Source organism: Lepus europaeus, chromosome 3 (assembly GCF_033115175.1).
Source record: "Lepus europaeus isolate LE1 chromosome 3, mLepTim1.pri, whole genome shotgun sequence".
NCBI classification, from domain to species: Eukaryota; Metazoa; Chordata; class Mammalia; order Lagomorpha; family Leporidae; genus Lepus; species Lepus europaeus.
The window spans coordinates 13,955,154-14,026,481 of record NC_084829.1 but is presented as its reverse complement, the minus strand read 5'-3'; the positions used below and the strand labels follow the sequence as shown (position 1 = coordinate 14,026,481).

Sequence of the window (71,328 nt, the reverse complement as noted above, 5' to 3'; positions counted from 1 at the left end):
CATCTGGGGAGTGAACCATCAGATGGAAGACCTCCCTCTCTCTCTCTCTCTCTCTCTCTCTCTCTCTGCCTCTCCTATCTCTGTGTAACTCTGACTTTCAAATAAACAAAGAAATCTTTTTTTAAAAAAGGCTCTTTTAAATATGAAAAATGTTCAACATTACTCATTAAAAAATGCAAGTTATAATGGCACTAAAATACTATTTTTTCCTCATCTGGTTGGCAAAAATCCAAAAGTCAGATAACATAGTCAGTTGGTGAGGCTGGGAGTAAAAGGGACTCATTTGTCATTGGATTGGAAGTAAATTGGAGGACAAGAAAGGTCAATATAGCATTATCTATTAAAATCACAAATGCAGCCGCCCTGTGACCCAGCAGTTCCATTTCATAGCCTCTATCCTACGGTTACAGCCACACATATGCAAAGTGATGTGTATTATTTGTTGCAACTGTTGGAACAGTGAAAGATTGGAAACTACTTAAATGTTCATTAAAAAAGGACCCAAACAATGAAATATTATTCAGGTGTACAAAAGAATGAACAGTCTCTAATATTTACTGGCAAATGAAGAAAAAAAATCCGGTATTGAACAACATGTTACAAGGAGAGGAAGGAACATATTTTATATCTTTTCCAAGTGCATAAAAATCTCAGAACGGGTACTCGAGAACACAAATCAGTAGGCCAGGCCGTATGTAAAGGGAGGGAAATTGACTCCATCGCTTGACGGGGGAAATGTCAAAGAATTTGTAGACATATTTGACATCATCCTAAGTTTTTACTTTCATACTTCTAGAATTCCAAATCAGGTGAATGCACAACCTATTCAAATATTTAATAGATCAGTTGTTCAAAAAGGGGAGTGAATACCTATGGGCTTCCAGGCTGAGGCATTTGGTTTTATTTCTAAAGAAAATGTTTGACATTCTTCAGGATGTTTCGCAAGTTGGACTTGATTTCAACCCTCTGAGAGATTCTAGGAGAGATTCTCTCTGCTGCTTGGTAGGAATTGTAGCCGAGAGAGAGAGAGAGGAGGGGCGCGTGTTGGGCCTGTGGTAATTAGCAGAGCTGTAGTTATTGAGGTCATTATATTCCTTTGTAATTTGTAATATTACCTCATTGAGCAGAAATGACTTTTGTAACCAGAAAAACTATTATTTGAATAGTTACATGTTCCTTAAAATTCACCTATAAGTTAAAATTTATATCATATTTCAGAAGTACTTTCCCTTCCAGTCAAGGTGAATTCTTAGGGGAGAAAAAAATGTTATTTTTGCTAACAGAGTGCTAAGCTGAAGGATGCTACTTGGAAAATGCCCCGTATCAAAAAAAAAAAAAAAAAAAAGAAGAAGAAGAAGAAGAAGAAGAAGAAGAAGAACTATTTTTTACTAATCTCCATTATTTAAAAAAGACACTGGGGTGAGCAGAGAGAAATGCAGGAGGCACACGGGGGAGAGAGCAAGGCTTCCAGGGCTGTATGCTACTGTCTCTGGGACAGGGAGGCGCCATGCAGCCGCCACCCGAGGAGGAACACTGGGCCGCGAGAGGTCTTCACAAGGCAAAAAGCTCGTGGGAAATGCGTATGATGAAAACGCTAAGCACAGAGTTGGATTTCTTTTTGGGCAACAAAATAAACTTATTTTTAACTCCATTTTCCAGGAACTTTCGCCCCCATATGTATTAATTTTTCAAGCCCCTCCTTCCCAAAGGACTCTCTCGCTGAAGAGCAGTCCACGAGAACTAGCTAGTCTAACTAGCAAAGGCGTCCCTGACCATCTAGGGACAGGAAATGGGACCATCTGGGCGCCAGTGTGAGGAGTGCAGTCGGCTGGTGGGGAGGGGCAGGAGGTGGGGCTGAGGGTGGAGGCCCTGTGCCCTGGGGGACTCAGTGGGCACAGACTCCCCTGAGCCTGCAGCTGCATAGAGGTGAGAGGCAGGCTCCCGGCTGGAAACAGGGAGACGGATTAGGGCTTCATTTTACAACAAGCCTCATTCAGGGGACGAGTGGGGGTGGCAGAATTAGGACCGTGGAGGGAGAGGAGGAGGAAGGCCACAGAGGAGTGGGAACCCTCCAAGGACAGAGTGAGCCATGCAGTGGTGGGCTGGAGTCAGCTGGCAGGTGGGCGTCAGGGACATTGCTTAGGACTCCTGGAATGGACGCTGTTGACAACAACAAGGAAGAACGTGTTTACAGGAGAGCACAGGTGGTATTTTTTGCTTTGTGTCTTTTTGGGGGGCTACAAACCCTAAGTTTAGGTTTGAACATGTTGCATTTGCAGTGTTTTTTTGGGGGCAATCAAGTAGACAAATTCTATGGGTGGTTGAAGTGTTTGGATGCTTTTTCCCCCTTAATTGTATTTATTATGTAATTTTTTTGAAAGGCACAGAGACCAGGAGAGATGGACAGAGTGATCTCTCACTCACTAGTCTCAGCTGAGGCTAAGTCAGACCAAAGCCAGGAGCCGGAACTCCGGCAAGCTCTTCCGCTTATGTGGGAGGGAGGGAGGGATCCCAGGACTTGAGTCATCGCCTGGTGCCTCCAAGGGTCTCTATGAGCAGGACACTGGAATGGGAAATGCAGCCGGGACTCGAATCAGGCATTCCGTTATGGGATGTGAACGTCCCAAGTGGCGTCTCAACTCCTGGACCCAACGCCTGCCCCAGTGACTGAATACTTGAGCCTAAAGTCTGAGAAGCAATGTGGATTACAGGCATAGAAATAATCAGGACACAGGCAATTACAAAGGCGATTCAAAAAGTTTGGGAAAAATAGAACCAGAAAATAGAAGAAAATTTTTGCCACAAAAAATGGAAATCCTTGCATAATTTTTCTGAAACACGTATCTTCTGTGAACTCTTCGAAGACCACGCGTGAGCGATATAAAAGGGACGGTTCAGCCCTGCGGTGTGGGCACAGCGGGGCGGTGAGTCTGTCACGAGGCTCTCAGAAACCGACTCTGGGGCTTAGGGCAGGGATGACCAGGTAGAGGTTGACTCGATTGTCTAAGCCAAGCATCTTCAGTTGCAAGAATAGGGACTCACTCAATTTATCTCGAGAGAAGTGGAGTGTTTGGGGGAAGATTCTGGAACCAGACTTGGAGTCTCGGTCCCTTCCCAACCCCATTGCTTTCTGTAAATGCCCTTCATTGTCTCAGCACCAGCCAGCTTGATTTCCTTTCCTTTGGGGTTGATTACGGCAAGACTTGAAAGGTTGGTGAACTGTAAGCACAAGGTTCATTTTGTGCGCTTCTCTGTGGAGAGGGACCAGGCTTTTGTAAGATTCTCAGAGTGATCTGCAACGGAAGACTCTTAGAACCTCCTCCCCATCTTCTCCTCAGAGAGAGGGAAGCTCTTTGGGTTGTCTCAACCCTAACTCAACACCGTGTTATGGTTTCACTTCTAGGTCAATTGCAAATGTACAGGGGCCAGGGCCAGTGCTGTGGCGGAGCGGGTAAAGTTGCTGCCTGCAGTGCTGGCTTCCCATACGGGTGCCGGTTTGAGTCCCGGCTGCTCCTCTTCCGATCCAGCTGTCTGCAATGGCCTGGGAAGGCAGTAGAGGATGGCTCAAGTGCTTGGGCCCTGCACCCACGTGGGAGACCCGGAGCAAGCTCCTGGCTCCTGGCTTTGGATTTGGCACAGCTCTGGCAGCTGCAGAGTGAACCAATGAATGGAAGACCTCTCTCTCTCCCTCTGCCTCTCTGTAACTCTGCCTTTCAAATAAATAAATCTTTAAAACCAATTGCAACTGTACAAAGTTCTTTTCATTTGCCTAATCTAAAATTTAAATTAGAGAATAGCATGTACCAGCTTTCTCACGTTAGCGAAACTAACCAGATTACCACGCTTACACTGGGGTGAGCCAGCAGGGGGCATCACAACAGGTATAAAGATGAGCTGCCTGAGCTGATCAGGTAGCAGGAATGTGGTGTAGACAGGTGGGGGGTAAGCTGTGAACAGGGCGTGGCCCCCAGAGCCAGGATTCTGGCTGAGATGCTGGCTGGCTGGTTCGCTGGTTGAAATTACCCAGAGAGCACCCCGATGTGTGCGTGGGAAGCAGGAGGAGGTCTCTAATAAGATTCCAGAGGTGTTGTCTTCCTCAAGCTTATCTTTCCAATATTTTCTGTCCATAAAAGCATATCAAACATGAATATCAAATTTGCAGTTATCAGAGAGCTGAAGATAACACGGAACATATTGGAAGGTAGGCCTCCGTCTCAGAAAGATCTCTGCAAGTTTGCAGAGCAGGCCAGAAGGAACAAGATTAAATCTGACAGGACTGAATATAAATAAATATTTTACTTAGGATTATTAAAATTAAGTTACACGGCCGGTGCCGCGGCTCACTAGGCTAATCCTCCACCTGCGGCGCCGGCACCCCGGGTTCTAGTCCCAGTTGGGGCGCCAGATTCTGTCCCGGCTACACCTCTTCCAGTCCAGCTCTCTGCATGGCCTGGGAGGGCAGTGGAGGACGGCCAAGTGCTTGGGCCCTGCACCCGCATGGGAGACCAGGAGGAAGCACCTGGCTCCTGGCTTCGGATCAGCGCAGCACGCCGGCTGTAGCGATCATTTGCGGGGTGAACCAACGGAAGGAAGACTTTTCTCTCTGTCTCTCTCTCACTGTCCACTCTGCCTGACAAAAAAAAAAAAAATCCAGTTACACAACCACAACACCAGGAAGAAGTGGCCAAATTATAGGCTCATGTATAGTTATTTATTTATTTGAGAGACAAAGTTACAGAGAGAGGGAGAGATGGAGAGAGAGGTCTTCCATCTGCTTGTTCACTCCCCCAATGGCTACAAGGATCAGAGCTGGGCCTATCTGAAGCCAGAAGCCAGGAGCTCCTTCCGGGTCTCCCAAGTGGGTGCAGGGGCCCAAGCACTTGGGCCATCTTCCACTGCTTTCCCAGACCATCAGCAGAGAGCTGGATTGGAAGTGGAGCAGCCAGGATTCAAATTCATGCCCATATGGGTTGCTGTCACCCACAGGCGGAGGCTTTACCTACTACACCACAGTGCCAGCCCCTTCACATACGGTTTTAAAATCAGTTGGATCCAATCTAATCAGTTGGAACAAGAAAAGAAGAGGAAGAAGAAGAAGAAAGTGGAGGAGAAACAGTATTATTTTTTAAAGATTTATTTATTTATTTGAAAGTCAGAGTTACACAGAGAGAGAAGGAGAGGCTGAGAGAGAGAGATGTCTTCCATCCACTGGTTCACTCCCCAAATGGCCACAACCGCTGGAGCTTTGCCAATCTGAAGCCAGGAGCCAGGAGCTTCTTCTGGGTCTCCCACACAGGTGCAGAGGCCCAAGGACTTGGGCCATCTTCCACTGCTTTCCCAGGCCATAGCAGAGAACTGGGTCAAAAGTGGAGCAGCCGGGACTCAAACTGGCGGCCATTTGGGATGCCGGCACTGCAGGTGCAGTCTTACCCGCTACAGCTGAGCGCCGTTCCCCACATCCTATATTAATAAAGGCTTTAAATGCTCAGATCCACGCGTGCTGGCCCATTGCTCACTGATCAGATGGCATGGGCATTTAACGCCCATTTGCTGGGTCCACACCGTCAACACGGCTGACTGCTTCTCAGAATAGTACGATTGGCGCTCTCCCTTAGGTGTCTTCTCTGAATTTGCTCACCATGCGCTACTCATTCTGCCCCAGGGCAGAATGCCCTCGTCTTGTGCCTGGTGCGAGGCTACGGTGCAACCTCCCGTTACCTAGGACCCAGACCATCGACCGTGGGATCCTGGCCACGATGTCCCCTCCACACTTGGGATCAGGCCCTAAGGGTGCCGGTGAGCAATCATGATAATGGGCCATGGAGTGTTGGCGCTGTAAACAACAGGAGAAACTGAGGCACCGAGCCATGCCCAGCACAGGCGGGGTTCACGATCCATGTATTTGAACCCAAATGCGTATCCAGCCTGGGTCCTTTTTTTCCAATTGCTCAAGAGGCTAGCGCATTGCAGAAATCTATCCTTGAATAGCTTTTTTGTGTCCCCTTGGAATCCTCCCTTTCCATCCCTCAAGTTTTCCACCCTCTCCACTCTCCCTCAAGGCCCCAGCGACCCCCACCCTGTCCCATGCCCCCATCCCTGTCTCCCCTCCCCTCCCATCCGCACACGGAGTTAGGTAACCGGCAGCTTTGTTTTCATTTTGGCACCAGCCCTCATCCGAGTCCTGACCTCCGCTGACAGCACGCAGAGAAGCAGATGGTTTGGGTTACAGTTTGGAGAGTGCAGGGTCTGTGGCCTTGATGGTGTGTCTCACTGAGCGTGCCAGCCACGAAACACCACCAGCATTATCAGTGCGCCCCCAGACCCCGCTGTGGCTCTCCCAAGGTCGGTGTTAACTCCCTTGCCCCTGGAGGTGAAATTTAGCCACGTTGGAAATTGGGTTAAGTGCATATGTGGGAGCCACGCAACTGATCAGACAAAAATCCCCCTGGGGGTCCCGGCTTGTTCAGAAGGGATTGGGTCAAAGAGGAAACCACAGCCAGGTCCATATTTAATTTGCTGCCGATGGCTGCGTAGGGACAGCAAGAGGCAGAAGGAAACCCTGGGCGTCCACGGGGGCATGGGAGGCAGGTGGGTGGAGCTGCAGAGCCCCGGGAGCAGCTCGAGTGGGAAACACCAAGTGTGAGACCCAAAGACTCAAACGCTTACGGGGACACACGGTCCCTTCCCCTGACGCAAGCAGCTGGCACTGGAGCGCCTGCCCCGAGCAGATATCTGGCCAGCCCTGGGTTCCACGGGGCTCATGGGCAGGCAGTGGGCCCTTGTGGGCGGAGTGTACACCCTCTGCAGAGCCCTGGTCCCTTAGCTCAAGCAGAGCAGCGGGGCCAAGTGCACATTTCCAGGCGAATGACCCACGCGGGTGCCAAACCAAACTTCATTTTCTGTTGGAAAGATTTTTCCATCTTAGGGCCAATGGCAAGCGCGAGCCTCAGCGTATGGGCACCCCCGCGCGCGGAACGTGCAGCCGAGTCCCGAGGCAGGCGGTGGCGTCCGCCAGGGGTCCATCTGCTCGCTTCCTTTTCCAAAAACCAGCGCAGCTCCAAGATGCTGCGGGCGCCTGCCGGCGGTGGCGGCACACGGCTCCCCAAGTAGCAATCCCGGGCCATCTCCCAATTGCCAAAGAACGGTTACGTGCGTAGGGCAGTAATGCAATGCAGACTTCTGCGGTTTGTGTGTACTTCAATAAAAATTACAGCCCACTCTTGGAAAGCACAATGAAAACTTGGTCTTTTATAAGCGCTCTGAACTATTTAATTGGTCCAATAACATCTGTCCCTGATCCTCACACCATTAGCCACCGAGTCACAGAAGGGACACAGGTAATGCCTCGGCCAGAGGGTGACATTGCTCACGCCTCTCTAGACAGGTCCTTCAGCTCTCCCCAGCGCGAGTCCTTGGTTTTCCCTCATATAACCATTCCTATCTGATACACTCGCATTGTCATTAGTTAATCAAAATGTCTGCTAACATGGAGAATCGTTAATAATACTTAAAAAAAAAAAAAAAAGGAATCAGTAGCAGGCAATTAGGTAGCTCAGCAATTAGGATGCTGGCATCCAATCAGAGCGGTTAAGATCCTTGTGTCCCACATCACAGCGCTCCCCGGAAAGTGATGGCTAAAGTGACTGGATTTGTCCTGGCCCAGCCACTGCAGCCCTCTGGGGAGTGAACCAGCAAAGGAGAGCTCTCTTTTTCTCCCAAACTAAAGTCCTGGGCTTAGCAAGTCACCTCGGAGATTATCAGCTTTTTCTACTCCTTTAACGAAAGTGAAAAATAACAGGAACTTTGTATCATTTTACAACTGAGCAAAATGAAGTCAGCCCCAGGATGTGCGCACACCTGAGAAAGGTGTAGCTGGTGCAGGCTAAAAGGCACGGCGATGATGAGTCGGCTCCTCCACTTTCTAGAGCCCTAGAGAGAGTCAGGAGTCCCAGGTCGCCAAGGTCACTGAGGGTGGCAGGGAGGAGACTGACGCAAGATTGACAGACACCACGGAGGGCGGGACAACCTCTGGCTCCAGCCCTTCCAGCCAGGCAACACCCTGAGACCCCCACCACCGGGCAGGCTGGCAGCCAAGCAGTGACCATCAGGCAGGAGGGGCGGAGAGGGTGCCCCAAACAGACCAGCAGGAGACCAGTGAGCGGTGAGCACCGGAAGTGGGGGGCAGAGCCCTACCGGGTGCCTTACACCTGGGTCGCCTTCTAGGACAGGTGGGGCTGTGCTGGCTCCTGAAAACAGACAATGACAATGATGCAATCACTGTGGCGACACAGGAGGGGGTCCGGGAATGTTGGGCTGGGTGCGAGAGATAATTGCGTCTTGCAAGAGGGCAGATGGCTTTCCCAGGAAGCGCCCTTGTGCGCAGGGGAGCTGGGGAGCAAAGGCCAGTCTTCCAGTTGTGACAGAGCTCATCAGGCCATAAAGGGCGGCTGCTAGCATTGCACCTGTGCAGCCTGCCAGTTTAGCACGCTGGGGACACCGAGCTGAGCAGGTGCGGTGAGCTGCGGCAGGGTCAGCAAGCACTGGCTGCCCAGATGGAACTCGGGCACCGACCACAAGCCCACGTCCGGGGCAGCTCTCGGACCATCCATCGTGTATACAGGATCGACACCATTCCCAAGGGAACTCGATTCTCCTTTACTCCTTCTGCATGGCACTTGCCATGGCTTGGGTGTGATCTGTGCCCCAGAGGTTCCTGTGCTGGGAGGCAGTGGTCGCTGGAAGTGCCACCCTCGAAGCAATCGATGCCTGTCTTTAGGAGGGGGTGACTCAGACCTCGTGAGACTGCATGAGTGTGTTTAGATGATTGCCTGGCTGCCTCTCTTGCGCCCTTTCTCACCAGCTGACACCTCCGACACCTGAGCTCCCCAGTGTGGTACTTTCTGCCGCGGGGCTCCCACCAGAAGCCGGCGCCAGCACCCTGCTCTGGGATCTCCAGAGCCGTGGCTAAATAAACCCCTTGTCCTTAGAAATTCTCAGGAGTCTCCTGACAGCAACGGAGAAGGGACCAGGCAGCTCCGATGACCTCAGCTGGAACAAAGCAGACGACAGAACAGGGGTGCTGCTCCGGACTTTAACAGCTACAAGCCAGAGGAATAATTTAACAACTCCTTTGTAGTTGGGAGACTGGAAATAAATGCCGGCTGGTGTGTTTAGTCCATCTCAACAACGTCTCTGCCTCTGATGGGAACAGTGCCTAAAGGGGTCTGGGGCTGGGAGGGGGGAATTCATCTGTGGGCAACGCCGAAGGAGGCGCCAGGAACTCACCCACCGAGATAAGCAATATCTTCATGCGACACCATCAGAATCAAAAGAATGCAAAATCACCCATGACGCACGGAGCACACATGTTTTACATGAAGAAGCAAGCACCTTGCAAAATCATCCTGGAGTGTGAGGCAAGAGGGAGAAATCAGTGCTGTGAATTCTGACATCTGGCTCATCATGGATTTGTGTTTCGCTTTCACTTTGATTTTTAGAAGACATAGCATTGGGGCTGGTGTTGCAGCACAGCAGGTTAAGCCATCTGAACCTGCCAATACAAGATCTCTGTCACACACACAGAGTGACAGAGAGAGGAGAGAGAGAGACAGAGAGAGAGAGGGAGATCTTCCATCCTCTGGTTCACTCCCCAGATGGCCACAACCTCCAGGCCTGGGCCAGGTTGAAGCCAGGAGCCAGGAGCTTCACCCAGGTCTCCCATGTGGGTGCAGGGGTCCAGGCACTTTGGCCATCTTCCACTGCCTTCTCAGGCACATTAGCAGGGAGCTGGATGGGAAGTGGAGCAGCCGGGGCAAGAACTCGTGCCCAAATGGAATGCTGGCATCACAGGCGGTGGCTTTACCTACCATACCACAATGCTGGCTCCCAAATAAATATTTTTTAAAAGATATGTCATTAAAATAATTTTATCTTGAGTAGGGACTTTTTGAACTTCTTATACCAGAGACAAGTGCCACACTTGTGTCATTCTTGTCCCAGCAGCCTGGGGAGAAATTCAGACAGATTGCCACTTGTTCCCTCATAGCTAGATACCCCACTGTGACACACACACATATACACATGACACGGGAAATTAAAAGCCACTCTTTGGAAACGTAAGCACACATCCTGTCCATCTGTGATGGTTTCAGAGGGCGATGGCAGAGCAGCTTTTCTTGTTTATCTTGGTAAAGACAAAGCCAGGGTAAATCTCAAAGGGAAAAAAATAGGAAGCAAATGCCACCTGGAGGTTCTGGACACACACACACACACACACACGATCCCTCAAGGGCAGGTGCAGTGAGGCTCCTAGGGCAGGTCCTCACTTGGAAGGGGAGCTCATCCTTAAATACACTCCTGACCTGGACATTGGTGATGGAGCCGAGCGCCCCGGCTGGGCTCGCACACAGAGAGCAGCCACATCAGTTTCGATCCCTGAAGGACGGAAGCACTGAGGCAGAAGTGCTTGCTAAGTGCAACACTCGCTCTGTGGGCTCGGAACAAGACCGCTGTCTGTCTGCACCACTTCACCATTCCTCCTGCACACGGAGGGGGAGGCTGCAGAGGGACTCTCGCCAGGGAAGGGTGCTACAGCGCTCGTACAAGCCAGGGGACGAACACTGTGGCCAGCGGAGGGCACGAGGCAGACACAGGCACGTGCCACGAGCAGTCACAGACTTGTGTTTGCACCTTACGCTCCAGAGAAATCGCAGGCTCAACCAACTGCACATGCTCCTGCTGTCATTCTGTCCAGGTCACTTGTCAGACCTCCCCAAGGGCTTGCTGTGCCCCTCTCCCTTACCAAAGAGACATCACTCACGGCCCTCTCTCAGCACAGCCTCCCAGGCCATCTGGGGCCACAGCAGCTCCGAGCCATTCCAGACGTCAGCAGACTGGGCCATTTCCATTGGCGGGGAGAGCTGCATGGGGTGAGGTGGCAGGGAGAGCTGCATGGGGTGGGGTGGGGGCACGAGGCAGAGGCATGGAGGGGTGGTAGACCGTGGGAGCCGGGCTGCTGCGTAGGAGATATGGCTGCCCTGCCTGCCTGCTCCCAGCAGCAGGAATGGGCTTTAGCGGACACGGCCAGAGCACACAAGGCAAGCGAATCTGCAGAGTCAAGCCTGGATCCTGGCTCCACACACAGGAACCGTGGGGCCTGGGGACCTTCTTCAGCCTCTCTGAGGTCTGCTTACTCCCATCAATAGGGTGTTGGGGAAAAGTGGGAAAACGCTAAGGGCTCCAGGGTACCTGGGCGAAGCGGGCGCTCCCCGCCCCCTTGTGGACTGCATCTCCCCTTCCAAGTGAGGACCTGCCCTGGGAGCCTCACTGCACCTGCCCTTGAGGGATCGTGTGTGTGTGTGTCTCTGTGTGTGCTTGTGTGTGTGTCCAGAACCTCCAGGTGACATTTGCTTCCTATTTTTTCCCTTTGAGATTTACCCTGGCCTTGTCTTTACCAAGAGTCCAGCTTTGGGGAAGACGAGACGAGAGCCCCGCGTCCCAGCCAGTGCCACGTCCCATGGACCAACGCTCATCTCTGCCTCTTCTTCTCCTGTGCCTCCACCTCAGCCCGGGGGACCTGGGAGACGAGAACTGGATCAGCCAGGGGCTGCTCTGGGCTCCAGCACAGGGAGGGTGGGGAAGGAGCAGCAGAGACTGCAGGGGAGTGGGGGGGACCCCAGCTGAGGTCATCGCAACCCTAGTGGACCTGAGCCAGAAACACGAGGCCTCTTCCCAGAGTTTCTGGGGGATGCGTTGTAGGAAAAAACGATCACACATGACTTCAAAAATTCTTTTTTGCAGCAAAATAAACGTATATCCATTTTCTACTAACTTTTTTTTGTATCCTCCTATGGTGATGGCCCTCCCTCTCCCTCCCTCCCTTCCTTCCAACAAGAAATCCAGAACCCACTTGCTGACACTGGGACAGATGATGAAAAATGACAAACCCCAGGCCGGCGCCGTGGCTCAACAGGCTACTCCTCTGCCTTGCGGCGCCGGCACACTGGGTTCTAGTCCCGGTTGGGGCGCCGGATTCTGTCCCGGTTGCCCCTCTTCCAGGCCAGCTCTCTGCTGTGGCCTGGGAGTGCAGTGGAGGATGGCCCAAGTCCTTGGGCCCTGCACCCCATGGGAGACCAGAAGAAGCACCTGGCTCCTGGCTTCAGATCAGCACAGTGCCAGCCGCAGCGGCCATTGGAGGGTGAACCAACGGCAAAGGAAGACCCTTCTCTCTGTCTCTCTCTCTCTCACTGTCCACTCTGCCTGTCAAAAAAAAAGAAAGAAAGAAAGAAAGAAAAATGACAAACCGACAAACCCCACCCACCTAGCTGAACCTCAGATGTGCGGCCACCACCTGCAGTGGGCGTCCTGGAAAAACCATCGAGAGGCTCAGTCTGATGGCCCAGGCCTTCCTGGGGTTACGAGTTTCCAAGACGGGGCAGGTGTCCAACCCGACAGTCCAAGACGCTGTTTCGAAGCCCGGGTCCCAGGCTCAAGACCCGACTGAATCCTGACCCCACTTCCTGCTAATGCAGACCCCATCAGGCAGCAGCGGTGGCTCAGGTACGTGGGTTCCTGCCACCCACGTGGGAGACGCGTGCTCAGCTCCCAGCTGAGAGCCGAGCTCAGCCCTGGCTGCTGCAGGTGTCTCTCAGGCTCTCTGGCTCTCAATGAAATAATTTTCTTAACCTAAGGACAAACAGAGCCTCACAGGTGAGACATAAAGTCCACGCCTGCTGGGAGCCCATGCGGGCCGGGCATCGTCCTGTAGCAACGGCTGAAATGGGTTGCCTGGCTACCGTTTTGGGGTGACAGAGAGTGCAGTCGGTCTCCGGCAGCCCTAGCAGGGGGACTTGAGGATGCACTTGCACAATCTGTCCACCAGGTGGCAGAGAAGAGCGCAGCACTGGTCATCCCAAGGAGAAAATGAGGAAGGTGGCCCTGGGCAGTGCAGAGCCACTTAGCACCCCCAAGATACTGGGCTGGTATTTGGCGCAGCCCTTAAGACGCTGCTCAGGACGCCTGCAGCCCATACTGGAGTGCCTGGGCTTGTGTCCTCGCTCTGTTTCCCGTCCCAGCTTCCTGCTAACGTGTGCCCTGGGAGATGGCAGGTGATGGCTCCAGGGGTCGGTCCTGCCACTCACTCGGGAGACCCAGATTGACCTGCCGCTGCTGGCTTCAGCCAGGCCCGGCCCTGGCTGTTGAGGACATTTGTGGAGTGAACCAGAGGATAGAAAATCCCTCTCTCTCTCTCTCTCTCTCTCTCTCTGTCTGTCTCTCTCTGCCTTTCAAATAAATGCAAATAAATAAATGTTTTTTAATGAAGAAAGAAATCACCTTGTTTTAGGATATCATTCTTGTTTCATGAGAAAACAGCAAAGGTTTTGTTTTTTGAATCAAGGCTGTTACTCAGGTTGTTGGTCTTAGAGACCCTGCACCTTTTTAATTTAATTTTAATGCACCTTTCGCCTGCCTCTCCCCCCAGCCACACCCTTCCCACCTCATCGGCTTCTGCTCTCTAAGGAAAGCAAATGTTGCTGATCATTTAGCACCAACTACAGACCAGGCTCAGTTCTCACAGCAAGTGCAGGAGAACCTTATCACACACACCACCCATTTAGCAGACAACCAAACCGAGGCATCAGGAGGTCATGTGACCTGCCACACACCTGGTGAACCAGCGAGTGACCCAGCCTGGTTTCCAGGTCACAGTTCACCTCCCCTGCTTCTAACGACTCTTTTTTTTTTTTTCTGACAGGCAGAGTGGACAGTAAGAGAGACAGAGAGAAAGGTCTTCCTTTGCCGTTGGTTCACCCTCCAATGGCTGCCGCGGCCGGTGCGCTGCAGCTGGTGCACTGCGCTGATCCGAAGGCAGGAGCCAGGTGTTTCTCCTGGTCACCTAACACGCCGGCCCTAACAACTCCTTTTAACCCCAGAGCAGCAGGCGGCCTGCCATGACTCCATTGCTTTTCTGTTATCTGCCAAAGGACTATTTGTATTTTCTTTTTCTTTTTTTAAATACTTATTTTACTAATTAGAAAAGTGACACAGAAAGAGGGAGAGACCGAGGGAGGGAGCAAGAGGTCTCCCATCTACTGGTCCACTGCCCTCAAGTGGCCACAATGCCCAGGGCTGGGCCAGGGAAAGCCAGCAGGAGGCTTGAACTCCACCCGGTTCTCCCATGTGCAGGGCAAGGACCCCGGTACTCGGGCCATCCTCTGCTGCTTTTCGGGAATATTAGCACAGAGCTGGAGCAGTGTGATTTTTTTGTTGTTAAGATTTATTTATTTATTTGAAAGGCAGAGAGAGAGAGAGGGAGAGGGAGAGAGAGAGAGAATCTTCCTCTTCCATCTGCTGGTTCACTCCTCATATAGCTGCAAAAGCCAGAGCTGGGCAAGGCGGAGGCCAGGAACCTGGAGCTTCATCTGGGTCTCTGATATGGGTGACTTGGGCCATCTTCCACGGCTTTCCCAGGCCATGAGCAGGAAGCTGGATCAGAAGTGGAGCAGCCGGGTCTCAAAACAGTACCCCTATGGGATGCCGGGGCTGCAAGCCACAGCTTAACCCACTGAGCCAGCCTCTGGATCTTCATTCCGACAGATTATTACTGTGATTGAATATTCATCCCCCTACCAGAGTCACATAGGAGTTTAGTCCGCCAAGTCTTACATTTGTGATTCCAAGAGGGTGGAACCATAACCATGGATGGTGTTTGGAAGTGGGGCCTTGGGAAACGATTCCATTGGGTTAGGTCCTCAGAGGGGGGCCCCCATGATTGAATCCTGCTGGCTTTAGGAGAGACACAGAGGTTTAGACAGACACCTCACTTCTCATCTCTTACCATGTGCTGCCCTGCACCGCCTCAGGACTCCGCCAGCAACCAGAACCCGATCCAATGGCTCCTGCCCCATCCTGGACTTGGAACCTCCACCGCCTGTAACCAAAAGCAACCACTTTCCTTCGTAAAGGAGCCTGCCGTGGGCATTTCATTACAGTAATGAACATCTGTCCTGTGCAATTATTTTTTCCTTTTACTACACTTGATCTAGCACCAACGGCTTCTGCATGCTGATTTTCTACTTCCCTGTAACGATCAAGAAAAGGAACGTGTTAGACGCGTTTGCACATGCAGTTCGACATATTAAAACAGCAGCGACTCACCAAAGCAGCTAAGGGTCAGAGCCATCCACACTTGCCACGCCAGAGGACGGCTGAGACACTACCCCCCTCCATTTCCACCATTGCAACACCCCCCACCTACCCTCCCTCATCTCCACCATCGCAGCCCAATCTCTGCCATGACCACAGAGGCAGGACCGCTGGATCCATTTCCAGTATCACAAACTGCCGAGGCTAGAACAGAGGGAATGCATTCTTTCTTAGTTCCAGAAGCTGGAAGTCCAAACCATGGAATCCACAGGGCCCTGCTCGCTCTGAAGACGCTGGGGAAAGATCAGCTCCAGGCCGCTCTCTGACTTCTCGTAGTCGCCTGCAATCCTAGAGGCTCCTTGGTTTGTAGATGCATCACCCCCGGCTTGGTTTGTAGATGCATCACCCCCGGCTCTGCCTTGTCGTCCCCAAGGTCTCCTCTGCCCTGTGTGTCTGTGTCTCTATTTCTTTATCACCGGGACAACAGCTTAGTCCATAGGACCTCATCGGGCCTCTGTTTCCAAAGGCCCTACTTCCACGTAAGGTTGAAGGGGCAGGGCTCAGTCTACCTTCTGCTGGGGGTGGGGCGGGGACACAATTCCACCCCCCACAACAGTCACCTTCTCCCACACACCGCTCAGGCAGCAGTAGCTCATGGCACATTCCACTGAGCAGATGGTCCTGCCCTGGCTGACCCTCCACACAATCAGGGCTCACACCTGATGGGAAACCCACTGGCCATCGCTGAAGGATTGGGTCCATAACGATGGCAACCCGGCACGGAGCTGAGCTCTTGGGGAAGATGCGCCAACGCTCTTCAAGCCCTGGTACACATGGAACCCGTGGGGGAGTCCCCAGACCATCCCCCAGGCCCAGCAGGTAGCACGTGCACCTGACCCTAGCTTTGGACTTACAAGGAAAAACTCTCACTGCTCCTTCTGAGTCCACGCGCACAGTGGCAAGGCCTGAGGCCAGCATCCCCCCGTGAAGACGCTTCTCCCTGCACCCCCTGCCAACTGGAAATAGTGATACACAGCCATCTCCCAGGGCTGTCAGGCGATTTAATTAATGTTTATAAAGCACTCTGAGGTCTTCGGATGAAAACCGCTGGGTAAGTGCAAAATTATTATGAGTTCTAGCTCCTGTCCCTTGACTTCTGACACGGGCTTTGTTGATCCTGAGTGGGAGTCGTTTATGGGATGTCCAGCTGGCTCTTTTGGGGACACAGGCAAATGCATATGCATTTGCAGATTTTTTTTTCTCCTTTGCAAAAAAGCATTCCAATTCTGTGGGATCTCATAAAGCTTGTCACTGTCTGCACTTCTCTCTGCTAAGCACCGTAATCTACAAGAGTAGACTGTACACAGGCTACTTTGGCAAAGAACAGGGAAGGAAAATGGTCAGTTTGGAGAAGTAGCCCCTCTGATAATGAACAATAGAGCAGTATCTCCTTCTCCTGCAGAATCTCAATGAACCAGTAAGTGAGGGCTGTCCCCACCGCCCGGAGGGAGACTGCACGTGTCTATGCATTGAGAGGAGGGAGGAAGAGAAGATTTGCTTCCTGTGCCCAAGTTTCGCCTCCTTCCTTCACCCCGTCTTCTCGGAGGCATGGAAACAAACACACCAAGCCTAGATGATGCTTTCCTGGCAGTCCTCGGTTACCTAGCTAGGTGCTGCCTGGGATCCCACGGGGAGAATGAAATGAAGACGAGGAAAAGAAGACCAAGACTTGTCTCTGTGTGAAATGCCAAGTCCCTGGACAGACGGGTGGCGAGTCGTTCACCGAGCGCTGGTGCAATCTACGATGTTCTACGGTGCCATGCCAGTTCCATGTCAGCCACGCGCATCCCAACACATCGCCTGGTATCTTCCGGTCGATCATCACACTTTTGTTACAAGGGTTTGTTGCTGGGCCAGCTGCTGGAGGATTTTGCTTTTAAAATTCACTAAGAAGGGATTTTGAGGCAAGAGTACAAAGGCACAGAGCCAATGAGAGAGCATAACATGTTAGTTCCACGGTCATAAACACAATAAAAAAATTAAGCAAAAGAGCTCGGGTAATGCACACCACACTTCCTCTGTGGACCAATTGCTAATGAAATACAGTATCAAAATTGCATGTGGGGAAAGCCTGGAACATTCTTCCAGGACAGGACCATGGAGGTGGACGTGGGAATGAAGACGGATCCAGGCAGCCTGAAGCACACAGAGTCTGTGTCGGCAAGAGCGACAGCCTTCCTAGCTGGAGCGAGGCTGGGAAACACGGACCTTTCCTGGGGCCCCATAAAGTCCTGCCTGATGTGCAGAGTGTAGATGGACGGGACAGGGCCTTCTAAGAGGAAAGGAAGGGCTGGCACTGGGGTGCAGCGGGTAAAGCCACCAATTGCAACCCCAGTTTGAGCCCCAGTTGCTCTGCTAATGTGCCTGGGAACACAGTGGCAGCTGACCCTGGACTTGGCCCCCTGCCATCCACGTGGGAGACCCAGATGGAGTTCCAGGCTCCTGGCTTCCGCCTGACCCAGCCCTGGCCATTGTGGCCATTTGGGAAGTGAGCCAGCAGATAGAAGACCCCCCATCCACCCCCTTGCCTTGTGTGTGTGTGTGTTTGTGTGTGTGTGATTCAGTCTTTCAAGTAAACACAATAAAAGAGGGCAGGAGTCCTATGCAACAACAACAAAACATGGCCAACAACTGCAGATCGAAGCCTAGGACTGAGGGCTGAGAGGCAGCGTGGGGCAGCCGTCCATCACGCTTCTCCCTGGACCCTCCGATCCCCTCCTCCTCTCTCATTTCTTCCTTTGCTTTGTTTTCCTGGCTGCTATCCTAAAATGCCACCTGTTGAAGTGGCTTCCCAACCCCGACTCCTTCTGCCCTACCGTGCCAGCTCTGTCTGCCAGTAGCATGTCGACCTTCCATTGCTGCCTCCTCGCTGCTCTGCCCTGTGCCTCCGTAAACCCTCATGCAACTCAGGCAAATCTCTTCTCGACTCTCCTGCCTTAGAGACCGTGCCCTTACTGCTCCTGCCATCCTTCTCCATCACTACCATTCAACATCCTGCTTACATTTCAAGTTCAAGTTCCCATGGAAGCAGTCCTGCAAAGCCTTCTACAGAACTTCCAGGTGAATCTGGACACGCCCACTATCCTGTGTTCTCATTATTCTTGCCATCCCTCCAGAATATGAAATAAAGCGAACAGTTGTGCACGTAGCTCTCATTTCTCCTTCCGCTAGACTCCAAGCTCCTTGAAATGAGCTTCTTGTATACTGTGTTTAGAATTGCACAGTGTTTTGTCCAGAGTACCGGCTCAGCCAAAACACTTGGGTTTAATTCCTTCCCTCCAACACACACACACTCTATAAAAGGGCAGGGGGTAGAATTTTTATTTCTCATGCAATTTGAAGGTGGAAGTCAGAAAGTACGCACATGTGGTCTGAAGAAGATAGTAAGTAGTGATGGAAGACTGTGAACAAACTGATTGAGTCTTACCAACCAATCAGATCAAACCTGGCTTTGCAAATTGTCACTTACCAAACTCTGAGGGACAACTGCTGGTGCATTAAGCAAACAGATCCTAAACAAAGACCTTTATGTTTTTACATGAGAGAGATGAAGTTTTACACAGTTATTCAGTGGATGCAGCCAATGGTTGCCAATGAGGAAGGAGCCACGGGTCCAGACTGAATTATTCTGACACCGCAGATTGTCACCGGGCTGTGGGGTCGAAGGCACAGCCTCACGTTGCTGTCTCTATGCCCACCTGCTGCTGTTGTATCTGTTCTCCTGCAACCCCAGCAAATAATCAGGCTCTGCTGGGATCCTGAGTGTGGCTCAGGGTTTGCCACGAGGAAACCGGCCAAGTATGATTCTGAACACAAAAACCACAGGCCGCCCTTGGAAAGATGTGGAGTGACAGTCAGCTCTGCCCTGGCGTCCTGGGACACGTCAAGGTGAAATGATTGCAGCTGTGGAGCCAACTCCACGCACAAAGCAGAGTCCTGGGACCAGGGCTTTCCTCCCTCGAGGCCAGGGAAAACCAGCTAACTCAGCTTGATAAATTCTGCCTCCACCCCAACTCCCACCCCTTTCTCGCCCTGTCTTCCCACCCCTTCTCTCTCTCTCTCTCTCTCTCTCTTTCTCTCTCTCTCTCTCTCTCTCACACACACACACACACACACCTTTTCTTGCACCAAAGACTAGGTGTGAAACGCTGGGTCTACCTGCTCTAGACTTTCCATCACGTTCTAGCTGACGGCTAGGCGACCCTCCTCCCTGGTACTGTGATTCTTACGGCCACCAAGCAGTCCGTTCACCGCCCTGCACTAATCCCCCTAAAGCAAAATGACACCTCCACTGGTGCATTCGTTCCTTTTAATAAAATCACTTTGTGCAAGATTCGTGGTCAGGGACGCGTGCTCCGCCCCCTTCTCCTCTCTTGCTTTTACATCCATCGAGCACCATTTGCTAGACACCAGGCTCGGCCCTTCAGTAAGTCATCTCATTAATCCTCACACCGGACCTGTGAGGATTATAACTATTGTTAGTATTCTTACTCATTCTCATCTTGAAAGCCCACCACCCGGGGCTCAGAGAGCTCAGGAACCCTCCCTCCTACCATGCCTGCCACCTGTGGTCATTCACATGAACTTGACCATGCACGGACCCAGGGATAATGCAGTTGTGCTCAGAACCCAGGAGCATCTCTGGGGAGGGAGGAGGTGTTTCCCAGAGGCCTCCCTGCCACGGACAGCCTTTCTCCCAGGGGAAGGACTTGGCCCATCTCATCTTCGGATTCTCGTTCTCAAACTAGTTCATAGACATCCCGGCCCTCATCCCAAAGCCTCACGAGTCATTTTAAATCTAAAGAAGAAAAACACTCCCCATTCACATGCAAACTTTTAATAACACAAAAGCAACAACCAAGAGGCAAAAACCACCAACCCCACTCGGTACCCCCTTTCTACTCTAACATTAGTGTGACGACACACACACACTACTGAGGGGTTAAATTCTCTTGGGAAAACAAGTAGGGAAGGGGCCACTTTCCTAAGAGAAACCCAACAGCCGCCAAAGCAGCAGGGCAGTGCTTTGCCAACTCTCTTCTGCCCACGGCCCAGGGCTCCCGCGGGTCCATACCTTGCGGTACTTTGGCTAGGATTTCAAGAACAGACCAGGGACCTGCTCTCTCACCCTCCCAAGGGAATCCACACAGATGACTACGAAGAGTCACCTGCGTCACCTTCTTTGGAAAGACAAGTGGGAAGGCCACCATCTAAGAGGCGGTAAAGTGGCCCGGCAGAGTTCCGACTTTGAATAGTGCTTCGTGTTCACATTATTTTCACCACCGCGTCCAACAGCCTTCGGGCTGACAGCTGAGATGACAGGAGTCAGGAGGAACTCACCCAGGGCATGGGACAATGGGAGCCAGCACCCAGCGGCACGGACGGCAGCGTCTCCAGCAGTCACTCGGCTGCTCCATCCTGCTGTCACCCTTTCTCACTTCTTCTTCTCCACTAACAGGTGCTCCTCAGTGAGCGATGCTATGAGACCACGCAGATTTCAAAAGGGGTTGGGGGGGGGGGGCAAACCCCTCCCTGACAAGCGTGTGTAGAAATCACCAGAGCCGCCTTCTTTATCGCTTCTTGGTGGATGTCGCTCCCGGAGGAAAAGGCCCGGTGGAAGAAGCGCTCAGCGACCTTTTGTTCCTAGGCACACGTGCTACTCTCCGCCAAAGGCAGGGTCTTCACGCCAGGAAACCATTTGCTAAGTCTTTCCTACTCTCGCGCCCCCTGGCCGGTTCCCCTTTCCCAGATGGAAGACATCTGGCCTGCTGCAACAAAGCCCAGCGAATCCAAGGAGACGTCTGCCAGATGTGGGAGGGGACAGCTGTCCTCGGGAGGGCTCCCCAGGGACAGCTCCGGGCATTGGGATTCCCCGAGAGCCCCCGGCAGGCCTCTCACCGAAGCTTTTGTAGGACAGAAAACATTTCCCAAGTGGTGGACCAGAGAGCTGCGTGAAATGCCACGGCAGTTGCCACGGAGAAGTCGCGACGGCCCCACGCTGCGTGGTCACGGGCTGTTGTCGCGGTTCTGCTGGCAGGAAGTGGAGCCACACTTGCAGATGTTGTCACTGCACAGGAAGCATGGCAGCCCGGGCGTGGGCTCCTCCTCCTCTCGTCCAGCGTGGCCAGGTGGCCATCTCCCAGAGCCCTCGATGGCAGAGAAAGTAATGCACAGACATCTCGCTCACACCACCTCCGTCTTCTGCAGAGTCACTGGGCCTAGATGCTTACCCGGGGAGGCGACCGGCAGGAAAGCCTGTTCCATGCCAGGCTTCGAAAAGTCTGGAAAGATACTCTGTAGCCGTGCAAACTTCTGAAAACAAAAGGGAACAGAGGAGAGAAGTTGAGAACTGAAGAACTGGAAAAACGCGGCACTTTTCACCTTCATTTATTTGTGTTTTTTGGAAAGGCGGAATGGCATTGAGAGGGAGACTGGAGACATGGAGAGGGGGCAAGGAGGGCGGGAGGGGAAGGGGGAGGGACATCTTCCATCCCCTGCATCTCTCCTCCAATGGCCGCAATGTCTAGGGCTGGGCCAAAAGGCAGCCTGAAGCCCAGAACTCGTTCCCAGTCTCCTACATGGGGGCAGCACTTGGGCCACCATCTGCTGCCTTCCCAGGTGCCTTAGCAGGGGTCAGGGTGGAAAGCAGGGCAGCAAGGACTGGACTCGGAGCTCTGATGAGGGATGCCAGCGTTGCAAGCAGCGGCTCACCCTGCTGCGCCACAGCGCCAGCCCCCGTCACCTGCCTTTGAACGCCCTCCCCGGTGCACATGCCCCCCACTTACTCTACATGGAGCGTGCACCCTCTCACTGACACCTGCACACTTGGGCCATGCATTTACACAGCACTGCCACGTGACGCCCCTCTGGCTGGAGATCTTTATGGAAGACCAATGCCCACAGAAGCAGGCATTTTCCAAGAGGAAATTGCAGTCAATTGTTTCAAAATGTATCGCACAGTAACGCTAATTCTCTTTTCATGTGCAAACAGCGCTAAAGCCACACTGCAAGCTTCAGGCGGGCAGGAACAGCATCTTCCATCTTTGCCACGCAGTAGCATGCCCAGCTCAATGCCCTGTACTTAACAGGTGCTCACTTGGGTTTCCTGTTGTTGGCATACATTTGTTTTTTGTTTAAGAGCTTTTTACTTTAAAAAATCCTTTAGAGATAATCAACACAGATTATTCCTTCAAAAACTGACACCATGCCAAATCATGGGCATTGTGAACGTAGAGTTTCCCACCGCGGTCTAATTATGCGAGACAAGCACCCCATGTAGCCATGATGTTTTGGGTGGTGTTGGGGGCTGGTGTCTGGAGCTGTGTTTAAGTCCCACTCGGGTTGCCTGCATCTTCCTTGGTCGGTGCTGGGACACGACCTTCGCAGCCACGAGGGCCTCTGGTCTCAGACTCGGGCATTTCTCAGACTTTCTGGATGAAAAGCGAGCTGCGGATACTGCAGGGGGCGTCCTGTCTCGAGGCTCCCAGCCCAGGGCGCTCTATGCAGCCAGGGGTTGGAGGATCCCCTGCTCATCGCTACTCAATGATTCACGCTCGCCACCAAGCATGCAGGTGGGTGCCCCGAGGGGATCTTGAACAGCGACAGACGCTGCAGGAGACACTTACACAAGTGAAAATGATGAGTGTCAAGTAGAAAACGACCAGGGCCAACAGCAGCACGATCTCAGCTCTGTACTTCTGGAAGTTCACTTCTTTGCGTCCGGTGGGGCATCCTTAAGATAAACAAGGAACCCATGAAGCCGCCGTGATCAGACGCTGTCAATCCTCGTGCCCACTCTGTTCCAGTTCCACAGGTGCCCCCCTCCCTGCCCTCACGCCTACACCATTAGAAAAGACCAGGGCCACAGGGGATGGGTTCCTGGACCCTCCCACAGATTCCAGAATCTATGAATGCCCGAGTCTCAAACAAATGCTGCAGTGTTTGCCTATGCCTGGTGCACATTCTCCTGTATACTTTCAAAAATTGATTAATCTTTACTTGTTTGAAAGGCAGAGAGACAGAGACAGACAGCTCTTTCATCTCTTGGTTTATTCCTCAAATGTCCACATCAGCTGCAGGTGGGCCAGGCCACAGCCAGGAGACAGGAACTCAATCCGGTCTCCCACGTGGGTGGCGAGGACGTAAATCCTTGAGCTAACACCTGCTGACTTCCAGGGCACTAGCAGGAAGCTGGGATCGAGAGCAGAGTGAAGGCTCGAACCCAGCACTCCAATACGGGAAGCAGGTGTCCCGAGTAGCATCTGAACCCCAGCATCAGAGACCTGCTCCCCACCCCGCACACCTTATGTATTATGGTTACATTGCTTATAATCCCGAACACAATGTGCACCGGATGTAAACAGCTGTTATCACTTAGGGGGAAATGGTAAGAAAAATGCATGTTTTCAGTTCAGACCCAATTCTTTCTTAGATCTCTTCCATCTCCTCGTGGTTGGTTCTGTAGATGAGGGATCCGCAAGCTCAGAGGGCCGACCCTCACGTATACAACAAGCGAAACGCAGCACTGTCCCCTTAGACAGCGGCTGGGGGCCTGTAGGTCTAAGACCACCACCTGTAGACACGTGGCAGAGGGACAAAGTGGCCACTGCACAAAATCGGGGGCCCGAGGACGACATGTGGGTCCCTTCCAGCTTCAGCCCCTAACAAGCGTCAGGTGAAAGTCAAATGCAAGGCATAGTTCAAGCCACACAAAGAAAACGGTGACGCCATTCTTGCGGCAGAATCAGCCTTCAGCCCAGAGGGGCTCCAAAGCCGCTGGGCGTGGCCCCAAACGAGGGCCTTGATGAGCGGCCCTGCAGAAAGGGCACCATGCGTTTTGCAGGAAGGAAACCGCGGACCCCTCACCTGTCACTTGCAGAATCACGGTGCCACTGAGGTTCCTCAGCCCTTGCAGCTCCTGCAGTGTGCACCTGTAGGTCCCCGAGCTGCAGCTGGTAGTGTTTTGGATCTTCAGGGAATAAGGCCTTTCCCTGGGGGCCTCCGAAGAGCCGTTCTGCCCCTGCTGATGGGAGTGCTGTCCACCGAGGTGCAGATCCTCCTGGGGGACCTCCACGCTCTCCTCGCTGCCCTCCTTGAGCTGGGGAGAAGCGACCACAGTGCATCACGCTCCATGCCCCACGCTCCACCGCCAGACCCTGCAAGCGCAGGAGCTCACGCCACCTTGTTTCCACAAAACCAAGCCTAAACTCACGCTTCCAAAACAAGTGGGAAGAGGAGAGGACCTACGACAATTCCTTAGGGCTCTGTTCCCTCCGGGATAAGGACAGGGCTATCCAAAACGTCCACCTTCCGCCCTGTGACAGCCCAGCATCACGGCTGACAATGGGGCTGGGCTGAGTGTGAGTGACTCTAGCTAAGATGTTGTTGCAGATTGTTCTTTGTTAAATGTTCTTTTGTTTCCTTCAGATACCACCTCACCCATCCACTGACTCTTTAAAAAATATTTACTTATTTGAAATGCAGAGTTACAGAGAGGCAGAGAGAGAGAGAGAGAGAGAGAGAGAGAGAGTCTTCTATCTGCTGGTTCACTCCCCCAATGGCTGCAATGACCAGAGCTGTGCTGGCTTCTTCTGGGTCTCCCATGCAGGTGCAGGGCTCCAAGCACCTGGGCCATCATCTACTGCTTTCCCAGGCCATAGCAGAGAGTTGGATAGGAAGTGGAGCACCCAGGACTCGAACCGGCGCACATATGGGCTGCTGGCACTGCAGGTGGAGACTTTACCTACTAGGCCACAGGGCCAACCCCTTGACTGATTCTTAATTCTGGATGTCAGCCTTTTATTTGAAAAAGTTCCTAAGTTCATTAAGGTCAAGGCCAGAAGGCTCACGTAGACTCAGAGAAGCAGATGAGCCAGCATCCTACATCCCCTTCATCTTCCTCAGCTGCACGTGTGTGGCCACGCCCAATGGTGCAGGTGCACCGTGCTGTGCCTCTCCCTGAGGACAGGACACAGCTGGGCACAGTGTCGCACAGAGATCGTGTGGGTCGGATCAGCAGGAGCTGTGTCCAACTGCACGTGGGAGGGTAGTATGACTTCAATCACTGCCCCCACGACAGACCAGCCCACGAATTCATCTGGTTGGTTTTCTTTCCCTCGATTTTTCTCGTGATTACGTCGGGGGCGAGGAGTGTTCTGAGCATCTCCTGTGGCAGGGGTGGCACACACCGCCTTCATCATTGTCCCTCTCTCTCCTAGACATAAGCGTTGTTTGCAGAATGGGCTCATCGGTGGCTCCCCTACGGAAATGTTTTCACCTTCTGACACAGATGGGCAAAACCAGTAAAGCAAATCACTGCTCCCCACGTTCCTGGACGCTCTTCATGGTGGCTTCCCCTCGCGGCACCTGAGCTGCCCTTGGTGGTTGACTGGGGACCAGCAGGGAGCCTAGGATCAAAGGGCGTCCCTCGCCTTATCCTCGGAGCTGTGACAGCACCCCAGAGCCACCTCAGAGACAGAGAAGGGCAGGTGTCACTGGCACGTCTCCTCCTGCACCTGCCCATGCTCACGCTCTCCCATTCTGGGGGCGCCCTGGCGCTGTCCTCGAACTTCTAGAAAAAGGCACGGACAGAGGAACAGGTACCCAGGGAATCAGGGGAATTCCCTATGAGGCACACTCACTCACTGACACACTCCACACACACTCACACTCACACTGACACACTCATACACTCACACACTGACACACTCACACACTCATACACACACTGACACACTCCACACACTCATACACACACACTGACACACTCCACACACACTCACACTCATACACTCACTCATACACACACACTGACACACTCCACACACACTCATACAGTCACACTCATACACTCACACACACACTGACACACTCATACACACACACTCATACACAGACACACTCCACACACACTCACACACTCATACACTCACACACACGGACACACTGCACACACTCACACACACTGACACACTCCACACACTCATACACTCACACACTCATACACTCACACACTGACACACTCCACACACACTCACACACTCACACTCACACACTCCACACACACTCACACATACACACTCATACACTTATACACTCACACACTCACACACATACTCTGCCCACTCTGCAGGGCTGATGAAGTCAGGGGAGGCACCCAAGGTCACTGCGGCGCTGGGGTTCCAGCCCCTGCACCGGCGAGCCTTCCTGTGTGGTGGGCTGCAGGGACATCTGGTGGTAGATTTCTGGCTGCTGCAGGACAGCCCAGCTCGCTCACTCCAAGCCCTGGGCTGAGACAAACAAACAGCTCTGCCTGGGCCCAGTGGAGGAACGTAAGTCCCAGTCCTTGGCTGTTTCCAGCAAGCTTCCTTCCTAAATAATCAAGCATCAGCCAGAGGAAGCTACAAGACAGGGCCTCCAAGGGCTCAAAGCTAAAGCAAAGAAAGGCGAGGTGGCCCAGGAAACCTCAGAGGAAAACTGAAGGCAGCAGCTGATCGCAGAGCAGTTTGATTTAGCACAGTTTTCCTCTTTTGAAGCCTAAGGGAACCCCAAACTGCAGCTCCTCCTGTGCTCAATCCCCCCCCCATTTGCCTTGGGAGGCCACGCAGGGCCCTTGAGTGCCTGTGTGACCGGTGGCGACTCACTAACAGCCAGTCTGCAGGCTCCGCGCGGTGCACTATCCCGCAGCTCTCTGCTCCTGTGCTTCCAGGAGCAGACGTGACTGCCACGGCCGCTCTGAGAGCTCGTCCAGGTTTTCTCCTGGGGAGCTCCGCAGCCAGCCGGCGACCCCTCCCTCAACTCAGAACGGCAAAGTCAAGATTCAGTCTGCCAAGCCCTCTGACACTGGTGGAAATACAAACCCAGTGCCTTACACTATCTTGCTGGCCCCATTATCTTGCTGGGGGCTGGAGGTGCTGGCCAGCAGAACTGGTGGCAGGAGCCTCTGCCTGTGTGTAGGGGTGGGGGTGGGGGGATGCATTTAAAACAGCAGCAACAACAACAAAAAGGGAGTTATTTGATGGTCAGATTCCCTTGGGGTTCTGGTCAAACCTCCAGCCCTGGGGATTTTTAACACACAGGCCAGCTGACATGCCCCAGAAGTACAGAAAGAGAGGCTAAATTAAATGCAAAATAAAGAACCTTGAACTACCTCCTGGAGAATTATTTTAAAAAATATGTATCTATTTGAAAGACAGAGGGATGTGGGTAGGGGAGGGAGGGAAAGAGAGATTGATCTTCCATTCGCACTCCCCAAATGGCCACAATGGCCAGTACTGGGCCAGATCAAAGCCAAGAGCTCCATCCAGTTCTCCTAGGTGGGTGGCAGAGGCCCAAGCACTTGGGCTGTCTTCTGCTGCTTTCCCAGGTGCATTAGCAGGGAGCTAGGTCAGAAGTGGAGCAGCCGGGACTCCAACCTGCACTCCCAAGGGATGCCAGTATCACCGGCAGCCGTTTAACCACTGAGCCACTCCTGCAGGGTTGTGATCTGCTGAAATGTCACAGCTGTCAGTGGGACCTCAGGAAAACACCTCAGCTCTCACGGAGCCATCTTCCAAAGACTCCGTCCCCTAAACAGCCCAGAAAACTTCTGGCCTAACCTGAGAGTGTGAGCAGCACGCCCGGCCTGATAACTGATCACAGCAAACTCCACCTCAGCAAATTCACACCATGTGCCTGGGACGATCTCAGAGCCCTCCCTCTAATTTCAAGCTTAGGTATACACCAGGTCTATTGCCCCTTCCTTTTGCCACGACGCTCCTTCTGAGATAGACGGGATTTGCCCACAGCCACAAAACTAGTAGCAGTGTTTAACCTAAATGTTGCACGCTCCTTCCCAACAGCATCAAGGGAAGGCCAATGCAGGAGCACCAATCATTCCAGTTAGGTATGCGGCCAAGAGGCACCCAAAGGAGGAATTTCAGTGGGAGGCAAACAAAGGAACAGCAAACAGGCCATCCCTGACTTTGCTATGTTTTATGAGTTCTCATAAACGTTGGCGCAGGCTCAAAGTCAACCCCAGGCAAGAAGGGCTCTTTGAGTGTTCCAAATCCAAACGGGTCTTATGGCTTGTCTGCAAAAGCATTTTAGGAACTAGTAATTTACAACAAAAGGAACCCTCGGATCCATTCACAGCCGGCATAGAGACAGGAACTATTTAATGCGCACTTCACAATGCTAATATTGTAGCACAGTGAGCTAAAGCACAACACAATTGGAGCAAATTAATTTCTCAAAACACTCATCCCCAGTAATGTTTTTAAGACCTACACCCTGCGCATTAGCTTTTCTGCTGACAACTCAATTTTTAAATTAAATTAGCAAAGGGCAAAATATGGAACATCTCATTTTCAGAAAGCCTAAGGACTCTGACTTGTCTCAAGGCCTCCAATTTGACTAAATCATTTAAACAACACATTCCTTCATAAAACGGAGATTTGACCTTAAGGAAACCACACGGCCTACATTAAAATGAACTCTCTTTAATTTGCTGAATACGAAATCAAGCAAACACAAGTACTAACTTGAAGGGCAATGGAATTAAAGAGTTTCGGTTTTTGTTCTGAATGACGGGCAAATCCAAACTAGAACAAAAGAAATAAATAATTAAATATGGCTGCCCTGGAACCACTGTTTGAAAAGCCCTCCTGTGGAAAGCGTTTTAAAAAGGCTTCCCTGATTTTATCCAAATACACGCCGATCACTTAGATTGTCTTCTTTGAAGGTAGGAGGGCAAAAGTTCCAATTCCAGACCAGAAAGAGAGCTTTTGATCATAAACTTGAAATAGAACTTTATCATACATTAGATCTGTTAAGGTGGTAGGGGCCTAATTAAAAGCAAAGGAATAGACTTTTTGATGGGGAGAAAAATGTATATACCCACCTATGCATATAAATACTTCATCTAAAAATCCAATAAAACATATTCAAAGGCAAGGACTCTAAGGATTTAACGGTGGCATTAAATTAATCTGATATATACCAACCATATTGGAATGGCTTTGTTTTATTGCATTTTTTGTGCACTAACATTCATGTACCTTGGTTTCTAACTCAATTAAAGTGCCAATATAATCTCCATTCATCATAAAAACAGCTCTTTATAACGTGCAAAATAGTTTGGCTCCGAGGTTGATGTCATAATGAGGGTAGAATCTACGAGCATTAACATCGTTTTTTTCTAAGTGTAGTTTTATTAGAAAAATGATTTTCCACTTTGAGATTTACTGGGTCTAACAGACAGGATTGGATTTATGGCTGGTAACAGAGTTATGAGTACAGCAGAGGGAGCATAATTAAGAACACAGGCTTCAGCGCTGTGCATAGCAGGAACCCCAGCCCCGCCATGGCTACTTCTGCTCCTGGGCAACTGATCGACCAGCTCCGGGGCTGGCCTGGCCCCACTGGGACCTGGGGTGACTGTGTCTCACAGAGGCAGCGTGAAGATTCCTATGATGCTGTGTATGGACCCAAGCTCAGGCATGATCACTCGGTAAGCCCTGGGATTGTTAAAATGCTCTCTTTTTTTATAGTCAAAGCTCATTCACCATATTAAACATTTCCCTGCACATAGGACATATACTCAAAAAAAAATCTTTGCTGAGTGAATTTTAAGAACAATGAGAAAGTTACAGGAACGTTAGTCACACCAGCCTCGACTTCCTCAATGTACCAAAGCACCACTATAAAGATATGGCAAGACCCCTCAGAACCGGGACTCAGAAGCAGTGTTGCGTCATCTGTGGGTCATGCCAGCCATCCTCCTTCCACGAGCACCTCGTGGGGCCTGCTGGACCGAGAAGAGGCACTGTTGGGAGCTCTGAGTTCATGGCCTCCGCAGAGCTCGGCACTGGGTTCTAGATCTGATGTCCCAGACACTGCTTCTGACAGTCACACGACCCACTCAGAGCCGCCTGAGAACAACCCGCCATTTGCTGAGATGTAGAAGAGAGGCACAATCTTGCCCTTAAACTTGTTTCTCAAAAGGTACCCACGTCTGCGGTCACTGGCTACTTTCTTGCTGCCATGCGGAGGCTCATAACAGAACCAACAGGAAGGAAGAGTTAAGAGGACAGTCACCAAGCCTTGGGGACATCATGAACCTCTACATCTAGGTGTATCCGTTGACTAGAGCTATGGTAGCAAAGCTCCAAAACTGGGTGGCAAAAGCCAACAGCGATGTGTTCTCTCACACTTCAGGAGGCCAGAAGTCCAAAGTTAAGGTGCTGGGAAACCTGTGCTCTTCCCAGAAGGCCCTTGGGGGAGAATCTGGGCTGTGACTTCCTGTTCGGTTCTGGGAACACCGGCAATCCTTGGCATTCCTTGGCTTGTGGACACATCGCCCCATCTGTCTCCCCTCCTCTAAGACGCTCCCAGTTTGCTCGTCTCTGTATCTGTTCGCTCTTCTTGGAATGACGCCACGAGTCATATTGAACCATGGCCCACCCTGGCCGGGGATGGTCTCATCTTAACTGGATTACATCTCCAAAGATCCTATTTCCTATTAAAGTCATAATGAGCACCAGGAGTTCGGACTTCAACGTATCTTCTAGGGGAACACAATTCAATCCATAGCACTAACCATAACTCAAACAAGAACTGTATTATGAGTGTATAATTTTTTCCATCCCTGTTACATTTATTTCCTTTTCTTTTAAGTTAATCGTGCCTGAATTTACAATCCCTGTCCACTGGAACGGTCCTAACGTGATGGGGGCACCCTGTGCCCCCTAAAAAGCTAAGGCTCACAGGTCGCCATTGCCACATGCCACATGGCTCAGCCCCCAGCCCAGTCCTGCTCTGTCCTTGGGCTGACGGGCCTCCCACTTTTCAGGGAATGAGACCTTGGGGCCTGAAAGGACACAGACCCTGCTCTGCAGTACAGATCCAGAGAGTCTGGCCCAGGGTGATTCCGAATTGTTTACGGCAACTGTCATTCTTCATTCCCAATGCTCTTCCCATCTGGACCCGTAATCCTTCGACAACTCCCAGCTCCTCTGGAATCGCCTCTCTTTGCAGAGTGAGGACAAGGACATAAAGAAAGACTGGTCACACCTTGGGCTCCCAAGTCTGTACTGGATCCCCGTGACATACACAGAGATTTTACCCAAATACACATCAACGCAGGGCAAAACAAAACTACACCTATGAACAGAAAGAAACTTTAGAGCAGCATTTTGGTTCAGGTCTGGTTTGAGCTGTGGACTCTTGGAAGATAATTTAAGGTTACTACAGTAGCAGCCAGGAAGGAATTATGGAAACAGATTTAGACGGAGGAATCCCTTTTTAGGCAATCCATTCTTTTCTCATCCTGCCTTACATACGGCCTAGGTCACTGAGACCTCCTCCCAACTTCCTCTTTTCATGGAGCGACACAACCGAGAACGTCACTAAGATATTGCAGTCCTCATGTGACTGCATTTCCCCCTTTCAGTCATGGAAAACAAGTGGGTTGGGGGTGGGGTCTTCTTTTTCACTCTCAGCCTCTTCCTCCTCATTTTTCAAGCTGGAAGGTTCCAGCAATTTCGCTCTGCTCAACCATTATCCAAAAATCTCATTCTCATCTGACTGAGACTTCTCCCATAGCCCCCTCTGAGGCGGCTCACTGTGTCCCGCCCACACCTCCATGGAGCCACACGGACAGGACTGGTGACCAAGAGGGAAAGTAAGGAGAAGTCCAATAATGGGCTCAACGCTTTGTTGACTTAGCCTGATGGGAATTCCATGGCAATGAAAATACAAAGCCTCCCAAGACTCATTTTCTGGCAGGAACCACATCCTGCCCAACACCTCGAGAGAAGTACCCTTTTCTCTAGACATATTTTGCATTATGTCATTCTGTGTGCTTAAAACCTTTCTGTGACCCAAACAGTATCCCATCCAAGGTCCTTCACAGTGTGGCCCAGCCTGCTTTCTACACACTCTCTCAGCCACCTGCTGTGGAATTCGCCCTTCTCGGTTGCTAGTTGCCCCTCCGGTCCCCAAGAAGGCTTTCTGGGTGGGTTCCCATTTCTGTACCTTTATTCAAAATGCTCCCTGGCAAAAGTTCCATGTTGACCTTGGGGTGGCCAAAGTCAGGCCAGGACTTGGCAGACATTGAAGACTTAGAAATATCTGCTAAAGAATGAAACTGCAGATAATGGAGACGTCTGAAAGCCAGCGTTACATCTTGCCTGGACCTACAGTGGAGTCCATCAAAGCGAGTCGACCGGGGCCAGCAGTACAAACATCAGTGCGACTCCAGCACACACACACTGGTTGCACACTTGAGGGTTTCAATACTTCTCTATTTAGGGAGAAGTGTTTCCTTTCTCTCCTACAAACTTGTTTGTAAACGACTCCGTCCAAAGTCTGTCTCCCAGAGCCAAAGAAAGGCAGCAAATGGTACTGGTGGCCCCTTCGGGGCTCTGCCAGACTTGTAGGTCGCTCTCAACTCCGTTCTCAACTCCAGCCCTTCCCAAAGTGCTGTGTTCTGCTCAGAGCCCCGTGCATCGCAGCCCGTCATCCCCCAGGAAGGCAGACACAGAACACAGAACCCTGCTAATGTACGCTTAGCCACACGCAAGGGGAACGGCGTGGAACGGGACAAGGACAAGTGCAGTCATGCGGGGACTGTCCTTGAACGTCTGCAGAGGCCTCACGCGAGCCACTGACCTGCTCTCCAACGGCCCCTCGGCAGCAATGTCAGAAATGGCCTGGGCCATGATCCGCCACACTGGGGGCCCTTGTCCAGATTATAAAGTTCAAGGCTGACCTAGTATCTGAAATCACTGTCCTACTTCCCTTTCTCCCTTCCTTTGGAGACCGTATAAATAGAGCACTCGTCTTGTGATGCTGTCCTCGCCCCCGCAGCATCACCCAGCGAGGACACCAGATATCCTCTTTCGCTTTGCATCACCACCAGAGACGGTCAGGGCTCCCACTGCGACACAAGATGGCACTGTCTTTCCCGGATAAACGGCCCCTCATCATTATTGTGGAGGACATCCGCCGTGCCCAGAGCTCTGCAGCCAGACTGATCCCCTGCCTCCAAACCTGGTGCAGCCAGGATGCACCGGTGCAGCCCTTCCCGTGCAAGGTCTTACTCCTTGCAGGCACAGACGTAAGCTACGCCCTCTCATGCCGGAATTTAACCAAAGGTTACAGTCAACGGAAGAAGAGTGCCGGATTCAAATTCACTTGTCTCGGTTCTCAAACCATCTCCCCCAAGAACCACACTCTACTACAATTTTAACAGTTAAACTGATGTCCTAAGGGACATCACCAAGTAACTCTTCCATTTCCTCCTCTCCATCGCCCATCCTGCCACAGGAGAGAGGAATGTGTGAGAGAAGCACTCTTTGTTGGAGCTCAGTGAGGACGACATTGGCCCATAAGAAAGAAGAGCTGGGTCATCAAGAACTGGGCTACCCCTCCCCGCTCACTTGTGGCTTTGACTTTGCCCTCCTGTGCATAACCCCTCTGGCCCCCTCTTAGTCTATCTTTGAAACAGAGAGAATACAATGGACACTGATACTTCCCGACTCACACTGGTGCTGCCAACAGGAATTGGATGAGTTTTTTTTTTTTTGGTAAAAGGCACATAATTAAAAAAAACACACACACACACGTGGAAAGCATGATTTACCAGGGTCCTTGCAATCACAAATAAACAGTGCCGGCTGGACAGCGGCAGGATGCTCTGGAGTGCCTGACCTGAGTAGCAAACGGAACTTTAAACCGTGAGTCATTACAATCATGACTGCGACCCGCAGAAGGTCTGCAGCCATGGGATTCGAGCTGGCGGATGGCGACTCTGCTTCTCCTGCCCGGCACGCGGCCCACTCCTGGTGGGGGTGGGGGGACACTCACAGTGACCTGAGGTGAGCCGAGACTGGCTGACTGGGGTTCAACTCCCCACCTCACTGAAGCACTTCACGAGAAAGCTACAAGCGAACTCACAAGCATTTCTGTAAAACAAAGTATTTCCTTATTGTCCACCGGCCTTCTTTCCAGAACACTCTGTCCATGTTTGTTGTACTAGCAGTCTATGCAAAAGCATCAATTACTGGACTAGAAAATACCAGATATCAACCGAAGATGCTGAGATTATAAATAAGCACTTGATGGGACAAAACACATGACTTTCAAGGAGCCTGATTGGTTTCCTGGCACAGTCCAGCTCTCTCCTCCCACAGTCTCAATCATAATCTACTAATCTACCTCTTTAGAAACAGCTTTGGTCTGACTTTGCAATGATTCTGTTTCTGTAGACCAACAGAAAAAAGAATGTCTAGAGACAAGACTCCCATCTTGTTTTTTGGTGGGAGGCTGGGGCTGGGGGGTGGGGATAGAGCTTTGAGAGACTTTTTGGAAGTAAATCTTGCAAGAACCACGTCTGGTAAACAAACACATACATTACAGCATTACATCATCAGCTACCATCCAAGAAGGCAAAGGTTAATTGCCATGGTTAACTGAACCGTTCCCTGTGACCCTGTGCAAGAAGATTTAAGTTGACAACTGCTTGAACTTTACAGACTGAAATTTCATCTGCTTGTTTCATGAGCATGGTTTAATTACTCCCCTGGGGATATTAATAATGTTTCCTTTTTTTAAATTACTCTCTGGAAGGGATAGTGGTTTCATATTTTCCCTCTTCTTTGAGGTAAGGAAGTCCCTGCACGAGTAGCCTTGGGAAACTTTGATTTTTTCTTTAGCTGGAGTAATTAAGGTAGAAAACAGGTACAGCTGGAGAGAGCTACAGCCCAGGGTCTGCAGGCAAATCCCACAAGGCCAGGCACGTGACAGGCACCGGGTTATTTCCTCCCAACGGGCAGCTCCCTCCCCGTAGAGCAGCAGGCGGAACAAACAGGGAGTCCATGTCAACATTCACCCTGGAGCTTGGCATACTGTGAGGATGCCAAATAACGCTGTTTATATATATATATGTTTAAAGCTACCATGGTTTTGACTATGAGAACAGTTCTGGAAGTGTTCCGATCCCACAGAGACTGAGATGTGGATGCAGCAGGCACACCGACACCTCCGCACGTGATACAGGGCCCTAAGTAGCCGCACCATGTCCATTGAGCATAACGCATCAAGCACCTTTGCAATTAGCAGGACAGACACTGAGTGCCACACAGGCTACACAAGAGCCTCCTGCAGTCTTTGCCCCCAGAGAAAATGAATGACAATACACACACACACACACACACACACGAGCTGCCTTGCTCTGTTACAGCCAGACCCATGTGCAGGCTCTGGCTGTGTCTTTCATGAGGGCAGAAGAAAGCAACAGAGACTTCCTCCCAGGTAAGATGCACAACGTGAGGCTGGGCTATCCACACCTTGTGGCCTTGCTGCTGGAGCAGAGGGCTGAGTTCAAGAAGGGCAGCGGGGCACCTGTCCCCGCTCGCCGTGGCTGCAGGGCTGTGCAAGGCCGGGGGGAGCTGCAGCAGTGGAGCCCAATGCAAGGAAACCTGGGCGGAACTCAGTCATCTCACAACAAGAACCCACGTGGCCTACCGCCTCCTGCACCCTCCCCTCCGCTCCTGGCTGGACCCCTCTCCTTCCCACAGGAAGGAGAAGCAGGCAGAGAGGGGAAGGAGGCCAGGGTAGGCAGACAGGGGCTGCCCGCTGACAGCCGCCACCCACCAGGCAGCCTCAACCCCTCGGGCTTTGAGTGCTTCTTCTCCCGTGCCTCGCGCACATCACAGTCACCCAAGCAGGAATCCCCCACCCCCAGGCTACGGGCATTCCTCCTGCCCAGCGCCCCAGTCGCTGCCTACCGGCCCCAACCACAGGTGGCCTCCAGAATTGACCCCAATGAGAGACTGTCTGCGTTTCCATTCGCCTTATTCGGATCATTCACCCAGGGCCACCTTTAGAGGGAAGAAAATCTCAGTCCCTCTCATCCCCAGGCGCCGATGGGGCCGTGGGCAGGCGCGGGGAGGACCGGGTGCCCCTGGCTCGGCGGCAGGAGACCCCTCCCCTCCCCCGCCCCGCGTCACAGAGGGTCTCCAGCCTAAAGGACCTGGCTCCCCCTGCCCGCAAACGAGCCGACCGAGCAGACCCCGAGTCCGGGACACCGCGGCGCTTACCTTGGCCCACGAGGCCACGTAAGAGACGTGCGGGTCCCAGGGGGCGGTGCAGGGCAAGTCTACATCCTCCCAGCAAGCCACCTTCACCTCCCTCGTCGCGGGCGCCAGGCTGCAGGCTGCAAGGAGAGAGAGAGAGAGCGAGCGAGCCGTGAGCCAGCGACCCCCGGGTGTCGGGCACGCGGCGGGCGCCACGCGTCCGCGGGCCTTACCGCAGCTCAGGAGCAGGAGCGGGAGGCCGCGCGCCAAGGCCATGGCCGGGACACTGCGCCGCCGAGCGGGGCTGCCGGGCTCTGGCGCGCCCGCGCCGCCCGCGCGCTTTTGTACCCCGCGCCTCCGGGGACTTCCCCGCGCGCAGCCTCGGGGAACCCCCGGCGGTCGGGGCGCCCCGTCCCCGCCCCCCGTGCGCCCGCGCGCGCCGGGGCCCAGGCGCCCCGAGTCAGCGTCGCTGCCGCGGCGGGGCGGCGGCCACAGCCATCCCCGCGTGACGCCTCGCGCTTGGGGCTTCGCGCAGCGCGCTCGCACGCCTGGCCCCGGCGCGGCGACCCTTAAAGCCACGCCGGCGAGCAGGCCATGGGGCTGGTCACGCCCGGACTCAGAGAGGGTGCGCAGCTTCTCCAAAAAGCCCGGTGACGTCACTGGTGAACCCACGTCCTCCGTGTTTAAAAAAAGGGGGGGCACATACTTGACTTCCATGGGAACGGGTTAAATTTCCAGGACTGGGGTCTCTGCCTTCCTCAAGGCGTTACCAGTATCCCCCTATTTAAATGATTTCAGCGAAGGAGAGCCTCCCGAGTACAATCATGTACACACACTTAGCCCAAGTCTTTGGCAAAGTCAGTTCCGGAAGACACCCAGCAACTTCTGTGAACGTTTGGCATTTTCACTTCACTGCATAGGTAGGGGTTCCTTACCTTTCCCATTGTGTGACTTGTAGCTTCGTATTTTGCCAGCAGCTGCACACCATTACAGAGCATCTTTTTGCTGGCCTGGTAATATTCCACAGTGCACAATGTACAACTAACTGTGTCGTGTTAGACACAGAGGTTTGTTTTGGTCCATTAGGCATATCACACTGTTGTGATTGTTTTTGCTCCAATATCAATTATTTTCTTAGGATAAATACCTAGAGGAGACTGGGGCCTTCCAATGTTGTTGGTAGTGGCCAAAATGTTCTCCATGGAGGGTAAAATCTATAGTCCCACCAGCGGTGTCATGTTGGAGGCTGCCGGTTTCCCGTGCTCTCGCCAGCACAGACTGCTATCCAACCTGTCCATCTCTGTCCACCCAAGAGTGGCATCACCGTAGAGATTTAAATTGCCCTTGGAAGTGACCATACCAACCGGAGTGCCTTTTCCCTGTAACCCTCACTAAAGGAAATTAACTGGGAAACTTTTAGGCAAACAAGAAGAAGTAAAGAAAATTGTGGAATGGAACGCATCAGTATACAGTCTGTTCTAAGAAGCAAAGCATTGCTGGGGCCCGAGTTGTGGTGCGTGGGTTCAGCTGCATCCCAGGTCAGAGCTCTGGCTTGAGTTGCAGCTGCTCCACTTCTGATCCGGCTCCTTGCTAAGGAACCTGGGGAAGCAGCAGCAGATGGCCCCAGTGTTTGGGCTCCAGCACCGATGAGGGAGACCTGGATGGAGTTGCTGGCTCCCAACTTTCTGCTGGCCCAGCCCAGACCACTGTGGCCATATTCTCTCTCTCCCACCGCATCACTCTGCCTTTCAAATAAATAAAGTCCTTAAGATAAAAAGAAACAAAAAATGACTAAGTCTTTTGAGCCCTCTGCTGGATCCCTAACCTGGGAGCTTAAACCTCCCTCTGTTATAAAGAGAGAATTATAACCAGGGAAGACAAAGGTCTCGAAGCTTCTGGGTCAGCAATTAGAGCTTAGTTCACCGTTAGATCGTGCATCTGGCCCTGCCAAAGGACGCACCATTGACAGCCCCCGCACCAGATCTCCACACGGCCAGGTTTTTTCTTTTGCCTGTCTCAGAGTGTTTGTTGAAATGACACTGCACTGATTGCATGTGTTCCTAGCCCCTGGATGTCCTCTACTGAGCAGTGCCTGTTCCTATTCCTTGGCCCTTTCCATTAGAGCTGTTTATAAACTCTGAGCCAACTCCTTCCTTAGTTATGTGCATGCCAAATAGCCCCTCCAAGTTTAGGATTTGTGCTTTCCACTTTGTTTATGATTTCTTTAACGTACAAAAAAAGTTTTTAAAAATATTTAATGCAGTCAAATTTATGTCTTTCTATGAATGTGTTGTGTTTTCGGTGTTTAAGAAATCTTTCCCTACCCTGAAATCATAAAAACATTTTCCTTCTGTTTCTTCCAAAACTTTTTTAAAGTCACGCTTTTCCATATGCAGGTCTTTAATCCATTTAAATCCGGTTTCATGTAGGGCTCTAACTTATTTTTTCCATATGGATAATCAGTTGTTCTAAGAGCTGCTTGCTAAAAGTCGTGCTGTCTTCATTGAGTTGAAATGACATCTCGGCCATATACAAGGTTCCGGGTATTAGTGGGCCTGTTCCTAGGCTCTGTTCTGTTCCTGCCTGTGTGGATGTCACATCTTCTTGTAACTTAACCCTAATTAAGTTTAATGAGATCTTGCTGTGGTGGTGACGTGAGTCCTTATAGGTTGAACTTCCAATTCAAAACTGGCCTGGCACCCTTAAAGCATCGTTCTGCGAATCGGAATCAACTTGTGAACTTAAAAAAAAAAAATCTTATATGAACTTTGAAATGTATAAATTGCAAAAAATTTGCTCTTAAGAAATCTGTCTACAAATCCAGCAACATTGTGTATGTTCCATAAATTTCATTCATAAAAGTTCTCGACGTCTTTTGATAGACTGAGTCCTAAGCACCTTTAAGAGTTGCTATTTTCACATCTGTTTTATAAATTACATTTTTCTCAGTGTTCACAGCCAATGAATAGAGATTTACTCTCTTATTAGTAGTAACAACGTGTTCTTTGATGCTTCCTTAAGGTGCTTCTTTAATGGTGAATTATTCGGGGGCTCTAAGCGTTTTTCCAAGTACATGGTTTGGGGTTGTTTTTTGTTTTGTTTTGTTTTGTTTTGTTTTGACAGGCAGAGTGGACAGTGAGAGAGAGAGACAGGGAGAAAGGTCTTCCTTTACCGTTGGTTCACCCTCCAATGGCCGCTGCAACTGGCGCGCAGCGGCCGGCGCACCATGCCGATCCGAAGCCAGGAGCCAGGTGCTTCTCCTGGTCTCCCATGCGGGTGCAGGGCCCAAGCATGTGGGCCATCCTCCACTGCCTTCCCGGGCCACAGCAGAGAGCTGGACTGGAAGAGGGACAACCGGGACAGAATCCGGTGCCCCGACCAGGACTAGAACCCCGGGTGCCGGTGCCGCAGGCGGAGGATTAGCCTATTGAGCCGTGGCGCCGGCCAATACATTTTAACATAATCAGTATTGCTACTCTTCTCCTAAAACGCCGGAATGTCTGAACTCGTCCCATCTCTACCCATCCTACCTACTACCATGATCAGGTATTAAGCGCTTGTTCCAATGTACCTACTATTCCCCATCTCATTTCTTTTGTGGGTCAGTTTCTTCTGAAGCATCTTTTTGGGTAACTCTTTGAGCAAACACCTGTCAGTGGTAAATGGCTCTTGTGCAAGAACATTCATTGTGCCCATGGCCTGGGAAGACAGTCTGGTTGTAAGGTAAGCTAATACCGATTTTCCCCAACCTCTTTGAATACATCATTGCACGGTCTTCTGACGTCACGGTCGCTGTTGCAAAGCCCCGGGTAGTCAGATGCTCAGTCCTCGGCGAGTAGTCTTTTATTTTCATGTGCTTCTTCCATGCAAGTCCTAACCAGGCCCGAGCCTGCTTGGCTTCCGAGATGAGACGAGATGGGGCACGTTCAGGGCGGTGTGGCCATAGAGGAGAAGCGCTTCTGTGACCTTGGCCAGCCCTCACACCTCATGTCATTTCAGGTGTACTTGGTTGGGTCTCGCAGAGGATTTCGTGTTCCTTCGCCTGCTGGGGCTCGTGTCTTTCACGCGTTCTTAGGCCTTCCTTCTGGTCTCCGTACGTTCCGCTGGGACGTCTGTTAGCTGTGCGCTGGGTCCTCATATCCCACAGCCCTGGTCAGCAAGCCCCCTCCGGCACAGCCCCACCTCCCTAGCTCCCTGCTCAGCCCTCCCCCCCCCCCCCCGTCTGTCTTCCCAGTCACCAGCTGTTTCCCCAGTGAGCTGCTGTCTGACGCGTTAACTTGAAGCTGCAGTTATTTTATTCCCGAGTTCTGTTTCATTCTTCTTTAACTCAACCTGGTCTTTCTCGACCGCATGTTCTTTTACTGTGTTCTTTATTCTTTATCTCACGATCTTATTTTAAACACACTTATTTCCGCATGTACCCGATAAGCAGAGTTTGTCTCTTAAGATGCTGGAGTTTCAACGGGGCTTTTTGTTTTGTTGGCTAACTCTTGGTTGTTATTTTTCATGTGCTTGGTGATTTTTCATGGTCAGTGAGTCTTCAGCTGGGACCTCAGATTGGGGTTTGGAGGCTGGAGGGCCTGGGGTGAGGGTGTGGCTCCCAAAAGAGGCGTTAGCTTTGTCACAGCCTCCTGTGCCCCCTGCCTGTCCCCTTGTCCCCTACAGACGTCTTGATTCCACCCTCCTCCTCCCCTGGGGCCCAGGCAGCCTCCAGTCAGACCTGCTGGTCCCTGGCTGCCACGCCCGCTCCGGGCCCACGCCTGCAGCCCCAGGTCAGCGCATGCTGCTCCACGGTCTTCTTCAGGTGCCCTCCGCTTTCTTGTCGGTGTGGGTGTGCATTTGTTAGACTTTCGTCAACATCCCTCGCAATTTATAAAGCATGCTTTATACTGCAAGGAAATCCACATTGTTGAAAATGGAAGCATCCAACCTGCTATCCGACAAACTAAGTGTGATGGTGCAGCCGTCCTCTCTTAAGCCACAGATGTATCGAAGTTTTTGAAGATTAATTTTATTTATTTAAAAGGCAGAATGACAGAGAGAGACAGAGACAGAGAGAGATCATCCATCCTCTGGTTCATTCCCCAAATGGCTGCAGTGGCCAGGGCTGGGCCAGGCAGGCCAAAACCAGGAGACTAGGACTCCAACTGGCTCTCCCACATGGGTGGCAGGGGCCCAGGCACTTGGTCCAACATCCACTGCTTTCCTGGGCACATTAGCAGGGAACTAGATTGGAAGTGGAGCAGCTGGGACCCCAGTTGGCTCTCCAGTATGAGATGGATGCTGGTACCGCAGGCAACAGCTTAGCCCACTGTGCCACAATGCCGCTCTCCAAAGCGTATTTTCACTTGCATTATCTTCTTCCAGCGAGCCAACTGGGCCCTTCTATGAGTAGGAAGACATCTCTGAGGAAGCCCATTCCTAGAAGATTAACTATGAGCCTCATTCCAATGGGAAACCAGAGAGAACCTCACAGTCGGTCTCTAAAGTGGCCGTGGACCATGCAGAAGCCACAGCTCCAAGCCCTAAGCTGGGGTCTTCCTTGAACCAGTGCCAGGAGTCATGGATGGCTTGACCCTGCCTTTCCCTAGGAAGGGAAAAGAAAATGAACAAAAGGAAGTGCTTCCTGCCTTCTGAAACCACCACCTGGCACCTTCACATCTTTCTGCTCTGTTCTTATCAAAGGAGAAAACCCCGAATCATCAGCCGACATCGTGGCTACATGCGCTCGCAGCCAAGGGCCAGCACTCGCTAACCTGGGGGGAAAGTAACGCCAGCCAGCACCCTGTGCGCCCTGCCCGCCCCCAGACCTCCCTGTCTGACTGTGCCTTACTCGGCCTTTGTTGTTTTAGGTCTCTCCGAGAGCCTGCCAAGGGAGCGTGTCCTGACGGTCTGAACTCAGACATCTGAGGACCTGGGCAGAGGTGGAGGCCAGGGAAGAACGCTCCGGGAGGTTGGATGGCATCGCCTCGCCTGCCCTCCCCAGGGGCCGCTCGGCGTGGGAGGAGGAGGTTCCAGCTCAAGACTCGCGTGAGGGAAGTCACGATGGGGGGTGGGGGCACAGGCTCTTAGCCGGGCTGGCCTCTCGCCTCTGCGCCATTTCTCCCTGGAGATCTGAGCTGGTGGGTGCAGGGCAGGGGTACAAGGCAGCCCTAGGGCAGGGACGCCTGGATTCAGGGAAGACAGGCGGTGAGAGGGAGGCAGAAGTCCCGCGGGGAGGCGCTGGAGAACCCACTTGGATCGCATGGCCAGACACCTTTCAGGCGCTGTGCGCATCACAAATATGCAAAAGGGTGCCTGCAGTCGCCTCAAAACGGCTCATCAGAGGACCACTGCCTGTTCCTGCTGGGAGCAGAAGGCACGCGGCCTCCTCCATGCAGCCCTCTGCCCGGCTCCTGGCCTCCACGCTGGCCAACCCACAGCAGGAGGAAGTACTCCGATAGGGGAAGGCAGGGTTCCCCTGGGGCCTCTGTCTTTTCAGAAAAAGGCTCTTGGGTGGAAAGCACGTGTGCTACCAGCAAACCGACCACGGCAGCTGCCCGTTGCTGAGCCCTTGTCCAGAGCCACCTCTGGGGTGAGCACCTGCTGACCCACAGCCCCCGACTGGGACAGACGCATCTGTCCCTGTCCCCCACAGCCTTTCCCTCAAGGCCAGAGGACCTACAGGGACGCCCTCCACCCATTGCTGGCGCCCACACACCACAGGGTTTTGAGAACCCTACAGGGCTTGAAAGGGAAGCCCAGAGTGCGGATGTGTCAACTATGATTTTTAATAAAAATTCCCCCCTAGGTTTTTCCCTTAGGTTACTTCTTAGTCACCCTGTACTTTCCAGTGATGGGCTTTTGTGTTCACTTAATGAACCAGAATCAGTGTTATTTTCTGGACTTTTCCCGTTTTTGTTTTTGTTTTGTTTTGTTTTTTCGGTATTCTCTGAAACTAGAAATACTTAAGAAACACTGCTGGCCAGTGCCATGGCTCACTTGGCTAATCCTCCACCTGCGGCGCCAGCACCCCGGGTTCTAGTCCTGGTTGGGGGGCCAGTTCTGTCCCAGTTGCTCCTCTTCCAGTCTAGCTCTCTGCTGTGGCCCGGGAAGGCAGTGGAGGATGGCCTAAGTGCTTGGGCCCTACACCCGCATGGGAGACCAGGAGGAAGCACCTGGCTCCTGGCTTCGGATCAGCGCAGCACGCCGGCTGTAGCAGCCATTTGGGGGGGGGGGGGTGAACCAATGGAAGGAAGACCTTCCTCTCTGTCTCTGTCTCTCTCTCTCTCTCACTGTCTAACTCTACCTGTAAAAAAAAAAAAAAAAAAAAAGAAAAGAAAAGAAACACTGCTCACCTGTGAGAGGCAGAGAGCTGGTTCTGATGTCAGCCATGAGGCGGGAGCCGTACAGCTAAGCACGTGGTACGAAACCAAAACAGAGAAACCGGTGTCAGGCTCCATGTGGGCACGCGGGGGAGAGGGCTCCACTTTGCCTGGGTCTCCCAAAGATTTAGCACAGGTCTACAGGGACCAAATAAAGAAATTTCCCAGAGCCGGAGCTGGGAATTGAACCCAGGTTCACCACCAGTGTGAGACCTGGGCATCTTCTGTTTGCTAAATGCCCACTCCAGTGACTGCTTTTTAAGCAGCATTACTGTGGGCGTTGTAACTTGCTAAAGACATCAGACCCTAAGGGCCATGCGTATTTTTCTGTGAGTTTGCTCCTTTGGCTGGCATCAGTAAAGGACAGCTTGAGAAAATGGGCATGCGTTGGCAGAATCTAGATGAAAGTAGGTGATGTGGAAGGAAGCTTATAAAAGCTAAAGTGGAGACATAGGCACCTACGGGGCCAGGAAGGTAGTAAGAGTGGATTAACAGCCAATTGCCTGACAGTAAGCATGGCCTGGGTGAGAAGGGAGGCAATAGGGAGTAGTGGAGACTACAGCAAATTGAACATCAATTACCATCACTTAGCTGCAGCCAGCTGTTGCTAATGTGAAACCATTAACCTGGCATTGCCAAATCTTTCAAGTTTTCTCTGGCAGGTTGGGGCAGGGGCAGAAGCTCAGAATTTGGATACTTAAATGAAATCTCTTACAAGTTGCAAATGACTCGCAACACCAAGCAAGGCAAAGACCAAACATGCATTTGGCTGCCAGTGTTCAACTTCTCATTTATGGCATGATGTGCAACATCTGGGGCAGCGGGCTTTTCTGGGGCCTGATGGGGGGTGTCCTCCATGGCACGGGTCAGCAGGAGGTGACCAGTTGCTTCCTGTGGGGCAGAGGACAGATTCTGCCTGACAGAGAGAGAGAGAGAGAGAGAGAGAGAGAGAGAGAGAGAGATGTCACGCTGGGACCCAGCGATGGGGGTGAAGCCGATGCTGCAACAGCACTGCCTACATCCCACACTGGAGCTACAAGTCTGAGTCCTGGCTGCTCTGCTTCTGACCCAGGTTCCTGCTGGTGCACCTAGGAAAGCAGCAGGAGACGGCCCAAGTGTTTAGACCCCTGCCACTCACCTGGGAGACCCAGAGAGAGTTCTAGGCTCCTGTCTTTGGCCTGACACAGCCCTGGCCTTGTGGCCATTTGGGGAGTGAACCAGCAGATAGAAGATTCTCTCTCTCTCTCTCTCTCTCTCGCTCTCTCGCTCTCTCGCTCTCTCTCTGCCTTTTAAATAAATTAAATGAATCTAAAAAGAAAAAAAACCCATGCTAAGAGGAGAGAAGACAGCTCGTGGGATGCCAGGGACAAACTTCAGCATCATTCGGTCCACAACCATTCCCTTAACAACTGAACTGGAACTTCTGGAGGATTAGGAAATGATTGGTTCACGGGTTTCTTCTTTCAGGGTATAACACCCAGAATAATCAGATAAGGCCTAAAGCGTCTGTCTTGGTCATTTACATACAGAACTCACTACAGGATGCTGGAGGATGTTCCAGGAACTCCAAACAGATGCCAGGCAAGCCGCAGGCATGCCGGGAAAGTGACTCAGAGATGGGCACAAGGAGACTTCCAGGTCCGATGGATGCTAGAAGCTGCATGGCTGCCGTGCTGCAGGTCCCCGAGGGATGACTCAATCAGACGCCAGCGGCCACCCCTCTGTACTGCAGCCTCCCGGCCCAGCGCCGCCCCACTGCTGAAGCGCTCCGATCCGGCTCACTGCCTCTCTCCACCACCGTCATCACTACCACAGGGACAGCCCGCTCTGCCTTCTGGGCCTTCCATTTTCCACTGCCTTGTTGACATCTTTTCTTCTTCTTCTTTTTAAAGATTGAGTTCTTTATTTGAAAGGTAGAGTCACAAAGAGAGATGGAGAGACAAAGAGAGAAATCTTCTGTCTCCTGGTCCTCTCCCCAGCTGGCCGCAATGGCCAGGGCTTAGTAAGGCCAAAGCCAGGAGCCAGGAGGTTTATCCTGGTCTCCCACTTGGGTGGCAGGGGCCCAAGGACTTGGTCCTTCTTCCACTGCTTTTCCCAGGCCATAGCAGGAGCTATATAGGAAGTGGAACATCTGGGACTTGAACTGGTGCCCATATGGGATGACAGTATCCCAGGAAGCCACTTAACCCACTGCACCACAGTGCCGGCCCCACACATCTTTACTTCTGCCCCTCCTCACCCAAGATCAGAGCCTAGACCAGGGGCATTGCCTCCCAATCACAGACACTCAGGATCTCGTAATCCATTCCTGCTGCCGTCTTTCTCACAGCTGTCCCCTCACCCAACCTGGAGCCCTGGTGCTCCACTCTGCTCACTGGCATCCACGCTCCTTCCATGACACAACACCTGTCGCTATTTGTCATGTTTCTGAGGCTAAATCCAACTCTCTTTCAACTCAGCTCAGTTCCCAAATGCTGGCCATTGTGTGAAGCAATAGGAAAACACAGAGCGACACTGCCTGGCTTTGCCCCACGGTCATCGCACAAACCTCAAGTGCGCCCCAGCACAGTCTGGGTAAGTCCCTCGTCAGTCCTGGATACGCCCCTCACTTCTTGTCCTCTCTCCCTACTCTGAACTGATGACCCGGGTTCTTATTTCACTAGCAAACAAAACCAGCGGAGAACTCCTCTCCCCGACACGTCGACCAGCTTCCTGAGCCCGTTTCTTCTGGCTCTTTCCCAAGTCTTCTCCACGTGTGGCCTCAGCATTGCCCCCTCTCCCCTGCCCCCACTCTCCTCACTCATTTTCACTAGCTTACAAATACTATAAGAAGAATCCTATCTTTTTTTTTTTTAAATCTTGCATTGAAGAGGAGTGATCCTATAAATAGTAACACCAACTATGAAATTCCTATTTTCAACAGTATGGCACTAAGACATAAAAAATTTAATATGGAAAAAAATGGAAAGTCAAGAAATGGAGATCTAGGTTATGTAAAGGAGGTACCCCTAAACCACTGAACCCTGAGAAGAAGCCATGTCATCTTCATACAGGGTATTAGGACAGCTAAGTAGGTCCTGGAAAAAGTAACATAGAATGACATAACTACACATTGTAAATTATCTTGTTACATAGAATATTATAAAATATATTCTATAACAGTGTATATTATAAATACTACATTGTAAGTCTTAATTTTATATTATGTATTATAATTAGATATATCAGACTATAATCATAAAAATTATCAAACAGAACTCCAGATACTAAATGAAACTATATAAGTCTCAGAAGAAACATAGGTAAACTTCTACATAAAATCTAAAGGGTGAGAGTTTTTAATATAACTAAAAATCCAAATGCCACAAAGGAAAGACTGGAAAACTTGGCAATAAAATTGAGAACAAAGTCATACATGTAGTTAAAACATGAGTGAGAGCAAACAGAAAAGTATTTGCAACAGATTATAGCGGACCAATATTTAACATAAGAAAGTCTAAAAAATTGAGAAAAAGATTGAAAAACACACAGAAACACAGAAGACATGAATAATTTACTAAAAGAGATATAAAATTGGTCTCCAAACATCTGAAAATATGATCAATTGCACACCTAATAAAATGCAAACTAAATTCACACTAAACAGCATTGGTATTCAATAAACGGGCAAAGGAATTCCAAGCTTAACCACAACACACGGCCGATGAGACCCAAGGGCCAGGCACCCTGATGCACTGTTGGTGAGAACAGGGTACGGTACAACCACTACAGATGGGGACTTGGTGATACCTCACGAAACTACATGTGCATTTACCGTTGCAACGAGCAATCCTACTTCCATGAATCTACCCTTCCACAGTAAAACACTGGTGCCCAAAGGCTATTCATTGCACTATTATCTACAATAGCAAAACGTTCGAAACTACCTAAATGGCCAAACCTAGGGGACTGGTTGCATAAAATATAGCACGTATCCTTTTTAACAAGAAAGAAGGAAAACACCCAAGTTTTGCACAGTAAGAACAAATTTTAAAAACCCTATAGTGGGTTACCTTTAAGGAGTACAGGCGAATGGAACGAATGAGATATGGATTGAAATGAAACTTCTCCTAACACACATTTCTGCAGAGTGTTGACTTGGGATAGCATCTTCATGTTTGCTTAGCAAAAAAATAAATAAATAAAATTTAATCAGTAATGAAGTTATTTTTATTTTTTTTTTCATTTTTTAACTTTTATTTAATAAATTTAAATTTCCAAAGTACAACTTTTGAATTATAGTGACTTCCCCCCCATAACCTCCCACCCACCCACAACCATCCCATCTCCCACTCCCTCTCCCATCCCATTCACATCAAGATTCATTTTCAATTATCTTTATATACAGAAGATTAATTTAGTATATACTAAGTAAAGATTTCAACAGACTGCACCCACAAAGACACACAAAGTATAAAGTACTGTTTGAGTACTAGTTATAGCATTAATTCACAATGTACAACACATTAAGGACAGAGATCCTACATGGGGAGTAAGTGCACAGTGAGTACTGTTGTTGATTTAACAATTGACACTCTTATTTATGACGTCAGTAATCACCCGAGGCTCTTGTCATGAGCTGCCAAAGCTATGGAAGCCTCTTGAGTTCACAAACTCCGATCTTATTTAGACAAGGCCATAGTCAAAGAGGAAGTTCTCTCCTCCCTTCAGAGAAAGGTACCTCCTTTTTTGATGGCTTGTTCTTTCCACTGGGATCTCACTCGCAGAGATCTTTCATTAGGTCATTTTTTTTTTTTTTTTGCCACAGTCTCTTGGCTGTCCATGCCTGAAATACTCTCATGGACTTTTTAGCTGGAACTGAATGTCCACAGGCTATTTTAATCACCCATCACAGGTTTGTTTTTTTTAAATGAACCAGCTAATGTTTCAAAACTGAGATAGCTCACCTAAAAATCCAAAAGGCTGATTTCCCTTAAAAATAAAAAATACTTGCGAGCAACTGTCAGTGACCATGACACAGGTGCCCATTTGTCCAGACATGAGGGGCTCATCCACCCTCCAGGTCATTATCCAGCCCCCAGGGCAGCTGAAAACCCCAGTCATAGATTCCAGTGGCCATTGAGGATCTCATGTCACCACGTGTCTCTTGGTGGGGAACTATGGTTCTGTGCAGGTATGTTGTCCAAAGCAGGAAACAAAGGATTAGGAGAGAAGCCCGAGATATTCCTGCCCCACTCCCCATTCTGCTCCCAGCTCCACTAGGACATGACCACGTGGCCCTTGGTGGCCTCTAGGTACAGAGGCACAACTCAAAATCCTACTGAAAGTCCATGGATCAAAGAAGAAATGAGAACTTAAACTCCAGTTCTGTTGGCTGATATATAAAACCTAGGATACCTACCCAGACAGGGGTAGTGTAAGTGATTGGCAGGTGGATTAATGTTAAGCTTTAGAGACCAAGGACAAAGGGGGAAAAAAATTCCAAGGTAAAACTCCCAGCCCTCGGGTATCTGCCAGGGAAACTAGTGTCACTGACGACTTGAGGCCAGGTCAGGGCCAACACCAAGGCCATGGCTGACAGCGCCTCTTGACCATGTGAACAGGTGCAGCTGCCCAGGTTGAACACTGAGGGACAGGAACCCATGTGGGCTTTGGCAAAAACTGGGTGACAAGGACTAGCATCATGGCATGGTAGGCAAAGCCGCCACTTGCAATGCCAGCATCCCCTATTGGAGAGCTGGTTCAAGTCCTAGCTCTTCCACTTCCATCCTGTTTCCCAGGAATGTGCCTGGGAAGTCAGTGGAAGATGGCCCAAGTACTCTCACCACCCATGTGGGACACCAGGATGGAGTTTCAGGCTCTGGGCTTCGGCCTGGCCCTGACCTGGCTGTTGCAGTCATTTGGGGAGTGAACCAGAAGATGGAAGATCCCCCTCTATCCTTTTCTGTCTCTTCTTGTCTCTCACTGTGCCTTTCAAATAATTTGTTAAAAGCTGGTGACATTCTGCTGAGTTCCCATGTGGATCCCACAAGAAGCTAAGGTTAGTCTTTTTTTTTTTTTTAAGATTTATTTATTTATTTGAAAGTCAGAGTTACACAAAGAGAGGAAAGGCAGAGAGAGGAGAGAGAGAGAGGTCTTCCATCTGATGGTTCACTCCCCAGTTGGCCACAATGGCCGGAGCTGTGCCAATCCAAAGCCAGGAGCCAGGAGCTTCTTCCGGGTCTCCCACATGGGTACAGGGACCCAAGGACTTGGGCCATCTTCTACTGCTTTCCCAGGCCATAGCAGGGAGCTGGATCACAAGTGAAGCAGCCGGGTCTTGAACCGGCACCCATATGGGATGCCGGCGCTTCAGGCCAGGGTGTTAACCCGCTGTGCCATAGCACTGGCCCCCAAAGTTAGTCTTAAAACATGGGCATGTTCCCCTTGAATCTGGCTTCATGCTGTGACAGAGGAAACACAAGTTCTCAGTGAATCAGGTGGGAGAGCTATCAAAGCTTAGTTCCATCTCAGCCACACCCAGACACACACCTGGATGATCCAATGTTCCCACATGAAGTCCTAGATCTCTAACTCAGCAAATGGGAATGGAGTTCCTCTCACAGCATCAGGTGACATAAGATACCACATGCTAATTGTTAGCTCATGTTGTGAAAATCAGTGAAGTGCCTAAGCTGATGTGGACGGTGGAGGAGCACCGGAATAGGGTGATCTGAGATGTGTTTAGACAGTGTTGCAATCCATTATGGCCAGGAGTGGGGAGCCTTTTCCTGCCAAGAGCCTTTGTGTGTTTGTGATGTCATTCACAGGCCATACAAAATTACCCACTTAAACATTAGCCTGCTGTAGACTGAATTTTGAGCCCGCCTGCAGCTGCCGGGGCAGGGCCACAAGGGCTGGTTTTGCGGGCCTTGTGTGGCCCCTGCCTGAACGTGTCCCACCCCTGCGTTCTGCTGAACCCCGTGGAGTTCACCACAGTGGATAAAATGCTGCCTCCTCCCTGGAGCCAGTCTCAGGCCAGATGGGGCCCACATGTGTCCGGAGTGGGAGATGAGGAGGCAGCTAGGGATGCCTGGCACCTCCACAGAGATGCCCGGGCTCGGTGATGGTGGCTGTTGACAAATATTGTTTGGTAAGGATTTTTTAACCGACCGCCCTGAGCTGGGGGCATCTGAGGATTCCTCTTTATCAGGTCAGGGCCTCAACCTGCTCTCGCCAGCACGGCCTGAGGCTAGCAGTGTCTACAATACCAAACAGAAACGGGGGAAAGTCATCTGCTTGCTTCCACATAGCGGTAGCAGCTCTTTGCTAAACGCTCCTGCTGGGCGGCGCGCCCCACTTGGCGGGTCCTCGTGGTCTGGGGGGCCTGAGGCTTGCACAGTGCTGCAGTTCCTCCCTGCCCCCGCCCCAGATGACTCCGAGGGTCCTGCGATCTGCATGGGAACCCTGAGAGCGGAAGCTGGCTTTGTGTGGGGTCCAGTGCACACAAGTCAGGTGTCTGTGGCCTCTTTCCGCCCCCAACTCACACGCAAGGCCACGCTTAGTGCCGCAGGCACACGGCCCAGGGCAGACGACCAGGCTTCCGGAGCACGTCTCGGTCTCTGGTAGACACCCAGGGATCATAGCCCCAGAGCAGACCCTGGCCTTTCTCTCCGCCCCCACCCACCCCCGCCAGAGAAACCAAAAGCAGAACTTGCAGAGGCCGTCACGGGTCCTGGCACTTGCGGCACTGTGACGCCGAGCCACAGCTGGGGCTCTGGCCGGGGGAAGTTACACCGACATCAGAGAAACAGAACCGAAAAATACCCGAAACATTATCCTGTACAGGCGCCGGGAGCAAGGCAGCTCTGGCTCCCCGTGGCTCTCTCTCCCTCGCTCTTGAAGACCCCGAGCTGGTACCCTACCCGCTTTGGTAACTGCTGCCTGCGTTTAATCTCCCAGATAAAGCGGATTTCCTTCTGACCCAAGTTCTCAGCCTAGTTAACTTCAGTCTATTACAATTTTCCATCCAGGAAGGCCAATCAGCCAGCGTGGATCCACTTACAAACTTCCCGACCCTTCAAGACACCGTTAGGAGCGATCAACAGGCCAGCAAAACACGAGTATGGGTCCCAGAATTCTTCACTGTGTTCCTGTGTTACAAAGGATTTCTGTCCACACCGATGGCAACTTCTCCATGATTTTCTCAAATATGGAACTGAACTATACTTCCCACTCTCCATTCCCTCCCGTTACACAAGGACCCATTCATGGCCTTTGCCACGGGACTGTGCAGTAGCTCTCGCTAGAACTGGTGTAGTGTTTCTCCCCACCCCGTTGGCGCGTGGCTTGGCCATGTGACTTGCTTTGAGAGACAGGTTTAGTGAAAGCTGTGTTACAGAAGCTTCAGATGTGTTTGCATGATTTGACTTGGCCTTTTGTGCTTGTACTGTCCCCATGAAAAGACCGTGCCTCGGCCAGTGCCAACCCCACAGCGAAATCTGCGAAGTGGGCCCAGTGTAGACTTGTAGCTTGGAATTGTACTCAGCTGGGCCTGGCTAAGATCAGCTGTATCCCAGCCAGCCCACTGGCCTAGGAACAAGAAACATAAACGTTTGTGAAGCAAGACACTGAGATTTGGGGGGAGGGGTTTTTGTGAAGCGATATTATTGCATTCATAGATGACTAATAAAATCATCAACATAAGGTCTAATCCAGACTATAGCCAGAATAAAGCGCCATCCTTGCATGGATAATCCTCAACACTACTTCTTTCTTGGCAATTTCCCTGGTTAGCCCAGTCCTTCCCAACCTTGATCACCCAGAACCTGTTTTCTGTGCCCTGTATTTTGGCACCTGTTCATATTCAACATAATCCTCTGTAGAAATCGGCTTGATATATTTTTAAATATTTGCCTATTTGAACACTTATCAACAAGACTATGACGTCATTGAGAACAGAGACTGTATGAGTTCAGGACAGGCAATGAAACACTCCAACTACAAATACTCTGTACGGCTATCTCCCATCTTTGTCAGAACAAGACTTCCACTTTGTTGATGGAAACACGCTGTCATTGTGTTCACAGAGCCAGCAGAAAGCCAAGTGAACAGCAGATGTGGGAGGCACTCACTCACATACTACGAAATGTCCACTGGGAAGGCAAACGTCATCAAGGTCTATCAATCAGATTTCTTTTTATTATTATTATTTATTTTTTTGACAGACAGAGTGGAGAGGGAGAGAGACAGAAAGGTTTTCCTTTGCCGTTGGTTCACCCTCCAATGGCCGCCGCGGCCGGAGCACTACAGCCGGTGCACCGCACTGATCCGAAGGCAGGAGTCAGGTGCTTCTCCTGGTCTCCCATGGGGTGCAGGGCCCAAGCACTTGGGCCATCCTCCACTGCACTCCCGGGCCACAGCAGAGAGCTGGCCTGGAAGAGGGGCAACCGGGACAGAATCCAGCGCCCCAACTGGGACTAGAACCCGTGTGCGGGCGCCACAGGCGGAGGATTAGCCTAGTGAGCCGCAGCGCCGGCCTCAATCAGATTTCTAATCTGTTGCTATTCAATATCATGTGCTTTTGATAAATAACCAGTTATTAATTTCATGAGGATATTGACTATAAAAATGTCCTTTTTCCATCCAGAATACACTAACAGAAATAATTGCAGGGCTGGTGTTCTGGCTTAGTGGGCAAAGCCACCGCGTAAGACTCTGGCACCCATGTTGGAGTGCCTATTGGGATCCTGGCTGCTCTGCCCCCAAGCCAGCTTCCTGCTAAGGCATGAGGTGATGGTTCAGGTACTCAGAGCCCTGACACTCACGTGGGAGACCAGGACGGAGATCCTAGCCCCTGGCTTTGGCCTGGTCCAGTCTTGGCTGTGGTGGACATTTGGGGAGTAAACTACTAGATGGAAGATCCTCTCTCTCCTCTCCCTCTCCATCACCCTGCCTTTCAAATAAATAAATATTCAAAAACTAAAAATAATTTTGAACTGAAGAAGCCACCTAATTAAAGGGCCTATGAAGTGAAATCTTCTGTAGAGCGAACATTCACTCCCAATTTGACAGTTTTATATGTTTCTTTCTTATTAATAAAATATACCTTTGTATGACAATGAATCACTTTGATTTTCATATTCTATATTTGAGACCAGAGAAAATTCTTCAGAATCACTTTATTTTTCCATGGTTTAGTTTCAGACTCAATGTAGTTCCTCTTTTTATTTATGTAAGCAGGAAGATTTGTTTTATATTAAAGCATTCAATGAACTAAGTTTTTTTTTGTAAGATACACATTTCCTTTTCGTATACGGGAACTTTCCGGGTGACTGGTCACACTAATACACCCACATGGTACATCGACCTGGAGTTTTAAAAAAGAACGAAATAAGCCAGCCCGCCCCCCACCCATGGGTATATGATCAAAGCAGCACGACCCGTTTTGTGATGTGCCAGGAATTACACATCAGAGTGACGCCTGTCACCTTTGCCGTCTATTCCAGGAAGTTACCAGTGCTCAGAATTGTGCTGGGAGTCTTGCTTGTGATTTTCTTCGAATCCTGCTATACATTATTTATTTTAAAAATTACTAAAGGCAACAAATCTTTGCCCTTTGAAGATGAATGTGATTTGGGGAACAAAGAAAAAAAATGCCATTTGGAGTTTAATAAAAAAAAAAAAAAGAGGAGAGATCAAATTGGGTGACTACAAAGAAGAAATCTAAATTTGTCTACAATCTCACAATGCAGAGATAACCACCACCAACACCTTGGTATGCTTCTGTCCAGCGAGTTTCCTACTCGGGCATTTGAACACAAGTGGGATTATTTTCATCCCCATACACATCCCCACCAGTCCTACTGTAAGGATAGAGGGAACAGAATCCAGAGAAGCTAACAGACAGTCACATGTCAGGAAATGTTCTCATCGCCAACTTCTTTCTAAAGGTGTGGAGGTTGAAAAAAATATCAACAGTTATACAAAAAGAAGACTTTTTTTCTGATTTCCTCTGCTCTAATCCAGGTGATAACATCTCTGCCAGAACACCGTTTGGCCATGCCACCACAACAAGCAACAAGTGAGAGAGAAACCAAGAGTGAAGAACAAGTTTGCGGTTCTCAGAGAATAAGGACAACGTGATTCTTCCCCAGGTCAGTCATCTGTGTAGACAACCACTGGGCGCGTGTGTGTGTGTGCATGTGTGTACTCCCCAGTGCCCAGCAGTAGAGTAAAATCTCTAAAAAAGGAAGACATCACTAAGAGCAGGACCACGGACAACAGAATGACTGTGTCCGTGATGGATCGTTTGCAAGCGCTGAAGGATGGCACCGAGCGTAAGCACGCTCTCGGCCCACGCACACTGCAGACCATCTCGCCGGCGGAAGACGGGCGGCCTCGGTGAGGTCGGCGTTGCTCCCTTGCCATCATGGATTTCTGGAACGCAGCTGTGCTGGGAGCGGAGGTTCTCTCCACCTGAACTGTGTTCTGCAGACCCAACGAGAGCCGCAGATGCTCGGTCTCTGCTGTGCTCTGACAACAGAGGCCACCTCCCCAGCGTCTGACTGAAGACGCTGAGTTAGACTTCTGTTTGATTTATTCCCGCAGAAGTTACTGCAATCTTTATACTGGGGTTGAGAGGCAGAAGGTCCCTAGGAGGAGCTGACGTCAGTGCCCTCCTACTAAAAATTCACATACTGATATGCATTGGGAGGTAGGTCTGGGGGAAGTGATAAGGTCGTAAGTGTGGAGCACCTCGTGAGAGGGACAGGTGCCCTTCTAAGACTCCAGAGAGCTCTCTCGCCCTCCCCCAGGCGGGGACACAGGGAGACGCACCTTCCCCAAAACGCAGTCTCCTGATGCTTTCACCTTGCAACAGAAGCCACCCAGTCTGTCGTATTTCTGTTCGTCCAAACCAAGACTGTCTCCATTCTGCTCTCATTTAATCCAGCCACAAGTTACCTTTCTGCAGAGCTAGCCGAGACAACGGAGGGGCTGTCCGCTTTTCAGTGCAACCAACCCTCCTTTCCCACTTCCTCACTTAGTCAACTTTGAAACCTGACTCCATCTGCCTCAGGGTGAACGTCCTCACCTGTGCCTAGGTGAGGACCCGCACGTAAGATTACGCCCTTGACCTACATTCGGGGAGTTCCTATAAAGCAAAGTCACTCCAATGAGAGAAAAGACTGATAAAAGTCAAGAGAGGTAGTCGTTGCATTGTGTTTCTAGAAAAATCCGTGCCTGCTGCCTCTTCCTACCTCATTTTGGCCCAAGCCCCAGGAGGGAAGATGACTGCTGGAAACCCCAAGAGCGTGTGTGATGCTGTCAAAGTCTCCTGAGCCCGGCATGGTGGGGAGCCGCGGAGCAGAAGTGACTGGCAGCTCACGGCGTAGAGGGGCGGGGCCGGCTCCGCTGGATATTTTCCAGGCTCCCAGGAAGGGTAAAGGAGTGGCTGACAGGAGCCAGACCCATCAGGATGAGGGAGCGCTCTACACACTGGTGACCTGGAACAAGGCCACACAGGCCAGCATGGACAGGTGATAACCCTCCACCACCCCCACTCTGCAGGGATAGATTAGATCTTCCTGGAAACAAAGTAAGCAAACTAAACAGATGCTGAAAGCAAAATGAGGTACCCTTTTTAAAGGTTACATTTTGGGGCTGGCACTGTGGCATAGAAGGTTAAGCACCTGCAGTGCCAGCATCCCATAAAGGCACAAGTTCAAGTCCCAGCAGCTCCACTTCAGATCCAGCTCCTGCAAATGTGCTTGGGAAAGCAGCAGAAGACGGTCCAAGTACTTGGGTCCCTGCACCCATGAAGGAGAACAGGATGAGGCTCCTAGTTCCTGGCTTTGGCCTAACCCAGTCGCAGCCATTTGGAGAGTGAACCAGTGGATGAAAGATCTCTCATTCTCTCCCTCTCTCTTTCTCTCTCTCTGCAACTCTGCCTTTCAAATAAATTTTAAAAAATACATCTTAAAAAATGGTGCATTTTTCTTGCCGTGTGAAATGAGTCCCCGATGCATGAACATATATAAAATGGCTGTGCAGAAGGCAGCAATATCTGTGGACCAGTTATATTTCTGCCTGCCTTCCTTCTCCAGAGAAGTTGAGGCAATGACCTTGAGGGGTGAAAATTAGGGCAGGGCATCCCCAGCATGCTGCAAGTTGGAGGACTACTTCACTTTTCTTCACGAAGACAATGGAGAGATCCCTGCCCAGGACCCCTTCCCAACTACAGTGGACTGTGTTCTTCTTTAGTCAACGTTCACGCTCCTGGCAGACACCCAAAGGTGGAGTAAATGAGGATACTGCAAAAAGTTCATGGGAAAAAGAATTCAAAGGTGTTCTATTTTGGTGCAAAAAAATTCTTGAAACCCATGCATAGCTTTTTCATAATGTACATTTTCCATGAGCCCCTGGTGTTCCCGATCCTATAACTTTGGGCTTGGCTATATGACATGCTCCGGCCAGTGACATGTGGCTCCTGTGGCAGCCTGCCAGGACAGGAAGAGACTCCCAGAGGCTTTGTGTCTTTTTACTTCCTGTCTTGCACTCCTGCCCCTCTCCTGAGAAAAGGATGCCCTAGGAAGCCACTGCTCCTCCAGGTCTGGGAATGCAAGGTACTGGGTCAGCCTTGAACCTGACCCAAAATTTGGAACAAAGCCTGGTCAAGTCTGGTGGAGACCAGCAAGTTCAGGCAAGACACAGTCAAGCCACAGTTGACCTACAGTCCCATGGCTGAGAAATCAATGCTTGTTCTCCTAAGTCCTTAATATCTGGGGTCATTTGTTACTGCAGTAAGATCTGCCTGATACACCACCAACTAGGACTGCCTTTACCATATCATGTACAGAAAGAGAAGCTGGGCCGGCGCCGTGGCTTAACAGGCTAATCCTCCGCCTTGCGGCGCCGGCACCCCGGGTTCTAGTCCCGGTCGGGGCGCCGGATTCTATCCCGGTTGCCCCTCTTCCAGGCCAGCTCTCTGCTATGGCCCGGGAAGGCAGTGGAGGATGGCCCAAGTGCTTGGGCCCTGCACCGTGGGAGACCAGGAGAAGCACCTGGCTCCTGGCTTCGGATCAGCACGATGCGCCGGCCGCGGCGGCCATTGGAGGGTGAACCAACGGCAAAAAGGAAGACCTTTCTCTCTGTCTCTCTCTCTCACTATCCACTCTACCTGTCCAAAAAAAAAAAAAAAAAAAAAAAAGAAAGAAAGAGAAGCTGTGGAGCTGGGGTTGTGGTGTAGCAAGTTAAGCCACTGCCTGTAAAGCTGGCATCACATTTAGGTGCCCAGTTCAAGTCCCGGCTGCCCCACTTCCAATCCTGCTCCCTGCAAATGCACCTGAGAAAGCAGCAGCAGATGGCCCATGTGCTTGGGCCCCTGCCACCCAGTGGGAGACCCAGATGAAGCTCCTGGTTTTGGTCTGGATCAGCCCTGGCCATCGCAGCCATATGGGGAGCGAGACAGTAAATGGAAGATGTGTCTCACCTTCTCTCTCTGTAACTCTACCTTTCAAATAAATAAGTAAATCTTTTTTTAAAAAGAGAAGCTGCATCAGGGAAACAAGCTCAAGGCAACAGTTTTAAGGAAAGAGGATAAATTGTCTTTCCAGCAACTTCGGTCTGGCAGTGGTGGAGCAGGGTGGAATAGCAGCACGGCCGGTAACTCAGGTGGTGTCACGAAGGGCTCGAGGGATGCTTGTGAGCCTTGGACCCCGAAGAGAAGGGTGGGCTCAGGGATACACAGCTTCTTCACTCTCAGATTCTCCCGTTTTCCTCAATAGTATGTCACACGCTCTCCACCTTAAGGCCCTTAACTCCCTCCTGAGCATTAAACTTGGTAAAGAACTGGTAGGATTTGCAATGACGTCTCCACTGCCAGCTCCCCCACTTCTCTCTGAGCTGAGCAGCACGCCTGTTTGGTATGGATTTGCATTGGCAGTGTGAACTGTTCCTGTGTATCTGTCCACGAACAGCTGTTTCCTCCGTGTGTCATTTGAGAGGGGTTGAGTAGGCCCAGGAGGGGATGGCCCATCTGGAAGTCTCTCCCCGAGCAGACAGGTCAGTTATAAATTGCCCTGTGGTTTGTCCTAGCCCCGTAATGGCTGGAGTGAAATTTAGCAGCTGAACAGTTAGCCCATTTATTTAATTTGATTTTGATTTTCCATTAAGCTCTCCTGATGTATTTAACTAGGTTCTGAAACACCAAATTGAAACATGAAGTATTTGGAAGAAAGAGGGAGTAGGAACCAAAAGATGGATGGAACGGAATCCTTTTCTCCAGTCTCCAGGCCTGGCTGTTAAATCACCTGGGGAACCTGCACAAAATCCCTCCCAAGGCGGCCCGCGCATCAGCGTTGCATCTGTGTGTCATAGAACAGGGGCCCCAGGCAGCAGCCTCATTCATTCAAAGCTGCACAATGAAGGCGTTGAGGTTCCTCGAGCTGTAAATCCCAAGGTCTCCACTAGAAACTTCTGGAATCTGTGCTCCTGAGACCCCAGATTCACCTTAGGGGACCTCTCCTCTCACCCTTACTCCGGAACCAGATGATTCAGTTATTCATAAAACATACGGCACGAATCCAGTCCCCTGTCAAAGTCTCACGTCCCGTCTGCCATTCGCAGGGCACACGAGTGAGCAGCCTGATTCCTGACCAGGTGAAGAGCAAGGCTGCACCCACGGGGCTTTTCCCCATCGGAAACTCTTTGCAAAGATCTCTGCATAGAGAAATAGGTCTCCATTTTTTTTTTAAAATCCATCCTGTGGTTTTCACAGGTGTGTACATTTCCATGGGTCACAGTCCACCCAGGACAAAACGGAGGACATAGAACTCTCAATCCTTAAATTGCCTCAGATCTCACACTTTAATACCTGGCTCTTTTATCCCTCGCCATCTCTGATAACAGCAGTCACCAGCAAAGAGAGGATTAGCCACGGCCTTGAGGAAAAGGAGACAATGCCTGAACCAAGAGGGCTTGGCGTGCGAGTTCACCTGCTGAACCGGCCGGAAGAGTTCACCTGCTGAACCGGCCGGAAGACAGCTGTCGCAGTTTGAGCTGCATTTGGCTTCCCGAACTCACACAGACGTTTCAGCCCCAGCGTCTTCTGTCAACAGTCACTGGATTCCCCCTAATGCGTGGTGGTTTAAGGGGAGCGACTTGATCTAACTAGGGTGTCTGGGAGGCGGCCCTCCAGGGAGGTCTTTAGGCCACTGGAGGCTTGCTCTGGGCAAGTGGTTCTCATGAGAGGTCGGTCTGTAGCCGAGCAGGCCCCTGAGTCTCCCCATGTGGTTATCCCTCCGCCACTGTCCCCTGATGCGGATGCCCGGTCTCGGACACCTCCAGGCTGTCAGCCAAAATAAGCTTTCTTCCCTCCCAACTGGCTCCTCTCGGGTATTTTAAAGTTAACGGAAGACCGACTGACACAGCAGCCAAACTCAATATGGGAAAACCAAGGGGCCGCCACATGGGAGGCAGTGGGTGGGGGTCAAGCCAGAGAATCTCACGAAATCAGGGAGTCAGCATTACCCCTTGGGGTTCTCTTAGGAGGACGCCGTCCTGGAGAGCGATTTGTGACCTCAGCAGCGCTGCCATGGGGCCGGGTCTCCTTCCCAAATCAGCACAGGTCTCCCTTCGTACAGTCGAGCGTGGCTGGCCAGATTCAATATGAAAAATGCCCTCGGCCGGCGCCGTGGCTTAACAGGCTAATCCTCCGCCTTGCGGCGCCAGCACACCGGGTTCTAGTCCTGGTTAGGGTGCCGGATTCTATCCCGGTTGCCCCTCTTCCAGGCCAGCTCTCTGCTATGGCCCGGGAAGGCAGTGGAGGATGTCCCAAGTGCTTGGGCCCTGCACCTGCTTGGGAGACCAGGAGAAGCACCTGGCTCCTGGCTTCGGATCAGCGCAATGAGCCGTCTGCAGTGACCATTGGAGGGTGAACCAACGGCAAAAAGGAAGACCTTTCTCTCTGTCTCTCTCTCTCTCACTATCCACTCTGCCTGTCAAAAAAAAAAAAAAAAAAAAAAGAAAGAAAGAAAGAAAAAGAAAAAGAAAAATGCCCTCAAAGAAGCAACTGTGCTCACACACCCTGAGAGCCGTTCCACCTGAAATCGAGGGAAGAAAGAAAAATTCTTGTCTCCCATTCAAGACCACATGGGCACTTGTGTTCAAAACTATGCAATAGGCCGGCACCGTGGCTCACTAGGCTAATCCTCCGCCTGTGGCGCCAGCACCCCGGGTTCTAGTCCCGGTCGGGGTGCTGGATTCTGTCCTGGTTGCCCCTCTTCCAGGCCAGCTCTCTGCTATGGCCCGGGAGTGCAGTGGAGGATGGCCCAAGTGCTTGGGCCCTGCACCCGCAGGGGAGACCAGGAGAAGCACCTGGCTCCTGGCTTTGGATCAGCGAGATGCGCCAGCTGCAGCGGCCATTGGAGGGTGAACCAACGGCAAAGGAAGACCTTTCTCTCTGTCTCTCTCCCTCTCTCTCACTGTCCACTCTGCCTGTCAAAAAATTTTTTAAAAAAAGTAGAAGGACTACACTTGAAAAGAGCAATAAAAATAGCAAATACATAAACCAGTGACAGTCACTGACGACCATTATCCAGTACTATGTACCGGACGTAACTGCGTGTGCTATACTTCCATACAACTGGCAGAATGGTAGGTGTGTTTACACCAGTGTCACACAGACATGAGTGATGTGTTGTACAATGTCACTACTGCTGTGGCACCACCAGGTGATGGGAATCTTTTAGCTCCATTATCAGCCCATGGGACCCCTTGCACCTGCATTCCTTCAGTGGTCACTGCTGGGTATTTACAGCTTGATTCTCCCCTCTTTCTGTCTCTTCTCACTCTTCTCTCTCCTTCTCTTCCCCTCCCCTTAGCACCAAGGCTGGCCATGGTAAACTCTCAGCCAGCACTTTTGTGCTGAGTGGAGTGCCCTAGTTCTGTTGACACAGATCTGCCAAGTGCTTCCTGTGTGCTGTGAGCTGTGCCCCAAGCTGCCACTACAGTGGTGAGAAGATGCCAGCCCTGTCTTTGAGGATCACGGGGGTTGGTAGGGAGACGAGCAAACACTAAAGAATGGGAAGTACTATCATGGTATTGAACTGAAGTGTGCATGGGAGGTGCCCAAACCAAGCTCGGGCGGGACCTAGGAGGCTCGTGAGAGAAGTGCGTGCTCTTGTGAGACTTGTGGGGGAGGGTGAGTCTGTGTTTGGGGAAAGAATAGCCCAGCAAAAGGGGTTCAGCACATGCAAAGGCCCTAGGTGGGAGCAGTGTATCTAGGGGATGGAACCAGCTGTGGTGGCCCATGTGGGCAGACATTACAGTGGCGAGAAAGAACAAGAGGCAACAGGGTTAGAATTCCCTGAAGCAAACAGGCATATTTCTTCTTCAAAGCTCTCTAGCTATACGGGAAAGAAAACTGGAACCAAAACCAAAGACTGTCTCAGAGCTATGCAAGGCACACCCTGCCCAAGAGCGCCTGACCAGGAGGCGAGTGAGGAGCAGCCCAGCTCCTGCTGTGCTTGCCTGGCAGGTGCGAGGGTACAGCCAAGGCTGTGGGGACAGTGAGAAGTGAGCGGACTCCGTACGCTGTAAAAGCAACCACACTCGGTGATTGATTGGATGTGGCTGGTGAGAAAGGGGAAGGGGCCAAGTGCGAGGCTCACCCTCTGGTTGTGCAACCCAGCAGATGATGATGTCGTGTGAGGCCTCAAATTAGTATTCTGCCTCACCTGGACATCTGCTAACATCAGAGGAGTCTCAGCGCTGAGCTCCCGTGGACCAGGTCCTCCAGCCACATGGCCCTCCCTCAGTGGGGCACCTGTACGTCTGCCTGTCTGTGAGTAGGGGCCTCTGTGAGCAGGTAAACACGCCAGTCATGCCCCGCGAGACCCCCAGGCACTCAATCTGCTCCACAGTGCAACCTGCACATGTTGCTCAGGGCCAGGCTGGGTCCCCCCCGATGCCGGGCTGGGAGTCACCTGCCCAGAATATGTGCTTAGCCGGACTGCAATCCCAGGGCAGGAAGAAGGGGTGGTGAACACAAAGAACATTGTCCGTGAAGTCAGGACAGCAAGGGAGCAGCAGGTGCTGGTGGGGAAAGCGTGGTTTCCATTTCAGACAGGACTGGCCCTTCCCACCCACCTTGTCCCTTTCATCAGATGAAAAAGGATCCCAACTCAAGGTCGCTTCCTCAGCAAACCCAGTGGGTGAGGTCGTCATGGTGCAAACTTCATGCACTTGTGAACCTGCGAGCTTCCTGCTACCTGGTGATGGAGTGAGGCTTCTCCCTCCTCCACTCAGTCCTCACAGGTGAGAGCTGCAAGATTTTAGGGACAGGGATGCACAGGAAATAGCAGGTATTGCGTGCAGAAGATATGACAGGCTGCTGGCTCGGCCTCACTGCCGTGAAAGCAGGACGAGGGCGTGGGCTGCGTGAGCAGAGACACCCCCATGTTCTGTGCAGACCCAGGAGAGAAGCTGAGGCGACGAGAGAAAGCGATGGAGTGATGTGGCCAGGAGGGGACGTGGCAGGGCTACCCGGAAGGAGGAGCTGTGTGCCGGGAAGGTCCCGATCGGGAAAGGGAACATTTCCTGCCTTTGGAGAAGGAAGCTGCTGACATCACCTCTGTGGCCACGTGCCAGACCCTGCCAAGGGACAGGGCGTGGACTTCCCAAAGAAAGTGCTTGCATAGATAAAGGTTTTTAACTTACAGTGACACCCAGAAGTCTGGCATAAGTAATCTTAATAATATTATAATAGAATAAGCATTTACTGCTTGCCTATTAGAAACCTGATATAATTCCAGTGCTTTTTGTGTATTTACTTCTTTGCTCCTCACAACGTCCCCATGATGGACATTCTATTAAAGCTCCCATTTCTTCAATAAGAAGACTGGGGTGAGCATTTGGTGCAGTGGTTAAAACACTGTTTGGGACACCTGTTCTCTATGGGGGTGCCTGGGTTCAAGTCCCAGCTCCTGATTCTAGTGTCCTGCTGGAAAAAAAAACAAATTAATAAGATTGACATAATCAGCCATGCAAAATACAGTTCTTTATAATAAAATGATTTGTCTCAACTATGAATAACAAAAAAGCCCTACTGCTGGGGAGGCAACAGATGATGCCTGAGTGCTTGGGTCCCTGACACCCACATGGGAATCCCAGATTGAGTTCTGGGCTCCAGACTTCAGCCTGGCCCCAACTTGCGCATTGCAGGCACTTAGGGAGTGAACCAGTGAACACAAGATCTCTCTGTGTCTCTCCGTCTCTGTCTCTATGCCTTTCAAATACATAAAAATGAATATTGTTTAAAGGCCATTATTACCAATAATATAAGAATCTATTTCAAAAAATCAGACATCACGTGAAATGTCCAAAGACACCCTGCAGCCTGGCCCTGGAGCCCCCATGCTTGAACTCGATGCAGTGTTACTTTTTGAAGCCTAAAGCCGTGCTCTGGTTATTTCAGCATCACCTTCAGCCTGTCTCAACACAAAGCTATGATTTAAGAAGATGTAGCAGCAGGGTGTGGACCCCCAAATACCAGTCCATCTCCTACCACTCTGCCATCACGTTTTGGGTTTTGTTTTTATTGGTGTTGGGTGCTTTTTCCTTTTTAGGAACCACCTGTTAAAATGAGAGAAAGGTTTAGAGTGCCTCAGAAGGCTGAGGACTGATTGAGTCACCCCATCCAGCCCCACCTTGGGCTGGAGTGTTACAGGACAAGCAGTGCCCCTTGATGCCACCGTGGTAGGAGCTGCTGGGCCATCGAGAGAGCTCCTAGGGGACCACAGCTCATGGCTGCGGAGGTAGAAGCACAGCCTTGGGGTCCTGTTGCCCCCCTCCCTAGGCAGTCCTCCATGTAGCACCCACTTTGGAGACCTGCTGGTTGCTATTTTGTTTTGTATTTTTATCTATTTAAAGAGGAGAGTAGCAGGTGTTAGGTTTGGAGGACCGGATAGAAGACACATCCATTCCCAACTTTTCCCAGAGGCTTGAGTGAGCGCCCCACCCTCCGGCCTCACCTCCAGGTCTTGCCTTTGTAGACTCTTGCATGGGCCAAGGTACGGGGTCCTCATCGGGGAACGAAGGAGGCAGATTTCAAAGCCAATGAAAGGAGAGAAAGGGACTTCCAGAGACAGCCAGCTGGCACCCAAGCCAGACACACGGCTCGAGGTCCCCCACCCACCCTGCTTCCATCCCCTGCATCTTGTGCGTGACATCTTCCCCCACCAGAGCGACCCTGGTGGTTCAGTGCCACCCGAGTTCACGCAGATGCACTGAGAAGTGTGCTGTGAGCTGCGGGCACACAGGCCCTCCAGGCTCCTGGCATTCCCACTGCAGCCCAGGCGCCTCTCTGGCCCTTCCATCTTCCTCACTATTTATTTGAGGCCCCTTAGTGGACAGCGTTGCCGCTGCCACCGCCGTATGCCTCCCTCCCAGTCCCTGTACGTCCTTGCCACGCCGCGATAGCCCTCCTTCGTGGTTTTACAGGGGGGTTGGAGGAGCCCTGTAAAAAGCTCTTGCTAATGACTCAGTAATGATTTTTATGGCCTTCAAGGGAGTGCAGAACCTTCTAATAGCTGTTTACTGTCAGGTCATAACTTCACTTAGCTCTTTTTAGTCTTTGATCTGATCATCAGCAGCCATTATTACCGTGATAACGAAATTTGACATTTTAAAAAGCCATTTATGTTATTTCAAATCATGCTCACAAGAACATTATGTAGTTAATATGAGTATTTTTTCTCAGTTTCTCACCAAGGAACTAGGCTCAGAGAAGTTAAGTGACCTGTCTAAGGTCACCCAGCTAATAAGTTAAAGAATTGGGACTCAGTTGTCATGGCTTCTTCCAAGGCCAGGCTTCCTTGTCCAACACCAAGGTCCAGGATAAAGTGAAGAGTAGAAATGCTGGCAAGGGTCTTCTGTGCTTTGTTTTTTAAATAGTAGACAATTTCCAAATAGAATGAAACTGTGGTGTGCTGAAGCCGGTTCTTACAACCAGCTCCTGGAGCTGAGTGTTAGGTATCCAGAAATTCTACAGATGTCCTGTTCGATCACTGGTAGCTTGAAATCAACCATGGTAGAACCCCAGAAATTGGCAAATGGTTCAGATTTGAGCTTCCCACATCCTAGGGCTTTTCAGGTACATTCCTACCTGTCTCTGTCACCCTGAGTCAAGAACCATTATCAGCTGGCTAACTTTGTTTTATCTACACCTATAATCACTATGTCTCTGGTCTCCAATGTCTTATTTTGACTATTTTGATGCAAATTTCAAACATCTTGTCATTTTATCCATATGTCTTTCAACATGTAGCTCTAAATGATAAGGCCTTTGAAATACATTTCCAGTACACTATTTTTTTTAAAGATTTATTTTATTTATTTGAAAGACAGAATTACAGAGAGAGGTAGAGACAGAGAGAGAGAGGTCTTCCATCTGCTGGTTCACTCCCCAGATGGCCACAACAGCCAGAGCTGTGCTGATCCGAAGCCAGGAGTCAGGAGCTTCTTCCGGGTCTCTCACGTGCGTGCAGAACCCCAAGCACTTGGGCCATCTTCTACTGCTTTCCCAGGCCATAGCAGAGAGCTGGATAGGAAGAGGAGCAGCCAGGACTAGAATCAGTGCCCATATGGAATGCCAGTGCTTCAGGCCAGGGCTTTAACCCACTGTGCCACAGTGCCTGCCCCTCCAATACAGTATTTTTTTTTCTTTTTACAGGAAGAGTGGACAGTGTGAGAGAGAGACAGAGAGAAAGGTCTTCCTTTTTTTCCATTGGTTCACCCCCTAATGGCCGCTGCAGCCGACGCACTGTGCTAATCTGAAGCCAGGAGCCAGGTGCTTCTCCTGGTCTCCCATGGGGTGCAGGGCCCAAGCACTTGGGCCATCCTCCACTGCACTCCCGGGCCACAGCAGAGAGCCGGACTGGAAGAGGGGCAACCGGGATAGAATCCAGCGCCCCGACCGGGACTAGAACCCGGTGTGCCGGTGCCGCAGGCGGAGGATTAGCCTAGTGAGCCGCGGCATCGGCCCCCCACTATTAACCACACCTTAAAAAATGCTGTAATTTCGAATATCATCCCTTGCCCTATTTACAGTTTGATAGTTTGACGCAGGAGCCAAACGCGTGTTCTGTTTTGTCTTGAGTCTTCTTTAACCAACAGGTTCCTATGTGAGCTTGCCGGGTGCCGTAACAAAGCACAGCACATCAGGTGGCTTAAACAACAGAGACTCCCTGTCTTTCTGCCGTGGAGGCTGCAAGTCCCTGACAAGGGCTGGTAACTTGTCCAGCTGAAGGAGCACCCCTGCTCCAGGCCCCGCCCCCGGCTTCGCTGCTTTCCTGGCCTCGTTGGTGTTCCTGGCCTGCAGCATCACTCTCAACTCTGCCCTCAGCTCCATACGATGTGCTCCCTGGGTGGGTCCGACGGCAAATTTCCTCATCCTATAAGGCCACCAGTCAGAGTGGCTGAGGGTCCACCCTAATGCGTCAGTTAAAGACCCTGTCTCCAAATAAGGCCAATTCTGAAGTATGTCCAGGGTGTGCTTGGGACTTCAGCACACGGACTGGGAGGAGCCGGGACACAAGTCAACCCCTAGTGCCCCCTCTTTCTCTGTATTTCCTTACAATTTAGTGGTTGAAGACCTCAAGGCATTGCCAGTTTCTTCTGTGTTTGATGACTGCACCACGTGATCCCATTTCTAACACGTTTCCTTGTCCCCTGCCATTGCTTACTCACTGGTGGGTAGACCCATAGCCATCATCGGATCCAGGTGTGGCTACTTCAGCAAGAATACGTGAGGGGGACCTACACGTCTGTGTCTCCCTTTCTGAGATGTTCTGAACAACCACCAGCCCAAGGCCTGATCCATCCATGCCAAGTTCCCCATCAACCTATCTCTTCATGGCTTCAAACCACCATTGATGATCACTGCTTAGAAAAATGTCATTCTTAGTTCTCATTTCTTCTGCATATATTATCTGAAATCCGTCCATTAAAGGACTTTTGGATATCAACCACTTGCTTATCCTGTACCGTTCATACAAGCAAGGCAGGATAAATACTCAACACATTCCCTTTATTTATTGGTTTTCAAAGTTATTAGTGGATCCCTGAGTGTCTTCCAAAAAAGAACAATGAGGGCTATTTTTCAGTAGTGTGATTAACTTGTGAATTTTAACATACTATATGATTCATTATAATTACTCCATTTATTGTAATTATTCTTTTTTAAAAGATTTATTTATTTATTTGAAAGGAAGAGTTACAGAAAGGCAGAGACAGAGAGTGTTCTTCCATCCGCTGGTTCACTCCCCAGATGTCCTCAATGACCGGAGCTGTGCTGTGCGAACGCCAGGAGCCAGGAGCTTCTTCCAGGTCTCCCGCATGGGTGCAGGGACCCAAGCATTTGAGCCATCTTCTGCTTTCTCAGGCCATAGCAGAGAGCTGGATGGGAAGTGGAGCAGCCAGGACTCGAACCTGCGCCCATATGGGATGCCAGCACTGCAGGCAGCAGCTTTACCCACTGAGCCACAGCGTGAGCCCCATGTAATTATTCTTTTTGATGCTCAAAATTCCCCATCTTTAACCACTGGGAGCCCCTTCAAGTTGGCTCCGGAATTTTTTGACACAGTTCCAGAAGGCACTGAGAATCTTCCTTGCTTTCAAATAAATCAGTGTGCGTTCTAGTCTACTACTGTATGCACTTCTTATCCCAGGCCCAGAATCGGCCATTTGTCCATGGATCACTGATTGCTTTCATTGGAAAATGATATTTAGGGCCAACTATCTGAACGCCAGGCATTCTCATCACCAGGTTATTTATAGACCTCTCAGTGGACAGTGGTGGAAAAATACTTTGATAAGAGAAAATACATCATAAGTGCATTGCCAACAAATTTAGGATTAGAGAGCTTTAATGTAAATTATTTAATTTCATACTTGCATCTCTTCTAAACTGAAAACTTTTGTTCTAGTTAACTTTAACAATTATCTACTTATACACATATATATATATATATACTCTCACGTATATGCTTCAGATGAATGATACAAAAATTATCACCAAAAATATGATTAGTAAATATTATTGAATGCAATTTAAACGTTGCCTGTTGTTGTTGGTCTCCTAAGATGTAATGCCAGAAGATGCACATTTAAACTACAGTGCTGTGAGATCCATGACATTGCTGTTTTCCACGTGCTTGACCCATGGAATCAACGAGCTTACGCAAGCTTGCGTGTTCACAGGCTGATTTGTTTCATTTTGCTTTTTGATTTTTAAGGATTGCTTTCTGTTTTTATTTTATTTTATAATTATACAAAACCTTTACATAAGTCCAAAGACAAAGCAATGAAATGAGGTAGAGTTTGGCTTCCATTTCTACCACTCCAATCTGTCCTCCCTCCCCATAAGTAATCATTTTTCGCTAGTTTTTGCTTTGTCCTACCACATAAGAAATTCACAGAGTAGGACTGTACGTGTTTCCCCTCTTTCTTATGCATAGGCTAGTGTTTTATCATCTCTGACACCTTGGCTGTTTTCATAGAGATCACTCTCCAGAGAGAGATGAAATTTGAAGTCTTACTTTTTTTTTTTTTTGACAGGCAGAGTGGATAGTGAGAGAGAGAGAGAAAGGTCTTCCTTTGCCGTTGGTTCACCCTCCAATGGCCGCCGCAGCCGGCGCGCTGCGGCCAGCGCACCACGCTGATCCGAAGGCGGGAGCCAGGTGCTTAACCTGGTCTCCCATGGGGTGTAGGGCCCAAGCACTTGGGCCATCCTCCACTGCACTCCCTGGCCATAGCAGAGAGCTGGCCTGGAAGAGGGGAAACCAGGACAGAATCTGGCACCCCGACCAGGACTAGAACCCGGTGTGCCGGCGCCGCAAGGCGGAGGATTAGCCTGTTGAGCCGCGGCACCAGCTTGAAGTCTTACTTTTAATAGCAACTTGAAGCATCAAAACACAAGAACCTTTCCCTATCCTGAGAACTCCGAGGCCAACAGAAAGCCGGACTGGCCCATTGCTACTGGAGGTTTGGTCATGAGTGAAAAAGAAACCAACTTCCTGTAGCAGCGGTCTCTGGACTTCCCAAACCGGCCAGGGGGAAGTTTCCTACATTGAGAGAACCCTACTGATGGTATTCGCAGTTTGTTGTATGATGCTTAGCGTGGGAAGGACACAGCAGGGCTCACAGGAAGGAAGTTGGGGACATGTAGAGCTGGACTGTGTCCTGGCAATGCAGCTTTCTGGCCTGGAATGAGGGGTGAGTTCACGCTTTCCTCCAAGGATGCACGGGAGAATAAAATGAGATGAGGTCCATTCAGTGCCAAGAACGGGATCTGGCAGGCAGTGGGCATCTAAAATGCTGCGGTTATAACTGTCATTTTTAATGAGCCCTTCTACACACATTTTAATTCCCAAAACAACCTATTGAAGTAGATATCATTATTTAGTCTTTGGTTAAATTTATGATACAGTGGGGCTGTGTTTGTATGTGCCACATCTTTATTTAATGGGAACTCAAGTCCTCTTGTGTAGTCTGTACGCACAACACAATTACGCCGTGTTCTGGACTTGACCCGTGGTTTTATTAAGGGGATTTTAACCACGGAATAGCCACTTTCCCGACAGGCTGCTACTCCTCTCTCTGGTTAACTTATGTCACACGTGGTCCTGCATCAAGGCCACCAACATTTCCAGCTGGGTTCCCCACAGGAAACCGTGATCCTGCTGATGACAACCCATTATGCATTTAGGTTGCAAGAAGGAACGGTGGGTAACGGCATTTATAACTTGGACCTGGACTTTCAATGGGCCATTCCCCTTGAACAGGGTCAGATTCAGAGACATTTTCCTCTAAAATAAGTCTTCTCCTTGCGACCTCTTACATCACAATAAGAGATGAAATTATCAAACAGGATTTCCAGAGTTAAGCCAGTTAAGCCAGCACTTGTGACACCAGCATCCCATATTAGAGCGCTGGTTCCTGTCCCAGCTGCTCCACTTCCCAACCCGCTCCCTGCTGATGCACCTGGGAGAGCAGTGGGTGATGGCCCCAGGGCTTGGGCCCCTGCCACTTCCATGGGAGACCTGGATGGAGTTCCTGGCTCCTCGCCTCGGCCTGGCCAAGCCTCGGTTGTTGCAGCCATTTGAGAAACAGACTAGCAGGTGGAAAATTCTCTCCTTCTCTCTGCCTTTCAAATAAATAAAAAAAGCACTGACTTAGCCGTTTGGCATGTTTCTATCGCAGAGAATGATGGAGATGACACAAAGCTGGTACATCCCACCCGTGATCCTCACAAGCCCACATCCCTACAACAGCAGTAACCAACCTGGCAAATTCAGACCTTCTGAAGCTTGAAGGTTTCGGTTCTTCAGAGAAGAAATGCCGGTAGTCCTGGAAATAGCACTGAGAAAGCCACCCAGCTAGGGTCTTTCTGGCCCTAAAATGTCAAGGTATGGCAAGCACTTGCCCTCAGGAAACCCCCACTTGTGGTTAACAGCAAACTTCTCTGTGGCCTTCGAGAGAGACCTAAGCCAGGAGACAGGGCAGCCTCAGGGTCTCAGGGACGTCCCTAACTCAACGACCAGATGGGAGTGCCAGGAGTGCCTGGAGCGCCTTGGGTGGTTTCCTGGTGGCAGAGGCTGACTCGGCTCGCCCTACCACAGCCTTCACAAGGCAAAGCCCAGGGTGCCCTCCCGTTGTCTCGGTCA

The 71,328-nt window shown here is 50.9% G+C and overlaps 1 protein-coding gene across 1 annotated transcript; it reads right to left on the bottom strand.

The window, feature by feature from the left end:
- Nucleotides 1-20,090: 20,090 nt before the first annotated feature.
- On the bottom strand, nucleotides 20,091-36,565 carry CD83 (CD83 molecule). Its single transcript, XM_062187338.1, has 5 exons — nucleotides 36,494-36,565; nucleotides 36,285-36,400; nucleotides 24,070-24,301; nucleotides 22,830-22,936; nucleotides 20,091-21,516 (listed from the first exon to the last, which is right to left on the bottom strand). The coding sequence occupies exons 1-5, from the start codon at nucleotides 36,534-36,536 to the stop codon at nucleotides 21,388-21,390; spliced, it is 627 nt and encodes a 208-aa protein (XP_062043322.1). The 5' UTR covers nucleotides 36,537-36,565; the 3' UTR covers nucleotides 20,091-21,387.
- Nucleotides 36,566-71,328: the final 34,763 nt, after the last annotated feature.

Bases quoted from the DNA above. Each gene is read 5' to 3' on its own strand.
- CD83 (XM_062187338.1), bottom strand. From the start codon at position 36,536: ATGGCCTTGGCGCGCGGCCTCCCGCTCCTGCTCCTGAGCTGCG. The intron at 36,401-36,493 runs GTAAGGCCCGCG...CTCTCCTTGCAG, and splicing joins GCTCCTGCTCCTGAGCTGCG to CCTGCAGCCTGGCGCCCGCG. The intron at 24,302-36,284 runs GTAAGCGCCGCG...GCTTCTCCCCAG, and splicing joins ACGTGGCCTCGTGGGCCAAG to CTCAAGGAGGGCAGCGAGGA.